Below are 72,089 nucleotides of genomic sequence, written 5' to 3' on the forward strand. Positions count from 1 at the left end.
ATCCTAATTATCTTAGGAATAATTTTCACTTTCATTTTCAAGGCTTGATTGCACCTTGAAAATTCCTAAAGTGCCACCTTTTGCCATGATTATGTTAACTACCTATTCAAGTAAGGTTGGCACACCCTAACTCATCTAGCATGATGAAATCATGCTCCTAGGAACCCAATACCTATTGGAGCTCATTGGGTTCACTAAGTATTCACTAGGGATGACTTCCCTAGCAACCCTTCTAATGACCCTCCTAGGCTTTGAAGCCTTAGTCATTTGGGACTCATCAAGATCCACTCTAGGGGTGACTCCCCTTGTGACCTTGGTGATGGTCTTCCTAGCCCTAGATTTTGTTCCATAATCGAATGGAACATTATGATAAGTGGGCTTGACCACTTGGGACTTAGGTTTGTGACCCAAACCTTTCTTGTCCTTGGACATTGGTTTTTGACCCTTAAACCCTAGAGATGACTCCTCCAAGTTCTTAAGAGCCTTTTCCAAAGTATCAAGTCTTGACCTCAAGACTTGATTCTCCTTCTCTAATACCTCAATTTTTAATTTTTCATTTTTCTTTGAGGTATTCCTAGGCATGTGTCTAGTTGTTTTGGGGTTTCTACCTAGATTATCCTTAACCTTAGATGAGTTGATCCTAGGGTTGGGTTTCCTAGTGTTATCCTTATCTAGGCTCACATGTTTGGCACCTAAGCATGTGTATCGATTTCTATAATTATCATGCTTATCATTATTGTTAATTGCAACAAAACTACTAGCATGTGTCTTATTGCAAGAGTGAGACTTAAATGTTACCTTAGGGTTTGCCTTCGCTCCCCCTATTGACGTGCTCGGTCTCTTGTCCTTGTGAGGTTGCCTCCCCCTCGGACATTGACTCCTATAGTGTCCCCTTCGCTTGCATTGGAAGCACACCACGTGCTCCTTGCTCTTGCGTGTCGGGACTCCGGCTTCCTTGATCTTTGGCGCCGGTGGAGTCTTCCTAACCCTCTTTGGACACTTACTCTTGTAATGTCCAAATTTCCTACACTCAAAGCATAATATATGCAATTTACTAGAACTTAAATTGCTTGAGTTACCTAGGGTTGAGGTGGGATGTGAGCTCTCTCCTTCATCCCTTCCGGAGGTAGAAGTTTCTTCTCCTTGCTCCGAACTTGAAGAAGAAATCTCCTCCTCTTCTTCTTTAGATGTTGAGTGGCCCTCAACTTCTAAATCCATTCCTCCATGAAATGAGCTCCTTGGCTCACTTGACTCCTCTTCTTGGCTTGAAGTGGAGTTCCCCTCATGGAACTTAGCCAAGTTGTTCCACAACTCCTTGGCATTGTTGTATCCACCTATCTTACATAGAATGTCATTAGGTAAAGAAAATTCAAAAATTTTCAATACCTCATCGTTGACTAGGGATTGGTGGACTTGTTCCTTGGTCCACTCCTTCTTCTCTAGGGTTTCTCCTTTCTTGTCCATCGGAGGCTTGAAACCTAATTGAACACAACTCCAATTTTCAAGGTTAGTCATAAGAAAGTACTTCATTCTTACCTTCCAAAACGCGAAGTCGTCGCGATCGTAGAAGGGTGGAATGGTGATGTCTTCTTCGAGTTGATCCATCTCTAGCTTGTGCTCCCTCGGGTGTTAATCCAATGAAGAGCGACCTCGCTCTGATACCACTTGTTGGGATCGATGATTGCGGCTAGAGAGGGGGGGTGTGAATAGCCGACCCCAAATTCGCGTTTCTTCCTACGATTAGGGTTAGCGCAGCCGAAATAAAACCGTAGAAACGAAAAGGAAGAAGACAAACCTCAACACGCGTCGATGTAACGAGGTTCGGAGATACACTCCTACTCCTCGGCGTGTCCGTAAGGTGGACGAAGCCTATCAATCCGTCGGTGGATGAGTCCCCGGAGAATCGGCTAATATATACTCCTTGTGGGTGGAGAAACCTCACCACAATAGCTTGCAACAGTAATATGGAAATACAAAGAAAAGCAAGAACAAAATACACAATGAATGTATAACTACTCGCTTGCCTTCTCGTCAACTGAAGTCCCGGATGAAGCACCAACTTCACGGACGAATGCCAACACACAACTCAGTCGAAGAGGCTCACACGAAGCTTCGGAGCTCAGCAAAGCTCAAGAGCACATCAGTGAAGAAGCAGAAGCTTCGGACCAGAAGAAGAGTGAGAGCGTTACTGCACTGTAGAAGCCCTCAGCCAACTTATACCTGCATCCACCTGCGAAGAAGAGAAGACAGAAGACTAGCCGTTGTGAGCCAACGGCTAGTGCCAGACCGATCAGGCATCACTCTGATCGGTCTGGGGCTGATCTGATCGATCGTGGGGACCGATCAGGCTCTATTCTGATCGGTCCCCAGACCGATCAGAACGCTTTCACAGAGAGTTGTCCAACTCTCTGTGCGTACCCTAATCGGTCCCGGGGATCGATCAGGCTTCCTGTTGATCGGTCCCCAGACCGATCAGTAAGCTCACAGATGCATACTGATCGCTTTCTGATCGGTCTCCAGACCGATCAGGAAACCACAGTATCACTGGATCGGTCACCAGACCGATCCAGGTCTTGGTTTTTGCCCAAATCAAGTCCAAACCAATATCCGGTCAACCTTGACCTATTGGTACATCATGCTTAGCATCCGGTCACTCCCTTGACCTGCTAAGACTTCCCACCAAGTGTCCGGTTAATCCCTTTGACCCACTTAGACTTTTCTCTTCGTGCCAAGTATCCGGTCACTCCCTTGACCTACTTAACCTTCACAACACCAGATGTCTGATCACCCTTGATCCATCTGGATTTTCCCTTGCCCAGCTTCACTCACCAGGACTTTCACCTAGCTTCACTCACTAGGGTTTTCACCTGGCTTCACTCACCAGGATTTCCAATCTGCCCGGCTTCACTCACCAGGACTTTCCAACTGCCTGGCTTCACTCACCATGACTTTCTCACTGCCTGGCTTCACTCACCAGGACTTTTCCCACTACCTGGCTTCACTCACCAGGACTTTCCAACTGCCTGGCTTCACTCACCAGGACTTTCCCACTGCCTGGCTTCACTCACCAGGACTTTCCAACTGCCTGGCTTCACTCACCAGGACTTTTCCCACTGCCTGGCTTCACTCACCAAGACTTTCACTTTCACCTAGCTTCACTCACTAGGATTTTCACCTGGCTTCACTCACAAGGATTTCCTGACTGCCTGGCTTCACTCACCAGGACTTTCCGAAATGCCTAACATCCCAGTTAGGACTTCCCAGTCAAGTATCCGGTCAACCTTGACCTACTTGACTCTTCTTCATCCAACCTGATCAGACCCTGATCAGTATCTCTCCGCATGGACAACTGCACCTGCATTGTCCATGTCTACATGTCTTTCTATATTGTCAAACATCGAAACCATAACCAAGGTTTACGCTTGGTCAACTAGGTCAACCTTGACCCGCTGGAAATTGCACCAACAATTTTGTCCTACAAAGTGTGTTAGTCTAAAAAATAAAGTATACCCTGCAAAATAAAGTTAACGCAATAATAAAATAAGAGTTTATTAATTAGATCGTGTCTGTTCAAAACTAGGATCTAGTTAAGGTCTCAGTTTAGGGATCCAAAATGGACCCTAAATTGGACTCACACCTAAAATATCTGTAGGATCGAAAAGAATTTAGATGTTTCCACAATAGCATGATATTGTCCACTTGGGGCCTAAGCCATCATGGTTTTGCTCTTGGGTTCTACCCAAAAGGCCTCATGCCAATGGAGATATCTTTTCTCTTATAAACCTATGATCTTTTCCATGTGTTTTCAATGTAGGACTATGTTTGCAACCTTGCAACCCCAACAATCCCCCCCTCAAAAAAAGGACCACAGACTTCCCACGTCCGATCCTTAACCCACCAGGTCGCCCCCCTTTCTTTGTTCGAGGTCAATATTGTACTCACATGGCTCAATCAAATCATAGCTCTTGTGCACAGTCGACGGTTAAATCTTCTCGTAGTCCAGGCTCTGATACCAATTGTAGGATCGAAAAGAATTTAGATGTCTCCACAATAGCATGATATCGTCCACTTTTGGCCTAAGCCCTCATGATTTTGCTCTTGGGTTCTACCCAAAAGGCCTCATGCCAATGGAGATATCTTTTCTCTTATAAATCCATGATCTTTTCCATGTGTGTTTCAATATGGGACTATGTTTGCAGCCTTGCAACCCCAACAGTATCTAATTAAGACTCGTCCATACTAGAACACTCTCCTCCAGTGACTTATCTTACTTATCATGCAAAATCACTTAAACTTCCTTACGGTCCACCAGGTCTTCCCACAAGTTGTCAGATCTGCAAATCCAACTAGACTAACACAGGTGTGACAAACAACCCCGAGATTTGACTCTAATACCTCATGTGGCAAACACCCATCCACTTACACTTATATTTCAAACAAGGTAGATTCGCTACCTTAACAACCCCCTAGTGTTAGCTTCATAGATATGGAGGGAGGTAAATACAGGTATATAAGTGTTAGACATATGATGGGGTAAATCTCAGGTGGTCAGTTCTTGAGGATCGGCCCCTGACCATTACGTCAGAGATGACATACACCTACCGTCTGCGCTACACCCTAGGGGCACTTTCACTTGCATTTCAAGAACCAGTAGATAGTGGAGCAGGTAGAGGTGTTGGCATTCTATAAGACCTTTTACTATAACCAAGTTGCTTACACCTGCTGCATTTATTTTTTTAGCTTCCCATTATGTCTGGACCCGATGTGTATCTTCTTTCGCCTACCGTATTACACAAGGCTATGAGGAGATAGAATTATAATATTCAAACTAGCTAGCCAAAATTCTTTGCTTGGCCATGTGTAAATATTGTTGGGATCGAAAAGTAGCTAGAGGGGGGGTGAATAGCTTCGCGTGTGCTCGTCGTGCTTCGTTGCTTGTTTCTTCAAAGTGATGCGCAGCGGAATACAAAGAAACAAACTACAACAATGCTAACAATAGGATTTTACTTGGTATCCACCTCACAAGAGGTGACTAGTCCAAGGATCCACGCACACACACACACACCTCCACTAATAAACACTCCTTTTCGGTAACTACCGAAGGCGGAGAAGCCCTACAAGACTCTCAATACAAGTAGAAGAAAGGGTAATAAAGAATAAGCAAAAGCTTACAAGAGATGCAGTAAAAACCCTAGCTTCTTCTTCTTCTCGTTGCAACTCGCCTCTTGACTTGGATGAACCTCCAAGAACCTTCAAGAACTGGCGGTGAGGAGCTTAGAGAGTTGGGGAGGAGCTGTGTTGAAACTGGAATGAATCGGTGAAGAGATGTCGAAGGAAATGAACGCTGCGGCTTAAATCGACGCTAATCGTGATCCCGATCGATTGGAATGCTCCCAATCGATCGGGAGGCTTTGGATCGATCCACGGATCGATCCGGAGCGCCTGCTCTGGAAAAATGCCCGGATCGATCCACGGATCGATCCAGCGCTTATCGGCGAAGCAGGCTCCCAATCGATCGCGATCGATTGGGACCTCCTGATCGATCCACCGATCGATCCGGAGGGGTTCTGACCGCGAGGACTCACCGGATCGATCGGTCAATCGATCCTGGATTCGATCCACGATACCAATCACCGGATCAATCCACGGATCAATCCAAACCCCTGGATCAATCCACGATCAATCCAGATCTTGGTTTTTGCCCAAAACCAAGTCCAAAGCCCCCTAAACCAACATCTAGTCAACCATGACTTGTTGGTACATAAGACCTAGCATCCGATCACCCTTGACTAGCTAGGACTCTCTCACCAAGTGTCTGGTCAATCCCTTTGACCCACTTGGATTTTTCTCTTCTTGCCAAGTATCCGGTCAATCCCTCTGACCTACTTGGACTTTTCTTCCTCGTGCCAAGTATCCGGTCAATCCCTTTGACCTACTTGGACTCTCACCAGATGTCTGGTCAACCTTGACCCCTCTGGATTTCTCCTGCCTGACTTCACTCACCAAGACTTTCCCAATTGCCTAGCTTCACTCACTAGGTCCTTCACCTGGCTTCACTCACCAGGATTTTTCTCCTGCCTAGCTTCACTCACTAGGTCTTTCCTTCTGCCTAACATCCCAGTTAGGACTTCCCAGTCAAGTATCCGGTCATCCTTGACCTACTTGACTCTTCTTCAATCAACCTTGCATTGTCAAACATCGAAACCCAAACCAAGACTCAAGCTTGGTCAACCAGGTCAACCTTGACCTGAGGGATGTTGCACCAACAAATATTGTTAGGATGTATACTAAAAGTCTAGCTTTTGGTATAAAATATTTATCTAGAAATAAGAATCACATTGGTCAAATGTCTACATTTGTGATAAATGTAGTTGTTCAATTAATTTATATTGTAGATAATATGGTGTGTGGTGTCACACACAGAAGATCATGTTATCAGTACCTTATAAATTATAAATAGTAGCTCACGACCATGATGGAAAGGAACAAACCATTGGAAGGTCGTAGTGTAATTAGGTGTTAGTTTATCTTAACTATATAATTACACTAGTACACTATGAGTGTATTGAGTAGGACCATTAGAGGTCGTTTCTTTTATACTGACTTTATAAAGGAACAAAGACCTCAGTTATTATGAAAGTGTGTGCTCTTAATCCTAATATAATAACAAGCACATATATTTGATATTTATTTCTTTAATTTATCAATGGGTGAGATTTAGTTCGATGAATCAATAAGCCCGATAAGTTGGGAAATGATATCACTTATAGTGTGTGTTGTTGATTATAGAAGGAAATTGTGTCCTAGTAATCTAGGTTGAGAATGTCCCCAAGAGGAGCTCATAAGGATTGTCATGTTAAACCCTGCAGGTGGACTTAGTCCGACATGACGATGAAGTTGAGTGGTACTACTCTTGGAGCTAGATATTAATTAAGTGAGTTGTCAGTAACTTACTTAATTAGTGGACATTTGTTATCTTAAACACAGGGAGACTAACACACTCATGATAAAAAGGAGCCCAAAAAATAATTTAGGATTGGTGCGGTAGTTCAATAATAGTTCTCTAGTGGAATGAATTATTATTGATAAGATTAAGTTGTGTGTTCGGGGCGAGCACGGGATGCATAATTTTATCGGGAAACCAAAATCAATTCCTCCTCTCGGTCCCTATCGTAGCCTCTAGTATATAGAGATTTATACCCACTGCATACCCACCTTCTTACCCATCCAATGGGGTCGGCCAAGCTAGCTTGGAACCCAAGCTAGGGCCGGCCAAGACCAAGTGGATGAGCCATGTAGGTGGCCGGCCAAAGCTTGGGTCCCAAGCTTAGGTGGCCGGCCACTAGAATATTAAAAAGAATTTTTATTAAAATTATTTCTTATGTGGATATCATGATTTTAAAAGAGAGTTTAAAAATTAAAAATGTCCTTTTATAGCTTTCTACAAAAGATTAAGAGAAGAGATTAATCTTTTTCCTTATTTGTAGTTTAAAATGATGGTTTTAATTTTTGGTAAAAACTTTCCTTATTTGTAAATCATCTACATGTTTAAAAGAGAGTTTAAAATTTGAAATCTTTCATTATTTGTTGATTAAAGGAGGATTTTAAATTTTAAGAAAACTTTCCTTTTTAACCATGTTCATGATTTAAAAGAGAGTTTAAAATTAAATATTCTCTTTTATAAGTTTCTACAAAAGATTAAGAAAAGATTTGATATCTTTGCTTATTTTTAGATTAAAAGAAATTTTAATTTATAGAGATAACTTTCTTTTTATCCACATGTTTAAAAGAAAGATTTTAATTTATTAAATTTCCTTTTTATAAACCAATCATGAAGTGATAAAATTATTGAAGAAATTTTTATAAATTTCCGGAAGCAAATAAAGAAATTTTAATTGGTGTTTAAAATTTTATTTGCTTGGAGATTTTATTTGTTATGGCCAGCCATTGTAATTTGAAAAGAGAAAATTGTTTTAATTAAATAAATTTTCCTTTTCAATGGTAAAAGAATTAAGAAAGTTTTTATTAAATTTTCCTTATTTGCCAAGACCAAGGATTATAAAAGAGGGGGTAGAGGAGGCTTCAAGGCTAAGGACTCTATTCTATTTTTCTCCCTCTTTTCCTTGTTGTGGTGGCTGGCCCTTCCCTTTCTCTTCTCTCCTCTTGTTGTGGCCGAAATCTATCATCTCTTGGAGCTTGGAGGATGTGGTCGGATCAAGGAAGGAGAAGAAGGAGAGAAAGCATGCATCTCTTGGAGCTTGGTTGGTGGAAAATTCTTCATCCTTTGGAAATTCTTGTGCTTGGCCGAAACTTGAAGGGAGAAGGAAGAAGGTGCCTAGGTGGTTCTCATCTCGGAAGATCGTTGCCCACACAACGTCCGAGGTTAGAAGAGGAATACGGTAGAAGATCAAGAGGTCTTTCTAAAAGGTATAACTAGTAATTTTTCTTTCCGCATCATACTAGTTATTTTTGGAAATAATACTAAATACAAGAGGCATACGATTCTAGTGTTTCGAATTTGTTTTCGATAAAGTGTTCTTTTGTTTTTCTTTTCCTTGTGATTTGATTGTTCTTTTCGGTTGACCTAAAGTTATTTTAGGAAATTAAATATTAGCTTTCCTTAAAAGGTTTTGTCTAGTCGGTGGTGGTTGCTCCCATATCCAAGAAGGCCATATGCCTCGCCACGTCAGTACTGGGAACCAATTTTGGAAATTAATATTTTATGAAATTAAATAACTTAGGTGATTTGGATCAAACGTGTTAAGTTCCGCAGGAGATCCAAGTCAAAACCTAAAAGAACAAATAGATTAAGTTTTGGATCAAACGTGTTAAGTTCCGCAAGCAATCCAAAATTTAATTTAAAAGAACACATGGTAGCTAGGAAAAGGTTCAGACTTTTGTACAAAATTTTTGTACAATGGAACCTTTAGGTTTTCCAAGTAGCAACCAACAATTGGTATCAGAGCTAGGGTTTTGCCTCTGTGTATTTGGTATTAGTTTAATTATGCACATGTCATACATAATTTAGGCAGGATAATAGTAGGATGTGCTAACTTTGTGGATGCAGGATCCAACTATTATAGCTTATAGTTATTATGTGTGTGATTGGACCCTTGGACATGTCAAGGGCATTTATTGTGTGTGCATGATTGTATTATAAAATACAGCAAGAGCTGTATTTAGTTTTATTAGGATTTTATTTTTTGATCTAGTTTACATGTACATTCCTTCGAGGAATATAGGACCGAAAAATGTAAAATTCTATTTATGTCGCGGATCGAATCTTGCAAGGCGTGGAACTTTTTTTTTTAGGACCAGAGGCGCAGCGGAACAAGGAGCAAGATGGATGTGACAACTAAACCCGGTGGCGGTGGCCAAAGATGGCAGCAGCTAGGGTTGGCGACACACGGAGGACAGCAATAGATAAAAGCCATAATAGTTGAAAATTAGTTTTTCTATTTATTGCTTTTTATGCTGTGTTGTGTGTGCTTGTTAGTATGCATGTTAGGTAGACTAGCATAGTCAAAATTCCTCACTTTAAATAACTAAATGGGAGAGGGATTTATTTTAAATAAATTCCACGGTCTCCATTACTGGTTTATAAGTGATGTAACAAGTTTGCGCGTTGGCTCTGAGTGCCTTCCTCCATATCGGATGAGCTTGTTTGCAGATCACTAGATTAAACTTCCATTTTGGATGACTATAGGAAGTTAATTAAGAGCGTGTGATCTTCCCCATCGGAAGGGGCATAATCTTATTAATAGACTTAGTGTCAAGTAATGGTATACACTTAGGCACGTCTAATAGTATCCTCCCCATTGGAGTCACTGCTATTATTTGTGTGACCGAAGAAAACCAACTATTAATTTGTCAAATAAATAGGTTGACAAGATAATAAAATTAAAAACCCCTCTTACGAATGTTTGATTTTGTATACGTCCACACTATCGTGGCATACAAAATTCACGGTGTTTGAGGTAATTTTATTTGTCATAAAGATTTATTGACAAGGTAATTAATTGGTAAACCCCTCCTCTTACAAATGTTTAATTTTGTATACGTCCACACTATCGTGGCATGCAAAATTCATGGTGTTTGAGGTGTTGGTGAATTTAAATAATATTGTTTGAGGAATCAATGTTATTTTAAATTCAAAAAGTTTTGACCAAATATTTGATCAAAGACAGATCAACTATTAATTTTATTCGTCATAAAGTAAAGTTGACGAGATAATAAAATTAATGAATAAAATCTCCTCTTCAATTTTGTATACGTTCATACTATCGTGGCATACAAAATTCATGGGGATTTTAAGAAGTTGATCTTTACCAAATATTTTTGTGATTCTTAGGATTTAAAATGTTTGTCAATCCCCTAGTAGTCATACTATAGAAAAGACTTAGTAGTCCCAATTGTAATGATTGAAAATAGGACTTGGACATTAAGGTAGACTGTCTTCTTAGAACTAAGAACAATTTAGGTGTATTTAATTCATTAGTTAGAACATGTCTAGTGGTGTTATCTACCAGAACCTGGAGTGTAAATACATATACCATTAATCATGTCTGCAATTCATTGCAGGGTTCCAGGAAACCCGACAACTAAATGAAAATAAAAAACACCGTCCACATGAGCACTACTGCAAAAGTAGCAGCTGTTGCAGTGGGAGAGGTTTATTCTCTAATAGGAATAAAATTTGGATTTTTGAGTAATTGTCTTTACGCACCAAGTTTAGAAAGAACTAGTTTTCAATTTCTAAACTATTCAAAGAACTTGATATTCTGTCTCTTTTAAATAACAAAGTTGTTATTAAGAAAAAGAGGGAAGTTATCTGTTCTGGTACGTTGGTTGGCAATTTATAAATCCAATAACTCTCATGATGCAACAAATGGAAATTAGTAACACATCTTCTAACTTTAAGAGAAAGTAACCTTCGGAAATGAACCAATTATATCTTTGGCATCTAATGCTAGGTTATATTAACTTGAGTAGGATTCATTGGTAGCTGATGAAATTTTAGGTTCATTAGTAGTGGAAATCTTTCCAACCTGCGAGTCTTACTTGGAAGGAAAAATAACCAAGTATGGAGTCAAAGATATGTTGAAATTGGTTCATTCTGATTTGTGTGATCCTATGACTATCCAGACAAGAGGTAGTATTGAATATTTCGTCTATTTTATAGACAACTATTCAAGATATAAATAAATTTACTTAATGTCCCGTAAGACTAAGTACTTTGATTAATTCAAAGAGTACAAGGCTGATGCGGAGAAATGTTAAAGTAAAAGTCACTATGGTAAGATCGTAGTGGCAAGTACCTCTTGGGAGAATTTAGGAGTCACTTATCAGAAGTAGGGATTCAATCCCAACTAACTGCACCTGGTACACCCCAACAGAATGGTGTAGAAAAAGGAAGGTATAAGACTCTTATGGAAATAAGTAGATTGATAAGTTATTTAGAATATTACCAAAATCATTTTAAGGATATACTCTGGAAACGGAAGTGAATATAGTACCTTCCAAAGACAGAACTCTCTACTCATATAGAATTGCTGAATAGGCGTAAGCCTATTTTGAAGCATATTCGGATTCGGGTAGTCCAGCACATATGCAGAAGAGAGACAATGATAAGTTGGACAGGAATTCACTTGTTTGTGGGTTATCCTAGAGAAATGAAAGTAGGTTTATAGTCTTAAAAATCAGAAGGTCATTGTTAGCATCAATGACCGATTTTTAGAAAAGGACTATGTAATAAACCATGTGCCCATAAGAAAATTTTGTTCTTAAGGAAATAATAAAAGACATGTCTAATCTAGTACCAACTGTACAAGATGAGATACCACAAGGAAACTGCAACACGTATCACAAATGATACACAAAGTGCCTTGTCGTAGTGGGAGGGTTGTTAGGCAACCTAAAAGGATTCATGTTTTGGGAGAGTTTTTGGACTCGATCCCTGGAGGACATGAACCTGATCTCCGAACATATGACGAAGCACTCCAAGATAAAGATACAACATCTTGGCAAAGAGTAATGAATAACAGAATTAGAATATATGTATTCTAATAAAATCTGGAAGCTTGTAGAAACACCAAATGGTGTAAAAGTCTTTGGGTGTAAAAAGGTCTATAATAGGAAAAGAGGGATAGACAGGAAAGTAGAAACTTTCAAAAGCAAGGCTAGATGAAAAAGGAAACTTTTTCACTGGTAGTCATGCTTAAGTCTATCCGAATTCTTTTATTTATTTGGCAAGTGGATGTCAAGACAGCATTCCTTAATGGAAGTCTTGAAGAAAGCATCCATATAAAGCAACCAGAAGGGTTCATTGTAAAGGGCTAAGAGCATCTTGTGTGCAAGCTCAATCAGTCTATGGACTGAGGCAAAGCTTCAAGGTCTTGGAACATCCAGTTTATCAAAGTAATCCAGACCTATGGATTTATTGAGTAAACAGATAAGTCTTGTGTATACAAAAGGTGTGATGGAAACGTGGTGGTGTTTCTTGTACTATACGTAGATAACATTTTTGGTAGTTGGAAACAATATCAAAATGTTGTCAGAAGTAAGGGTATGGTTGTCCAAATAATTCGATATAAAGGACTTGGGAGAATGTATATATTTTTGAGATCAAAGTAATAAGGGATCGCAAGAAAAAAATATATATCCCAAACTTAATACATCAGAAAAATCCTTGCTCGTTTTTAGCATGCAAAACTCCTAGAAAGGTTTCTTACCTTTTAAGCATGGAGTGTCTTTATCTAAAGAGATGTCTCCGATGACATCAAAGGAGATTGAGGACATGTAGGCAGTTCTTTATGCTTCGGCAGTTAGACAACCTAATGTATGCTATGCACGAGATCAGAAATCTATTTTGCCAAGGGCATAGTTAGCAGATATCAAAGTAACCCTAGACAAGGACATTGGACTACAGTAAAGCATATATTAAAAGTACCTTAGAGGCACTAGAGATTATATGCTAGCTTACAAGGCAGTTAATTTGGTTCCTGTAGGTTGCATGGATTTTGACTTCCAATCGGATAAGGACAATAATAAGTCGACCTCGGGGTTTTGTATTTACTTTAGGAGGAAAAGTCATAACTATGGAAGAGTGATAAGCATAGGTGTTTTTCTGGACTCCACCATAGAAGCTGAGTATATGGCAAGCCTCTGAGGTAGCCATAAAAGTTGAATGACTTAATAACCTCAAGATAGACTTAGATATGATTTCTAGTTTGTCCAAAGATTATTACAATTTATTGTAATAATAATGGTGCAGTAGCAAACTCGAAGAAATCATGAGTCTATAAAGCAAGTAAACACAATAGAGCGCAAGTACTACTCAATACGAGAAATTATATAACGAGGAGAAGTTGTTGCCGCCTAGATTGCATCAGATGATAACCTAAGGTCCTTAAGGCAAGAGCTTTTTGAAAGGCATGGGAATCAGATGTATGGCAGCAGATATGGCAGTTTAGTCTTTTAGTATAAGTGGGAGATTGTTAGGATGTATACTAAAAGTCTAGCTTAATTGGTATAAAATATTTATCTAGAAATAAGAATCACATTGGTCAAATGTCTACATTTGTGATAAATGTAGTTGTTCAATTAATTTATATTGTAGATAATATGGTGTGTGGTGTCACACACAGAAGATCATGTTATCAATACCTTATAAATTATAAATAGTAGCTCACGACCATGATGGAAAGGAACAAACCATTGGAAGGTCGTAGTGTAATTAGGTGTTAATTTATCTTAACTATATAATTACACTAGTACACTAAGAGTGTATTGAGTAGGACCATTAGAGGTTGTTTCTTTTATACTAACTTTATAAAGGAACAAAGACCTCAGTTATTATGGAAGTGTGTGCTCTTAATCCTAATATAATAACAAGCACATATATTTGATATTTATTTCTTTAATTTATCAATGGGTGAGATTTAGTTCGATGAATCAATAAGCCCGATAAGTTGGGAAATGATATCACTTATAGTGTGTGTTGTTGATTATAGAAGGAAACTGTGTCCTAGTAATCTAGGTTGAGAATGTCTCCAAGAGGAGCTCATAAGGATTGTCATGTTAAACCCTGCAGGTGGACTTAGTCCGACATAACGATGAAGTTGAGTGGTACTACTCTTGGAGATAGATATTAATTAAGTGAGTTGTCAGTAACTTACTTAATTAGTGGACATTTGTTATCTTAAACACAGGGAGACTAACACACTCATGATAAGAAGAAGCCCAAAAAGAAATTTGGGATTGGTGCGGTAGTTCAATAATAGTTCTCTAGTGGAATGAATTATTATTGATAAGATTAAGTTGTGTGTTCGGGGCGAGCACGGGAGACCAAAACCAATTCCTCCTCTCGGTCCCTATCGTAGCCTCTAGTATATAGAGATTTATACCCATTGCATACCCACCTTCTTACCCATCCAATGGGGTCGGCCAAGCTAGCTTGGAACCCAAGCTAGGGACGGCCAAGACCAAGTGGATGAGCCATGTAGGTGGCCGGCCAAAGCTTGGGTCCCAAGCTTAGGTGGCCGGCCACTAGAATATTAAAAAGAATTTTTATTAAAATTATTTCTTATGTGGATATCATGATTTTAAAAGAGAGTTTAAAAATTAAAAATGTCCTTTTATAGCTTTCTACAAAAGATTAAGAGAAGAGATTAATCTCTTTCCTTATTTGTAGTTTAAAAGGATGATTTTAATTTTTGGTAAAAACTTTCCTTATTTGTAAATCATCTACATGTTTAAAAGAGAGTTTAAAATTTGAAATCTTTCCTTATTTGTTGATTAAAGGAGGATTTTAAATTTTAAGAAAACTTTCCTTTTTAACCATGCTCATGATTTAAAAGAGAGTTTAAAATTAAATATTTTCTTTTATAAATTTCTACAAAAGATTAAGAAAAGATTTGATATCTTTCCTTATTTGTAGATTAAAAGAGATTTTAATTTATAGAGATAACTTTCTTTTTATCAACATGTTTAAAAGAAAGATTTTAATTTATTAAATTTCCTTTTTATAAACCAATCATGAAGGGATAAAATTATTAGAGAAATTTTTATAAATTTCGGGAAACAAATAAAGAAATTTTAATTGGTGTTTAAAATTTTATTTGCTTGGAGATTTTATTTGTTATGGCCGGCCATTGTAATTTGAAAAGAGAAAATTGTTTTAATTAAATAAATTTTCCTTTTCAATGGCAAAAGAATTAAGAAAGTTTTTATTAAATTTTCCTTATTTGCCAAGACCAAGGATTATAAAAGAGGGGGTAGAGGAGGCTTCAAGGCTAAGGACTCTATTCTATTTTTCTCCCTCTTTTCCTTGGTGTGGTGGCCAGCCCTTCCCTTTCTCTTCTCTCCTCTTGTTGTGGCCGAAATCTATCATCTCTTGGAGCTTGGAGGATGTGGCCGGATCAAGGAAGGAGAAGAAGGAGAGAAAGCATGCATCTCTTGGAGCTTGGTTGGTGGAAAATTCTTCATCCTTTGGAAGTTCTTGTGCTTGGCCGAAACTTGAAGGAAGAAGGAAGAAGGTGCCTAGGTGGTTCTCATCTCGGAAGATCGTTGCCCACACAACGTCCGAGGTTAGAAGAGGAATACGGTAGAAGATCAAGAGGTCTTTCTAAAAGGTATAACTAGTAATTTTTCTTTCCGCATCATACTAGTTATTTTTGGAAATAATACTAAATACAAGAGGCATACGATTCTAGTGTTTCGAATTTGTTTTCGATATAGTGTTCTTTTGTTTTTCTTTTCCTTGTGATTTGATTGTTCTTTTCGGTTGACCTAAAGTTATTTTAGGAAATTAAATATTAGCTTTCCTTAAAAGGTTTTGTCTAGTCGGTGGTGGTTGCTCCCATATCCAAGAAGGTCATGTGCCTCGCCACGTCAGTACTGGGAACCAAGTTTGGAAATTAATATTTAATGGAATTAAATAACTTAGGTGATTTGGATCAAACGTGTTAAGTTCCGCAGGAGATCCAAGTCAAAACCTAAAAGAACAAATAGATTAAGTTTTGGATCAAACGTGTTAAGTTCCGCAGGCGATCCAAAATTTAATTTAAAAGAACACATGGTAGCTAGGAAAAGGTTCAGACCTTTGTACAAAATTTTTGTACAGTGGAACCTTTAGGTTTTCCGAGTAGCAATCAACAACTATGATCCATGTAAGTATCCTTCCTAATTTTATGACTCAAAATAATGCCCACAATAACATTTTGGATCCATGTTCTAGTTTGTGACGACGACAATAACATTTAAGCAAGAAATTCCTAAATTTTGAAACTCACAGTAGTTGCAACCATGTGTTTCCAAATCAACAATATATGAAGCATTCAATATATGTACTTCCATTTTAGTTTGGGAGTAGCATTTGATGTATTACCTATCGAAATTATATATTGATAACACGTGCTCACATAAATTTAATAATTTATTTGAATTGTGTTATTTATGAGAAAAAAATCGAATATTATTTATTTAGGGGGTGTATTCAATGTTAGACTTTTAATTAATTTGAATGACTTTTGTAGATTTCAAAAATCTAGGTGTATTCAATCTGGATTTTTATAAACTTTATAGAAATCTAATGATATCCAAATTAGATTTTTATAGAGTTTTTAAAAAGTCATGTGATATCCAAACTTGACTTTTTAAAACTTTATGAAAATCCTTTGATATCCAAAACTTCAATATATTTTCATGGTTTCTTTTAGAAATCCTTGGATATAAATTTTAACCAATAAGAGCTCTCCAAAATACTTGGTATAATTTTACAAATAAAATAAAAAGTCTTCTCCTCATCCTTGAAATTTCTATAGACTTCAAATCACTTTATTTATTTTTTTACAAATAAGTCTTTTCTTTTTTCGCTCCTTGATTTTGATTATTTCTTTGATCTTAAAGGCTCTGTCCTTGTTCAACCTCTCAGCGGCCTGCATCAATCTCTCAGCATGCATTTCATGCGAAGCTGAGAGACCTCTAAAATGTCGTTCTTCGACATTATAACGACAAAAGAATGGATTGGAGCGGTTAGAACGGAACAACAGCTGCTTGCAGTCTTTTCTCTAGTGGTGACTCACGGCGGCGGGTTACAAGCAGAGATTTTTTCTTTGGTTACTCGTGATGGGAAACAATGAGTGTCATCCGGGGAAGCATGCGGTGCGCCAAAAAATTGTTTGAGGCAACCAGTGATGCTTCAATTGACTACTTGCGAGCAGGTCGAAGTTGAAGTGAATTTGAACTGCGGCGCTGTGCGTAGAGGAAAGAGAAACTTGAGAGAGTAGGTTTTAATATAAAATATATATTAATAAATCAAATTAATTCTCAACTTAATTAATAGATAATTTAATAAAGTCTAATGAAATTCGACATAAAAATATTTTATAAAATTTATTAAATTTTAAAAATTCCTAAATAAATTTTATATATTTATATTTATTTATTTTAATAATAGTATTACTAATAAAATTAATAATATTATTAATAATTTTAAAGGTTGACCAACATTTTAAGTTAATTTGGATCAAAATTATAAATAAAAATATTTAAAATTATTATAATATTATTGGATTTAAAATTATATTATTAAATTTTTTTTTAAGTGAGACCTTATCTTCTCTTTATTTTTAACCAAAATAAAATAAAAGTATAAAAAATTAAAAAAGTTTTTTATGGACAAGTATGCTATTTATTATTTTATTAAAAAAATAAATTTAATTAGGTATTTTAGTTTTGTTTGAAAATAAATATAATGTGAGATCATGACCGCCTACGCTTTTTTAAGATTGAATACATCCCCTTAAATCCATAAGTTTCCTTGAAATTTACAAATATCTGTACAAGTATTGTAAAAAAAAATCTATAGAACTCCATGGAATTCTTTTCACAACTATATGAGATTATATAAAAGTCAATAAAAATCTATTAACTCCATAAAATTCTATTATTAAAAAAAATATCAATGAAAGTCATTCAATCTCTTGATTCAATACACTCCATTAGTCTCTCTAGTTACGCCTACATGATCCTAAACCTTAGTGGAGGTTAGAGCAAATTTATAGAGAAAGGAAGGAAAATGATTGATTTATTTCTAATAATTATTGGAAAAGTGAAAGAAAAAATGTTCAGAAATGATTCCAACATGAATGATCAATTTAGTCATGACAATTTCATGATAAAAAATTTGATTTATATTGAATTACAACTATAAATGTTGTGAATTATTGATGAGAGACTTTCTATCATACACGATGTCCATACAAGTGTAAATCCAAGGTTTAGATTGTGTCCTAAAGTTAATTGTTTTGCCTCAAATTGAAATAGACACATTAATGGTCGAATTAAAATGGGCAACTATTAATCATGTTAGTTGCTGGCATTTCGAGCAAAGCAATTGAGATAAATCAATGTTTAGTCGTGAACATGATTGAGTCATTATATTTTGAGAAATAGACACCCTACGAAATCTCTAAGTATTATAGAAGGGGTAAATCTATTTTAAAGAATCGTGTTAAGCACAAGTCTTGATAGTTCGATCTCTGACCTCCTAACTTGATCTCCTGACTTCTCGAGTTCAAATCTTGATGAGAAATAATGAAAATAAAAATTGTTGAGTTTAATAAATTAGAGATAGAATATATAAAAAATTAATTTAGTAATAATAGACTAAGATAATTATTAAGATTGATAACAAGTTACGTGTTGATACGGTTAGTAATGGAGGGGCCCAAGAGGAAAGGATTAGGGGAGTCAAAGGCCATGTGACGGTCAAAAGTCAAGAGGAGATGACAGTCAATAGTCAAGGTGACCTGGCGGTCAAATAGTCAAGCTGACGGGGCAGTCAGAGTTGAGCATAGGGGGTAGCCGGCGGCCAAACAGATTTATTGATCGAAGGGGCAAAGTGGTAGGAGAACGAAGGGAGACGACAGGCGGAAGCGGGTCGGGATCAGCAGAGCCAGGGAGAGGCAGGTTGGGATCGGCAGAGCTGACACTTAGAGGCTAGAACTGATAGGGAGAAGCGAAACCGGTACAGGTCACAATGGATCGAAGAAGCTAAGTAGTGCGGGTGCAGAGAATTTCAGCGGTCCTGCGAGAATAATCATTACATTCCAATAGTACAAGCGAAGGCAGAGGTTCCTGAAACGAAAAGATGCCCTCACAACCAGTAGCAGTCTGCCAGCTGTCCATCAATACAAGACAAAATCTATGCGCAAAGGCGGAGGTCCCTAAACAGAAAGATGCTTTCACGAAAAATGGCAATACGACAGGTGTCCGGGACTAGACGGCAAAGCCCAGCGTCTAACGTTTTCTGACAGGAGGGCAGGTTCTAAAAGGGACAACGCATAAAAGGGGAGAGATCCCTCGTACGCAGGTACGCGCGGACACTCCCTCGTCACTTTCTTCCACAACTGTTTTTTCTTCTTCTCTCTGCTTTTTTCTGGGGAAAAAGGACCTGACTTGAGCGTCGGAGGGCCTGATCCGGGGACTTTTTCCCTGGGTTTCGGTCTCTAACGTGAAGGGGGAGATCGTCTGAGTGTGCGCAGGGTCCTGCAGCAGCGTCAGCCACCCGTGGGAGCCGAATCACCTGCGACTTCCCGTCAACAATCGGGACACCTCGACCAGCCTCCGTCCGACTCAGCCTCCGGACGGGATCAAATTTGGCGCCGTCTGTGGGAAGACAACCACCTGTTCCGGAGCGTGAAGATGGAGGACTCCGGTCGAAGCTCTAGCAGGAGGATCAACGTAACCATGACTGCGGGGGAGTACGAGCTCTTTAAGGAGGTTAGAAAGCAAGCCGCCTTTGAAAAGCAAGGGACAGTTTCGCGGCCCCGTCTAGCACCTAAAACGTCCAAAGAACCGGCTCCCACTTCCGACAAGGGCTCTAAGAGGAAGCAGCAGGAGGAACCCCCCTGTGCCTCGTTCCGGGAGCCTCGTCGCAATTGTCATCGAGCTAGACCCCGTGAGCATAGTCCGAAGAAGGAGGAGCCGCCAGCATCGGTGGCGGAAAGCTCTTTACACCCACCTCGGGATTCAGGAAAGGGAAAGCTATAATCCCGGCCGGAGATCTACCTGAAGATCCGGATGACAAGGTACCCTTCTCGGCTCATATCCTGAGGGAATGCCTGCCTAAAGGGTATCGAGCCCCGAACATTGGAGAATACGATGGGAGCAAGGACCCGGAAGAGCACCTGAGGAAGTTTAAGAACGCGGCTATCTTGTATCAATACAGCGACGCTGTCAAATGCCGAGTGTTCCTACACACCCTGTCCGGGTCGGCACAAAAGTGGTTCGATGGATTGCCCTCGGGGTCCATCAATCGCTTCGTGGATTTCAAAACGGCCTTCCTGCGCCGGTTTGCCAGTAGTCGTAAGTATCAAAAAACCGACCACTGTCTTTTTGCTCTCAAGCAGGATTCGACGGAGCCCTTGCGAAGCTACATCAACCGGTTCAGTCAGGTGACCAACGATGTCCCCTCCGCCACCTCAGAAATATTGATGAGCCCCTTCTCCCACGGATTGCGAGAAGGGGAATTCTTCAGGGACCTCATCAAGAACCCCGCCCGAAGCTTTGACGATATGGTGGAGAAAGCTTCTTGCTACATCAAGGTGGAAGAAGCGCAGGCTGCTAGGCGGAAAGCCGAGAAGACGGTGGCTCCAGGCAACCGACCTGAAAGAAGAGCACCACAGCCAGCCCAGCCCTTCCAACGCGTTCAACCCAGGCTTGCCCCCAGCCCGCTCAGGGAGTCAGGCCAGCTCCGCGAATCGCCGCCGTACACGCGCCCAGGCCTGGACCAAGGGGGGCGTCATATTGCACATATCATCGGTCCAGGACGCACGATCTCAGTAACTGCTTCCAATTCGCCCGTGACTCCAGGCGAGCTGCGGAGCAGGGCTTGCCTCCCCCGGCGTTGGCGCCCCAAATACAGAGAATGGAGGAGGAACGGGCTGCAGCTGGGCGTGCTCGGCAGACCCGACCCGACATAGCCGGCCCATCTAACCAAGCTGGCCTCGGGGAAGACCGAAGGGATGCCGGAGAACTGGAGAACCGGGGCAACATTGCTGTGAGAGAGATCGGTATGATCTCAGGAGGGCCCACTGACGGGGATTCAGGCCGAGCCCGCAAGTCGCATGTTCGGCGGTTGTATGTGGGAGCCGTGGGATGCAGCCACGAGCAGGCCTCCGGCCATGTTATTAGCTTTGGGCCTCAAGACCTGGAGGGTCTGGAACTGCCCCACGATGATGCCCTCATAATCAAGGCCGTTATTGCTAACAGCCGAGTGGCTCGGGTCTTTGTAGATACCGGGAGCTCGGTCAACATTTTATTCAGGGCTGCGTTTGAGGAGATGCAGATCGACGCCGCTGAGCTCCAACCAGTAACCACTTCCTTATACGAGTTTACAAGTAATGAAGTCAAACTCATGGGTCAGATCAAGCTGGCCATTTCCATGGGCACTGAGCCATTGGTGCGCACGCGGAGGAGCACTTTCATTGTGGTGGATTCGCCTTCCTCCTACAATGTCATCCTGGGAAGGCCAGCTCTGCATGAGTTCCGGGCTGTCGTCTCCACTTTTCATCAGAAGATCAAGTTTCCGGTCGGCGAGCAAGTCGGGGAGGTCAAGGGAGAGCAGAAGGTGTCTCTAAGCTGCTACATAGATATGGTCCGGGTGGAGGCGCGCAAGAGCCGGCGAACTCAGGATGGTGGAGTACATGCTATCCAAGAAGAGCCTCTGCCTTTTGCAGAGGAGCCCATTCCTTGGGAAGAAATTCGGCTGCATGAGGACAGAGCAGAAAGCATCACCCGCATTGCCAGTGACTTACCGCTGGAGCTTAAGTCTGAGCTAATACAGTGCCTGATCCGCAATAGGGATGTTTTTGCTTGGTCACCAGAAGAGTTGCCCGGGGTCAGGCCAGAAGTAGCTGAGCACAAATTGCATATTATACCCGAGGTCAAGCCAGTCAAGCAGAAGAGGAGAAACTTCTCCGCCGACCAGAATAAGATTATCCGAGCTGAAGTGGATCAGCTCAGGAGGGCAGGACATGTGCGAGAGGTGCAATTTCCGTCCTGGCTTTCTAACGTCGTGTTGGTGAAGAAGCCAAACAACAAGTGGAGGGTGTGCATAGACTTTCGCGACCTCAACAAAGCCACTCCCAAAGACTGTTATCCTCTCCCGCGTATCGATCAGGTGGTGGATTCTACTGCTGGCTGTGAGAGGATATGCATGATGGACGCTTATCAGGGATATCATCAGATACCCTTGGCCAGGGAGGACCAGGAGAAAGTCAGCTTCATAACGGCCGACGGTACTTTTTGTTATACTGTCATGCCGTTTGGGCTCAGGAACGCTGGAGCTACCTACCAAAGGATGATGGATAAGGTTTTTCGGAGTCAGATCGGGCGGAACGTAGAAGTCTATGTTGATGACATCCTGATCAAGTCCCCAGGCCGATCCGATAAAGATGTAGAAGAAACCTGTGGGACTCCGAGGCAATATAGGGTGAAGTCAAATCCTTTGAAATGTCTGTTCGGGGCCAAAGGAGGGAAGTTCCTGGGCTATCTCGTGACCGAGCGAGGAATAGAGGCCAACCCCGAGAAGGTACAAGCACTTCGAGACATGACGGATCCCCAGAATTTCAAGGAAACGCAGAAGTTGGTTGGCAAGATTACAGACTGTCCGATTCATCTCCAGATCTGCAGATAGAGCGGCGCCCTTCTTCAAAGTGCTCGGGAAAGCGACCAAGTTTCGGTGGGAGGAAGAATGCACCGGCCTTTGAGGAGCTAAAGCAATACCTAGAGTCCTTACCATCACTGTTCAAGCTGTTATGGGAGGCCCCTTTGGGTCTACTTGTCGCTACCCAGGCCGTGGGGGCCGTCTTTTAAGGAGCAATACAATGTACAGCGGCCAGTGTATTTTTTCAGTCATCTATTGAAGGGGCCGAGTCTCGGTACACGGCCCTGGAAAAGTTGGTTCTGGACTTGTTCTAATGGCTCGGCGTTTTTGGCTCTATTTTTTGGCTCATCCTATTACTATTGGGCCGAGCCCTCACCAAGGTGGAGGTAGCGGGTCGGCTTATCAAATGGGCGGCCGAGCTAGGAGAATATGATATCACTTATCAACCTCGAACTGCTATCAAAGCACAGGCCTTGGCAGATTTCTTGACTGAGGTTCATCAAGCTAGCCCAGACGAAACTTGGAAAGTTTATGTAGATGGATCAACTACATGACAAGGGAGTGGGGTTGGAATTCTTCTGATATCCCCTCAAGAAGATATTTTGTAGCTAGCAGTGCGACTAAACTTCCGAGCTACCAACAATGAGGCAGAGTATGAAGCTTTATTAGCAGGCCTGCAAGCTGCTCGGCATGTGGGAGCTTCCCGAGTGATCATCTATTCAGACTCCCAGCTAGTGACTCAACAGATAAGTGGTAACTTTGAGACCAACAGTGATAAGCTACAAGTGTATCAAGAGGCCTATTTGAAGATAAAAGGAGATTTCAAGGAAGTCACGGTCAGCAAGATTCCTCGAGCAGAAAATAGTCGTGCTGATGATTTAGCTAAAATAGCTAGCTCCTTAACTACTTGGGTATTGGATAGGTTCGTGGCCCAGACATTGCTCATAACTCAGATAGATCTGCAGAATAACCATGACAAGATTATCGATTGGAGGGCACCGCTGATTAATTGTCCTCAACAAGGTACCCTGCCCATAGATCCGGAACACGCTAGGCTAATCAGGAAGAAGGCTCACGCATACACCATAATAGGAGATCAATTATATAAGCGGGCATTTTCCAGGCCTTTACTTAAGTGCTTGGGTATAGAAGAGGCAGACCAGGTCTTGAGAGAGATGCATTTAGGATGTTGTGGCAGCCATGCCGATGGTCGAACACTGTTTAGGAAAGTGTTGCTGGCCAGGTATTTCTGGCCCACTCTACAGAAGGACGCTCAGCAATTGGTAAACACTTGCTTGTCCTGCCAGAAGCATCAAAACTTGGTTTGACCAGTGGGGTATGGATATCGTGGGCCCTTTCCCGATGGCTACGGGGCAAATGCGTTTCTTGCTGGTAGCAGTGGATTACTTCTCCAAGTGGGTGGAAGCGGAAGCTCTGGCTAAAATCACTGAAGATGCGGTGATCCAGTTCTTATGGAAGAATATATTTTGCAGATTCGGCTTGCCTCACAAACTGGTGTCGGACAATGGTAGGCAATTTCAAGGGCGTAAGATACAAAATTGGTGCAAAGGGTTCGGCATAACTCAGGCCTTCACTTCGGTGGTGCATCCGCAAAGCAATGGTCAGACAGAGGTAGTCAACCGAGAAATAGTGCGGGGGCTCGAAGTCAAGCTGGATCACACGGGAGGCAGTTGGGTGGACGAGCTGCCGAGCATCTTATGGGCCTATTGTACAACACCCCGAGAAAGTACAGGTTTGACACCTTTCCATTTAGTATACGGTAATGAAGCAGTGGTGCCTCTGGAGGTCGGGATACCGTCCGTGAGAAGAACGATGTATGACGAAGGGAACGCAGAGCGACGGCTGGCCGAGCTAGATTTCATCAGTGAAATCCGTGAGCAAACAGCTGCCAGGTTGGAGGCCTATAGACAGAGAATGAGGCAGAACTATAATAGAAGGGTGACCCCCCGATTCTTCGGAGAGGGAGATCTCGTTTGGAAGCAGATAAAGCCCTTAGGGGAAGTGACGAAGTTGGCTCCTCAATGGGACGGACCGTACAAAGTTGTCAAGAAATTGGCATCGGGAGCCTATTATTTACAGGACGCTCAAGGAAGGAAGCTGGATCGACCTTGGAGTGCTAACTACCTACGGCCCTATCGAGTTTGAGGGGGCTGGCTCTGTGGGCATAGGCCGGATCAGACGAAGGGCGTGGAGACAGTAGGACAGTCAAGTGAAAACTCGAAAAGACATGTGTACATGTAACAATTTCCCAGTTTAAGTGGCTAGTACAGATCATTTGAAAGGAGCAAAAATCTCATCCGGAAAGCCTTGAATGATTTGGTCGTGATTCAAGAAGCCTGCTGCGGGGATGGAGCTCAAGAAGCCCTGTGCGTGCAGTTGCCTGATAACTCCAGCCGCCGTATATGGCATGGTCGTAGCAAAGCGTGCCCCAGCCTGGGATAGAAATTCGGGAGAAGTCAGATACGACATTCGGCTTCGCAGGCGACGAGCCTCCTCTCCTTCTCGATAGACGGTTAAGGCGGTGGATACTCCAGTCAACGCCGCTCGGGACTGGGATAGTTCTGCCTTCAGAGCCCTCAGTTCAGCTGCCTGAGTCTCCAGTTGAGCTGCCTGCACTTCCAATTTTTCGCTCCTCTCTTGTAGAAGGGTATCTCTGGACTGTATCACCTGAGCTTGATGGCCAAGTTGCTGCTGATACCCTGCCTCAGATGCAGCTCTCTCCTCCCTCATAGCTCGGAGCTCATCCTTCACCTGTATCAAGGACCGTTTCTGTCGGTCGGTCTGATTGGTTAGGGCCTGAATCTCCGCTCGCAAAGCATAACTGGCTTGGGCGGGATCGTTCAATTGCAACTCTAATTCGGAGACTCTCTCCTGGAGTTCCTTGCTTTCATGATGAAGGGTGTGGAAAGATTGGTTCAACACTAGGGATTCTGCATGAGTCTGGAGGAAAGATATAACCCTCAGTTAAGGCCAACCACTACCCAGTGTAAGGAGAAGAGTACTTACTTTAGCCCAGGACTTCGAGAACCTATCCATTTGGACTAATGGCGGCGCGCAATCCATTTGACTCATGCTCTCTGCCCACAAGCTGCCAAGACAGCCTTTCATCATCAGAAGGCTCGTAGGGACGTCGTGTCGACGAGCTAGAGCAGCTTCAGAGGGGATAGTGGTCCTGTAACGATGGCGGGTGGAGGAGGAAGGTCGAGAGGGGCCGGCGGTAGAACTAGGAGGAGCAGGAGGTGGCTCGGGAACGGGCTCGGTTGGCACGGGGTCATGATGATCACCTGTGTCGTCTTCCTCAGCAAGAGTGGGGGCAGAGCGGAATGCATCCGGTCTTCCCCTGTAAGGGTTGGGAGAGGCTGCCAGATAAACGAAACAAAAATGAAGAAGGGAGTGGGGTCAGAGTCAGCCACGATGGCAGCAGGGGGCAAAATGGCAGTAAAAGGAACAGGACCAAGCGTTAATGAAGTCGGACTGGTCTTCGGCCGCCTGTGAAGCAGGGGCTGGTCGTCAGAGCGAGGCTGACCCTGTGAAGAGGCCGCCGCACTCCTGTCTGTGGCGCCCCGGCCGGATGAGCTCGTACCTGCGCGATGAAGAGCCGCGCGACCGCATCCGGATGCCCGCGAGGCTCCTCGAAAGGCGCTTCTGGCCGGGCGAATAGCTTGGCCCCGACCCCGACCTCGGCTCGAGGCGGCAGGGGAAGGAGAAGCGGCGTGTGAGGCAGGGCTCGGAGCAGGCTGAGTCGCTGCCCCGACTGAGGCAGACCCAAGGTGAGGGAGTAGCCTCCTGTCCAAGATTGCCCGACCGCGTCGCATTATCTCCAGGTCATCGAGGGGCAGAGGCAGAACCTCTGACGCACGACGCAGAACCTCAGCTGAAGGCGCCGACACGAGAGGTCATTCTCACAGGGAAAGTGATCAAAAAGGAGGCACTAAACACGAACTTACCCAAGGAGCGCGGTGTGTCAGAAGTACAGCGGCTTAGCCTGAAGAAAGAAAGTAGCTCTTCAGATAGTAGTCTCGTCAGATTCAAGCACCACTCCTCCATTCGATCAGCAGCCGTGGCATAGGGGAGGTCCATGTGGAATTCGTCCAGCGCAGGAGTCAGAGGCAGTTCAGGTTGCCAGTGCATGGGTCATTCTATTTCCTCCGGAAATCGGAGAAAAAAGAACTTTTTCTTCCAGTTAGCACTGGGAGAAGGAAGAGAAGAAAAGAAAGCAGTTTGGCTGCAGGCTTGGAAATCAAAGAAACCATCGGCACGCCGAACGAGAGTGAAGAAGCAATGAAAAAGGGGAGCTGACCAGGAAACCTCACAAACTTCGCAGAGTATTACAAAGCCACATAAAATCTTTATGGAGTTGGGGTTAGCTGACCTAAGGGAATCTTAAAGTAGCGGCACACTCTAGACAAAAAAGGATGAGGGGGCAGACGAAGGCCAGATACAAATTGCTCAGTGAAGAAAGTGCACGAACCAGGCGGAGGGTCGAAATACAAGTTCACGCCAGTAGGAATGATGGGGCGAAAGCTAGTAGGGATTTCGTAAGTGTACCGTAGGTCATCCCAGTCTAACTCAGCGAAAGTTGAAGCGCCTGGGAAATGCTCCGCCAGCAAGGAAGCCCAAGAAGGAGAAGCCATTGCAAGGAAGATTATAGCAGGAGGCAGGAGGAACCGATGAAAAGAGGGGGGCTTGGAGGAAAAAGAAGAAGCGCGGCGCAACCTCAGAAACGAGCAGTCGGCGGCGGTGACGTTTGAGTACTTCGTGGTGATGGCGAATCATAACAAAAGGGAGAGAGGAAGAAGATACTTATAGGTATGGTGGAGGAAGGATATTTTCGTAAGTCCGCAACGGACGGTGGATGCAGGGGCGGAGGCAGGCAGGGAGCGCTCTGTGATGAGCCTCGAAAATATAACCAGAGGGCATTATGGGAAAGGCAAGGGCTCGAAGCACGAAGCGTCCCCTAAAGGAGTCGCTCCAACCAAGACAAAAGTATACGCAAGAGCCAGCAGGGAGACAGGTAGTGCAGGTCAGCAGGCTTCAGGGACATGCGAGGCAAGAGTTAGCTCGGGTCGGGCTAGATACCAAGGCAACTATCGGAGGAAGAGCTGCGTGGCCGAACAAAGCAAGCAAAATGAGCAAGGGCGAGCAGTTTAGCGTAGATCTATTAAAACCACGGGCGACCTACTAAGGAAAGAAACAGGCTAAGAATGCATAAAGGGGAAGCGAGACAATTATCCGAAATTCAATACAACCATACGAACAAGTACAATCACGGGAGGTTCAACATCAACACCCAAAAAATGAACATTACAACACATCGCTCGTCATACCACATCCGGGGGAGAAGGCACTGAGTCAATGGAAGCCGAAGGAAGGAGCCCGGGGTCGGCTGGTGTTGTGTCGGGAAATGCAGGATCAGCAGATGTGTCAGAGGCAGTGACGGGAGGGGCCTGGGCAGAGATATGCCCGAGAGCTGGATCGGCCGCAGGTGGAGGAGCCTCTAAGAGGAAAAGTCCCTCATCCGCTTCAAAAGAAGGGAAGGTGTCCTGCGGTAATTCCCTGGTCAGGCGAGCTGTGTCCAAGAACGTGGCGGGACGTGCCGAGTGTAGGAAGCCTTGCTCAAAGGCCTGTCTGACCCCACCAGCGGCCCCATGGCAGAGTAACAGGACCATCCATCGCCCCAGCTTATGGAGGAAAAAGGAAGAGCGGACGTAGGCCAGTCTGTACATCTTCAGCCGCTCTGACTCGCCAGCCCGGTATTCCTCCAAACTGTTTTGATTCGCCACAGCCTCGGCTCGCGCCACGGTTAAATCGCCCTGGCCTCGAGACACTGCTTCCTGGGCCTTCACGAGATCCGCTTGCAAGGATTGGAGAGTGGCTTGGCACGCTTCCCACTGAGTCTGCATGGTTGTTTCTCGGGCAGCGGCGGCACTAGCCAGGGCCTGGGTGTCGGCCAGCCTCATCTGCAAGAGCTTATGACCTTGCCATAGAAGCGTCAACTCCTCTGATTGGGAGAGCAGTTCTGCCTCTTTGGTTTTCAGCTCAGAAACTGTCGCTTGACGAAGATCCACTTCAGAAGCCAGGGAAGACTCACTTGTTTTCAAAGCCGCCTCCAACTGTTGAAGTTTATCAAAGGCAGCATGGGAAATGGTCCGAGCAGAGGCCGTCGACTCCCCGATGGCACGCAAATAGGCATCCAAGATTCCCAGAGAGGGCTCGGGAGGAGCTGAGGAAGTCGCAGGGTGCTCTAATTCCTGGAGACGTGCCTTGAGCACCGCGTTCTCTCGCTGAAGTTCGGTCGCTCGTTGCACGGCGCTCAGACTCGCGGAGCAGGTCTGCCAGTAGCCGAAAGAAGAGGCAGGAGGTTACAGAAATACACGGATACAAGGGAACATAAGAGAAAGGACTTACCGCGACCAGGGAACGAGCAATCTGATCGAATTCCCCCAAAGGAGAACCGCTCTCCCAGAACTGCTGGCTGGCTGATTGCCAGGAGATGGCCAGGTCCCCAAAGAAGTCGACCTACCGAAGATAGGCGACGAATCAGCAGCAGGCGTATAGGCCGGATCGGTCTCCGAAGGGAGCCTCCAGAGAGCTTCAAAGGCTGGGTCTGCAGAAGGCGGGTTTAAAGTCGGCATGGCCGAGCTCAAAGACGGCATGGCCGAACTCACAGGAACGAAAAGAGGAGAGGCGGAGGGAGTCAGTGAGTCCGGGAGCTGGTCGCCAGAGGACGAAGGTGGGGCAGGCAACATACTCTGGATTGGCGCCGAAGCAGTCAGGTCCAACAGTGGGTCTGCCACCTCCGGATCAGAGGCCTTCTCCTGGACCAAGCTTGTCTCTTGGACTGAGCTCGTATCCGAGGACTTGGTGGGGGAAGAAATGCTCACTACACGCTGTCGGCGAGGAGGTGGAGGAGAAGTTGCGGTGGCTGGGGCTGTTCTCTTGCCCTTGCGCGTAAGGCGCAGCTTCATAGTTGGCGGAAGAGAAGACACGGGCTCTGCGGGCGATGGCTCGGCCGCGGGTTGATCAGCGATGCGGGGCAGGGCTGAGTCTGCAAGGCTGAGAGCTGGTGGCTCAATAAGCATCAGGTCGTCCTCTGCCTCAGAAGTCCGAGGTTCCGAAAGTTGTAGGCCGGCGGCGACGGCGGGACCAGAAGGTAGTCCTTGAGTCAGCTCTTCGTTCAGAGCTTGCAGAACGGCCACCGCAGGTGTCTCTTTGCTAGCAAAGGAACGGAGGATGGCGGCCGCTACAAAAAGAAGAAGAAAAAGCACCTCAGTTAGCGAAGAGCAGCGTACAAAAAATATCAACTTACCAAAAGGAGCTCCAATTTCTGTCGGGATAGGGCTAAGACCAAAAGCGTGCAGAATGCCCTCCAGCATCAGCACGGACAAGCGAACGACAACGCCGCTCAGCTTGCCTGAGGCGGTGTAGCAGGAGGAATCGTGAGCATGTGAAGGAAGGTCAGTAGCAAGGATAGGCCGCCATTGGGAAGGCCTAGCTAAGGGGGCAGGGGGCTTAAGGAAGAAAAAGCGAGATCTCCAGCCTTTATTGGAAGAAGGTAAGTCGTCAAAAAACTTAAGGCCCAGCTTGGCCTGAACATTGAATATCCCTGCCTCAGCTCGCCGGAAAGAATAGAAGTGATGGAATAGTCTAGCGGTCAAGGGAATTTGATAGATGCGGCACAAGATGATGGTTCCACAGACCGCTCGGAATACATTGGGGGCAAACTGAGAGATACCAATCCCACAATACTAACTCAACTCAGAGATAAAAGGATGCAGAGGGAAGCGAAGACCGCCTAAGACCTGATCCTTAAAGACAGTGATAAACCCTGCGGGGGGAGAAGAAGGATGTTCGTCTGTCGTGGGAAGGCGAAGCTCATATGTGGCGTCTAGCCCCAAGTTGGATTGCAGTGAAGACAGGTCGTGATGGTCTAAATCAGAGATGTAATGTGAATACCAGAGAGGGTCCTTATCATCCATGGTTGTGAGGAGCAAGCAGGCGAGGGGGATGAAGACAAGAAAGGTCACAGGTCAGGCGTAAGCAGGAAGACGAGGAGTTGCGCTGCTAGAAACGGCCGCGAACGAAGGGAGGAAGATGGCGAAGCGTCGGGGTAAGGAAAGCGGACTGCTTTTAGGGTTTATAAAGCCCATTCATTCCTAGGAAACATCGAGAGTTGAGCCGCATATATTTTTGGGGCAACGTGCCTCAACGCCGTCGGATGGGAAATAAGCGCCGAAGGGTGCAAAAGGGGTCAGATGCTGGCGTCAGGGGGCGTGCGCAGTAAAGGTGCTGGACAGGTGTCATCGCGAGGAGGAACGCATTAAAGGTCGACAAGGCAAGGTAATCATGAAGGGGCGTGGCCTCAAAAAAGAAGCATTCTTCGTGAAAGGCTCAAGGCGAGGCGGGAAGTTTCATGAAGCTGCAGAAGCCAAGCAATTCAAAAGGGTCGTAGGTAAGACGGGGCAGTAGAAGCGATTGCCAGACCAGAAAAGTAGCAAGCAGGACTGCGGGGATATTCCTCGACCGAGCAAGTAGCTCTGCGTAGGTAGCCCTGATCCGAGCAATTGACCAGGCGCGTCGCGAGGACTGCGGGGTCACCATAAGATGCAAGGGCACTGTGGCCCAGGGGTTGAGTAAGGGTTTTTACGCTCCCTCTTCCATTCTTAATTATATACTGTGCGTAATACAATTGCAGGAAGAAACACGACACAAATGAGTACGCCCAAAGCTAGCAATAGCGACCATATTAACTAAAGCAATGGGGTCGGCGGAGGCGGGACAGATGAAAGGGAAGAAGAGCTATGCATCTATGCCTTTACCGTTTGAGTATCATTACTGGTCTCGGACCAGCGCCATCGCCACCGGTCTCGGACCGGAGTATCCAGACTCTCGCCCCAGTGCGAGTTATAAGTGAGCTCTGCTCTCACGCCCAACGACCTTTTAGGTCGGCTCCCATGCGAGAATTAAAAGTGAGCCTCGCGCTCACGCCCAACGACCTTTTAGGTCGGTAGTCCCAGACTCTCGCCCCAGTGCGAGTTATAAGTGAGCTCTGCTCTCACGACCAACGACCTTTTAGGTCGGCTCCCATGCGAGAAATAAAAGTGGGCCTCGTGCTCACGCCCAACGACCTTTTAGGTCGGTAATCCCAGACTCTCGCCTCAGTGCGAGTTATAAGTGAGCTCTGCTCTCACGCCCAACGACCTTTCAGGTCGGCTCCCATGCGAGAAATAAAAGTGAGCCTCGTGCTCACGCCCAACGACCTTTTAGGTCGGTAGTCCCAGACTCTCGCCCCAGTGCGAGTTATAAGTGAACTCTGCTCTCACGCCCAACGACCTTTTAGGTCGGCTCTCATGAGAGAATTAAAAGTGAGCCTCGCGCTCACGCCCAACGACCTTTTAGGTCGGTAGTCCCAGACTCTCGCCCCAGTGCGAGTTATAAGTGAGCTCTGCTCTCACGACCAACGACCTTTTAGGTCGGCTCCCATGCGAGAATTAAAAGTGAGCCTCGTGCTCCAATGACCTTTGGTCGGTAGTCCCAGAACTCGCCTCAGTGCGAGTTATAAGTGAGCTCTGCTCTCACGCCCAACGACCTTTTAGGTCGGCTCCCATGCGAGAATTAAAAGTGAGCCTCATGCTCACGCCCAACGACCTCTTAGGTCGGTAATCCCAGACTCTCGCCCCAGTGCGAGTTATAAGTGAGCTCTGCTCTCACGCCCAACGACCTTTTAGGTTGGCTCCCATGCGAGAATTAAAAGTGAGCCTCGTGCTCACGCCCAACGACCTTTTAGGTCGGTAATCCCAGACTCTCGCCTCAGTGCGAGTTATAAGTGAGCTCTGCTCTCACGCCCAACGACCTTTCAGGTCAGCTCCCATGCGAGAATCAAAAGTGAGCTCTGTCCTCACGCCCAACGACCTTTCAGGTCGGCCCCACGCGGGGATCAGACATCAACTCCTCTGCGAAAATCATAAGCGAGCCCGGTGCCTATGCCTAACCACCTTTCTGAGAGATGTGCCTCACCTTGAGCAGAGCGTTTTCCATAATCAGGTCAGCTACATCTGGCTTTACTTTACGCAAATTTCAAATATGCAGCAAATACGCAGGGCAAAGGATGCGGAGCGTCATCTACCCTACTCCTAGAGCGTCAGTATTAACTACGAAATCAGGTTTTGCGCGTTCATTACAGTTTTAAGTCTTAAGCACTATGTCGGTTTTATTATCCAAAATTCATACATGAAAAGGAATCATGAAGCGATTCTTGACTCTTACATACGGGCCAGTTTCTAAAAAAATACTTGCTAGATGAAAATTGAACAGGAGAAACTTGGCCAAAAGGGGACGGATCTATAAGCGTAGCAGCGCAGGTCAGCAAGAGAGGGATACAGCCAAGGCCGCAGGCAGAAATGTGTTGGTGCGGCTAGCACTAACGATTTAACCCAGGTTTTGATGAATGACAAATAGGTTAAGTTAGTCTTGTTGTTGTCTGACACTTTGATCGAGTGTGCAGGAGAAGTCCAGACAGGTCGACGGGCTGACCGGATGTCTGGCACGAAGTCCAGCTAGGTCGACGGGCTGACCGGATAGCTGGCGAGAAGTCCAAGCGGGTCGACGGGCTGACCGGACGCTTGGCGAGAAGTCCAGCTAGGTCGACGGGCTGACCGGATAGCTGGCGAGAAGTCCAAGCGGGTCGACGGGCTGACCGGACGCCTGGCGAGAAGTCCAGCTAGGGACGTCTGGCAGGTAAGTAAGGTAAGTCACTGGAAGGGAGTGACTGTGAGGACGCGTTCCCGGGAAGGGAACATTAGGCGTCGATCCGTCTTAGATCCATTTCGGATGTCTAAGTCGAGATCGTGACTAGATTCCGGTCTCGGAAAGACGGAATCTAAGTTATACTTTGCTTATCTATAAAACTGTGCTAACAATCTTTGCTGCAGGGTACATTTGCCTCGGACTAACCTTTTCTTGTAGGAGAAGGACTTTCTGGAGAAGAGGGGTCCGGGCGCCCGGAGGGGATCCGGGCGCCCGAAGGTCCGGGCACCCGGAAGGGATCCGGGCGCCCGAAGGTCCGGGCACCCGGAAGGGATCCGAGCGCCCGGAAGGGATCCGGGCGCCCGGGAGGCAAACTTTATCCTGATTGTGCATCGCCACGTGGAGCATCTCGGGTTGAGCAGCTACGTCACATTCCAGGCGCCCGGAAGGGATCCAGGCGGAGCTTTAGAGGGAATCAAACTGAGAACTCTTCTACTGCTGGTCTTGCTGCTCGACGTTCAGTGCGACGCCAACGCTCCGACAAAGTGCTCCTTCGGTTTTTATTTAATTTCCTTGTCGGTATTGCGTTATTTTCACTAGCATTTCCTGTACTTATTCTGTAATCATATTTCGACTTGTTAGTGATTGCCCAACGAAAGTGGTCAAGGACCACGGGCCTTCGAGTAGGAGTCGTCACATGCTCCGAACGAAGTAAAACCATTGTGTCTATTTTACTTTTCCGCTGCGTTTAAACTCTTGTTTTTCGAATCGATATTCACCCCCCCCCCTCTATCGAATCTAACGGTCCTACAAGTGGTATCAGAGCAGGTACCGCTCTGATTTGGTGCAACCACCAGTCAGGCAAAGAGGGGTATTTTTTTAAAGAAAAATTAGATATCGTTCACCCCCCCTTTCGTTTTTTCCCTCCAAAACTGTTTTTGAAAAACACATCATCATCTTTTCACCGTTGCTTAGTATTGATAAAATATTACATTTTCAAAATTTTGGAATAATATTTTTTATTAATATTTTAATAATATTTTATTATTTTTTTCGAAAATAGTGAAATATTATTTTTTCAGCACTGCTAATCCAAGACCAAGTCTTGGGATTTTTTTCTGTTTCTCTGTGTGCAAGAATAATGACTCTTCAAGAAGGACGGAACCCCCACGAACCACCACCATACGATCAAGATTTCAACTATTGGAAGCGATTAATGGAATGCTTCTTAGGAAGCGTAAACTTTGATTATTGGCTGATATTGAGAAAACCTTCTCAGAACTCAGAACTAAATACAAATGTAAGTAAAATCATTTGTAATGTTTTACCTAACAATGTTTTATGCAGAGTAAAAAAGTACAAAGATGCACATGAGCTTTGGACCCAATTGATCAAACTTCACGAGGAGCCGATGGAGCTTGAGGATCAAGTAAAAATCGAATCTGAACTCGGGTTAGATCCAATCGAAAAGCTTACTGAATTAGAGGTTGCGCTCAAGGTTAGTGATATTTACCAAAATACCCCTGCTAATAGTAGTTTAGAAAATATGAGCATTGATCTGGTTATTTCTGAAAATATATGTGAAAACAGTGTAGTTGACAATAATTACAAAAATAGCCCTAAGATATTATCTGATAAAACAAATCCAATTAATTTAAAAAATTCAAACTTGAACCTAAACAAATCTGAAAACTCAAATGATAGAGAGGACAAGGTGAATATTGATCTAGATAAAATTAATAAATTAATTAATAATCTAGACAATATTAATCTAGAAAATCCTATCCAAACCCAAGATAATTTAATTAATAAAAAATTAAATTTTAACGATAAGAATAATCTAATAAATTCCACTAATTATATCAACTTAAAAAATAAAGAAAATATAAGAATAAAATCAAACACTTTGATAAAATCAAAACTAAATTTAACAAAATTAAAATTAAATGTTAAGAATAACATATTAAATAAAGATAATCTGAAAAATTCAAAATTAACAATTAATAAAAGGTTAAAAGATAAACCTTTAAGGAAATATAATTCAAACAATTTAATTAATTCAAATTTAAAAATGAATAAAAACTTAAACTTTAAAAATAAGCTATTAAAGAAAAATAATTCAATTAACCTAATAAAAGTGAAAATGAAAGAAAATTTTAAATACATTCTCTTAAAGAAAGATAATTTGACTAATTTAATTAATTCAAAATTAAAAACTTGAATCTAAATTACAAATTAAACATTAAATTTTAACCAAAACTTAACTATAATAAAACCAGAACTAAAAACTAAATTTATGGCCAATAATTCAGGGGGAGGCTCCAAAATAGCTGGCACCTCCAAAACTAACCTACCCGACAGGGTAACCCTAACCAACCTACCCGAAAAGGGTAACCCCAACCAACCTACCCGACAGGGTAATTAGGACTAGTTAAAGAGGGTTCAAGTTTAACTTGAATAATGGTACTGGTGAAGTTTTTTGATGATAGTACGTTGGGGAAGCTTGGGCATCGCATGTCTAGAAAGATATGACTTCAATCTGGTGCATTTGGCCAAGTGGAACCGATCGAAGCTACCTTTAAATGGATCCTAACTAGTTAGACCAAGGTTTAGTACTAAGCTCCGTGGATAGGACTATTCGGAAAACCTCGAAAGGTTGGTTACTTCTAATGACATCCAAGTGACTCACCAAGCTTAGAAGTTTATTCGAAGAATGCCTATTTGTTGAGACCAAAGCTAAACCTGAATCTAACACAAGTTAAACCAAACTCTGTAATAAAATCTAATTCATCTCACAAAATTATAGTATTCCCTGATTGATAATCTAGATCGGGTGAGATGAATAAGGAATAAATTAATTTTCAAACTAAATTAAAATTAATTAAAATTAAAATTCGAATTTCAAATTACTTAAAATTAAATTTTGAATTTCAAATTAAAACTAAATTTCAAATTTCAAATTAAATTAAAATTAATTAAAATTAAATTTCAAATTTCAAATTAAAATTAAATTTCAAATTTCAAATTAAATTAAATTTATTTTTTTTTTCTTAAAAATTTATTTTAAAAATTAAACTTAATTTTTTTTTATTTAAAAATTATATGAAAAATTCTTTTAAAACTATTTTTTAAAAAATTCTTTAAAAATTATTGTTTAAAATTCTTTAAAAACTATTTTAAAAATTCTTTAAAAACTATTTTTAAAATTTTTTAAAAATTATTTGTAAAATTCTTTAAAAACTATTTTAAAAATTCTTTAAAAACTATTTTTTAAAAAATTCTTTAAAAACTATTTTTAAAAAATTCTTTAAAAACTATTTTTTTAAAATTCTTTAAAAACTATTTTAAAAATTCTTTAAAAACTATTTTTAAAACTATTTAAAAATTATTTGTAAAATTCTTTAAAAACAATTTTTAAAACTCTTTAAAAACTATTTTTAAAACTCTTTAAAAACTATTTTTAAAATTCTTTAAAAACTATTTTTAAAATTCTTTAAAAACTATTTTTTAAAATTCTTTAAAAACTATTTTTTAAAAAAAAAATTCTTTAAAAAAAAACTATTTTAAAAATTCTTTAAAAACTATTTTTTAAAATTCTTTAAAAACTATTTTTTTTTAATTCTTTAAAAACTATTTTAAAAATACTTTAAAAATTTGAAAAATTCTTTATAAACTATTTTAAAAATTCTTTAAGAATTATTTTAAAAATTATTTTAAAAACTATTTTAAAAATTATGTATCATTTTGAAAAATTCTTCTTATTTTTTCACTATAATGAAATTTTGTTAACTTAAAAATAGTAATAATAAATTATTTCTATAGATTATTTTCACTTTAAAAATTATTATTTTGACTTTAAACTCATTTTTTATCTTAAACATCATTTTAACCTTAAAATTAATTTTTAATTTGACTTAACTAAAAATTAAATCTTAAATTAAAACTTAATATTGAAATTACAATTAAAATTAAAATTTTCAACTTAAACTTAAAATTAAACTTAAACTTAAATTAACCACTAATATTAATTTAAATCTAAAATCAAAACTGAATCAAACATATGTTAATTGACATAAAACATATTATAAAAATCATTTTAAATTTCTTTTAAATGCTGTTTTAGAAATCCCTTTAAAAAAAAAATTAATAATAATTATAACTAACACTTTCATTGACCAACTCAATCAAGTAACATGAAATTTAAATTATTTCACTAAGTATTAAATTATTAAATCAAGTAAAAACTAATCAATAAATTATTAATAATGCTTAACTGTTATTGAATTAATAAAATCTTATCTTATTTAACCTTAAACTAAAGTTAAGCACCTGAATCTAAAATTAATTAATAATTGATTAATCAAATTCAAATAAACAGTTATACCAGGGATACAGAGATAATAATATATGTATTACTAAATTAGACAAATGTGTTAGAGCTTTGAAATTTAACACAACCAAACCTTAGTATTAAAGGGGAGATATTAAATTAAGGAGAGTAACCAATTCAGGGGGAGATTCAATTTCTTTTAAATCCCCTAGAAAAATTAATAAATAAGGAGGATTAATAAAGGAATATCAAATTCAGGAGGAGGTTTATTTTTTAATTATCTCCTTAAGCGTTATTTTTTAATCTTCTCTTTAAAATCTCTCTAGAAAATTCTACCTCATTTAAAAAAAAAAATTTACTTTGAATATTTTTAGCAAATATTTTCAAAATTTTAAGTATCAAGTTCAGGGGGAGAAATTAATTAAAATTTTGTGTGTTTTTTTACATCTATTTTAAAACTAACTTATTTTTAAAACACCAGTTTTCAAAAAGTTAAATTTAACTAAGTTTAATCCCACCTAATTTTTAAACCTGATTTTAAAAGTTGAATATTGCAAATTTAAACTTATTCAGCTTTGCAACATATGCTTGAAAATTCAACTTTCCAAACTTATCTTTTATCAAATTAGCCTTAAAAATTTATTTTGGCAAAAATTTTACTTCTTGAAAAATTATTCTTACTTGTTTAATTTTTGCTTTGTTTTGAAAAATCGAAGTTGAAAATTTACCTTTTTGAAAAGTAAATGTTACTTAAACATGAAAAGTAAATTTGAAAAACCTGATTTGAAAATTTTTACACGCTTGAAAAGTTAAACTTGATTAACTTTAAATTTATACTTTTCAAAATTCAACTTGTCTCCCCCAAGTCAACTTGACTATTTTTTTAACTTGGTGTTAAAAATTGTACTTTTATCTTCCAATTTTGAACCAAACTTAGATATGTTTCAAAATCTGATTACTTTTTACAGTAACTCTACATTATGATTGTTTACCCTTGCTTATTTTTGATGAATGCCAAAGGGGGAGGGTTAGGTGGTTAAGTTAGCTAAACCAATTTGAAAATACAAACTAACTTTAAAACCACATAAATGCATGTTGTTTCTTGCATATGCTTTTACTAACTTAACCAGGTTGTCATTCCATCAAAAAGGGGGAGATTGTTGGTGCGGCTAGCACTAACGATTTAACCCAGGTTTTGATGAATGACAAATAGGTTAAGTTAGTCTTGTTGTTGTCTGACACTTTGATCGAGTGTGCAAGAGAAGTCCAGACAGGTCGATGGGCTGACCGGATAGCTGGCGAGAAATCCAAGCAGGTCGACGGGCTGACCGGATAGCTGGCGAGAAGTCCAAGCGGGTCGACAGGCTGACCGGACGCTGGGCGAGAAGTCCAGCTAGGTCGACGGGCTGACCGGATAGCTGGCGAGAAGTCCAAACGGGTCGACGGGCTGACCGGACGTCTGGCAGGTAAGTAAGGTAAGTCACTGGAAGGGAGTGACTGTGAGGACGCGTTCCCGGGAAGGGAACATTAGGCGTCGATCCGGCTTAGATCCATTTCGGATGTCTAAGTCGAGATCGTGACTAGATTCCGGTCTCGGAAAGACGGAATCTAAGTTATACTTTGCTTATCTATAAAACTGTGCTAACAATCTTTGCTGCAGGGTACATTTGCCTCGGACTAACCTTTTCTTGCAGGAGAAGGACTTTCTGGAGAAGAGGGGTCCGGGCGCCCGGAGGGGATCCGGGCGCCCGAAGGTCCGGGCGCCCAGAAGGGATCCGGGCGCCCGGGAGGCAAACTTTATCCTGATTGTGCATCGCCACGTGGAGCATCTCGGGTTGAGCAGCTACGTCACATTCCAGGCGCCCGGAAGGGATCCAGGCGCCCGGAACAGCATATAAAAGAAGCCCCAGACAGGAGCTTTAGAGGGAATCAAACTGAGAACTCTTCTACTGCTGGTCTTGCTGCTCGACGTTCAGTGCGACGCCAACAACGCTCCGACAAAGTGCTCCTTCGGTTTTTATTTAATTTCCTTGTCGGTATTGCGTTATTTTCACTAGCATTTCCTGTACTTATTCTGTAATCATATTTCGACTTGTTAGTGATTGCCCAACGAAAGTGGTCAAGGACCACGGGCCTTCGAGTAGGAGTCGTCACAGGCTCCGAACGAAGTAAAACCATTGTGTCTATTTTACTTTTCCGCTGCGTTTAAACTCTTGTTTTTCGAATCGATATTCACCCCCCCCTCTATCGAATCTAACGATCCTACAAAACGCCTCCTGACAAAGGAGTCACTGCGACAACAATTCCCCAGGCCGGCTTTGACTCGGGGAAGGAATTGGCCCTGGGGAATAAACGCTTCCGCATGAAGACCTGTCGGGAGATTCAGGGGCGTTCACAGCTCGAGCCAGCTCCTCGCGTAAAGATCTGATGACCGCTTGCTGCTGAGTGATAGTGCGTTGCTTATCCTCGCGGCCCGCGCGGAGGAGGGAGAGCTCCTTTTCATGCTCTCGACGCAACTGTTCCTGGAGACCAAGTTGACGCTGCAGGCTAGACTGGCATTGCTCCTCCCTCGTCTTCTCCACATCCACGCAGTACTTTGCAAGGCGATACTGGTCTTCCATGGAACGCAGAGCAGCTACCTAGCGATCTCGATCCTGAGACATGCGATTTAGCTCGCGCTCTCTCGAGACAAGTAGCGTGGTGAGTTCGTTTACCAGCGTTTGAGAGGGTGGTTGGTCAACTTCCTGAGAAGAAGGAGGAGAATGCATCATAAGGGGAAGCGGTTGGTGGAACGCGGGTAAGACAGCGTAAAAAAGAAGGGATAGCATGGAGAAGCGACCTTAAGGCTCCTTATAAAGAGAAGTAGCAGCTAAGTCAAAGCAATTGCATGGGCGCGGCGCCCCAAGCGGCTGGCGACGCAATAAATGGGGTATGGTATCCCAAGTGACGCGACACAGAAGTTGACGCCTGAGGCAGGAAGCAGGGCGCGCAGAGATATGCTGAGGTCATAGAGATACGCTGAGGTAGATACACAGAGATATGCTGAGATCACAGAGATATGCCGGAGTCACAGAGATGTGCGGAAGTCTAGTCAGTCAGACTGTCGTCCTCCTTCGACTAGACTTGAGGGGGAGGTTTGTGATACGGTTAGTAATGGAGGGGCCCAAGAGGAAAGGATTAGGGGAGTCAAAGGCCATGTGACGGTCAAAAGTCAAGAGGAGATGACAGTCAATAGTCAAGGCGACCGGGCGGTCAAATAGTCAAGCTGACGGGGCAGTCAGAGTTGAGCATAGGGGGTAGCCGGCGGCCAAAGAGATTTGTTGATCGAAGGGGCAAAGCGGTAGGAGAACGAAGGGAGACGATAGGCGGAAGCGGGTCGAGATCAGCAGAGCCAGGGAGAGGCAGGTTGGGATCGGCAGAGCTGAGCAGAGTCAGCTCGATCTACAGGTCTGCGGTGGAGGGCCAGGAAATACAAAGCGCAGAGGCAGGTTGGAATCGGCAGAGCTGAGCAGAGTCAGCTCGATCTACAGGTCTGCGGTGGAGGGCCATGAAATACAAAGCGCAGAGGCAGGTTGGAATCGGCAGAGCTGAGCAGAGTCAGCTCGATCTACAGGTCTGCGGTGGAGGGCCAGGAAATACAAAGCGCAGAGGCAGGTTGGGATCGGCAGAGCTGAGCAGAGTCAGCTCGATCTACAGGTCTGCAGTGGAGGGCCAGGAAATACAAAGCGCAGAGGCAGGTTGGGATCGGCGCAGTTCGATCTACAGACCTGCGGTAGAGGGCCAGGAAATACAAAGCACAGAGGTAGGTCGGAAGCGGCAGAACCGGGCAGAGGCAGGTCGAGATCGGCAGAGCTGAGCAGAAGAGGCGAGGCCGGTGCAAGTCACAATGGATCGGAGAAGCTAAGTAGTGCGGGTGCAGAGAATTTCAGCGGTCCTGCGAGAATAATCATTACATTCCAATAGTGCAAGCGAAGGCGGAGGTTCCTGAAACGAAAAGATGCCCTCACAACCAGTAGCAGCCTGCCAGCTGTCCATCAATACAAGACAAAACCTATGCGCAAAGGCGGAGGTCCCTAAACAGAAAGATGCTTTCACGAAAAATGGCAATACGACAGGTGTCCGGGACTAGACGACAAAGCCCAGCGTCTAACGTTTTCTGACAGGAGGGCAGGTTCTAAGAGGAACAACGCATAAAAGGGGAGAGATCCCTCGTACGCAGGTACGCGCAGACACTCCCTCGTCACTTTCTTCCACAACTGTTTTTTCTTCTTCTCTCTGCTTTTTTCTGGGGAAAAAGGACCTGACTTGAGCGTCGGAGGGCCTGATCCGAGGACTTTTTCCCTGGGTTTCGGTCTCTAACGTGAAGGGGGAGATCGTCTGAGTGTGCGCAGGGTCCTGCAGCAGCGTCAGCCACCCGTGGGAGCCGAATCACCTGCGACTTCCCGTCAACAATCGGGACACCTCGACCAGCCTCCGTTTGACTCAGTCTCCGGACGGGATCACGTGTAAATATGAATTTTAAGTATTTATATTTGTTTTTCTAAAAGATGGAAAAGTCGATAAAGATATTTTATACAAAATATAAGAAAGATAATTAAAATGAAAAGGAGGGTAAGTCGTCTTTCTAGATTTTAAAAGAAAAATTTATAAAATGATGGTTATATATATATATATATATATATATATATATATATATATATATATATATAGGATTGAGTAAATTCTCAATTAAACTAAAATAAAAATTATTAAATTTGAAACTTCATTTAAGTTAATTTAGAATTTTTTAAAATCTCAATTAAACTAAAATAACCTATCGAAATTATTTAATTTGAAAATCCATTTAAAGTTAATTTATTTTTTAAAAAATGATTATTTTGTTTTATTTGATTATCAAATTTAAAATTCAATTATTAAACTGAACTATTAACAATATGGGCTATACTCTCTACATAATAGCGATTGATGATGCAACAATATTAGTATCAGCATCAACATCAGTTATCAACTCAGTAATTAATGAAATTGATTGATTTTATATCTATTTAATTTGTTCTTTTTAATTGTAAATTCTGGTAAATTATGTGAATTCAATTTATCTAAAACAAATTGATTAGTTGATTTTGGTATTAATAGAATGTTCTGCCCTAGCGCATTAATTGAATTTTATTATTTTTTTAAAATAATTTTTGAATTGCACCCTTATTTTGGGACTGTCAAAGGAAGATAAATAATAAATAATTTTACCTAGCATAACAACTATTTATGAGTCAGATGACCCTGATATATTTTATACATACTGTGAATCTATCTCATAATTTATTACAATAATACTATGTGAATCGACCTCATAATCTATTACAAACATACTATATATAAGTACTAAATATGTTAGTCTATAAGGGTTTTGAATTGCATCATTACCCCCCAAAAAAATGATAACCCTCACCCGGAGCCTTTCTAAGATTATACTATGCGATATGGAAGAAAATAAATCACAGAAAATTATACTTAGTGACCATTTGCATTAGGAATAAAATAATTTACGATATATTTCTTATCCGTTGAGAAGTTTGGAATTGCACAATTGTAGCAAATTATAACAAATTTGTCACCCTTTGCACCTATTGTAGCAAAATATGATTATGCACAATTTATTCCCAAGTTATGTGAAGGGAGATAAATCATGGGGTCAACTTATAGTCGATCGCCAAATGATTAGAGGGGGTGGGAGGAGTTCTTTTTTTCCTAATGAATCAAAAATTGATCTCTTATCCTATTACAGCAAGTCTGCCACCCTTTGCACCCGTTGCAGTAAAAGGTGATTACATTCACCCACTTCTCATAGCTTGTCATATTTGAAGGAAGATAAATTACAGGATCAACTTATAACCAACTATTAGGGGGTGGAAAAAAAAATTTTCCGATGACATGTACCGGTTGTCACAGGGATAAATTTTTACCTTCAAAAATTTCATATGCAACAATCAAATCCCGCACTTGACTCAGCCTTCCAATGAATGCACCATCGAGGTACAAAGAATGTCCAATGTAAAGGCACAACAAAAACCACGAGCAAACAAGCAACACCAATAAATACAGAAAAACTCTCAACCTTTATTATCTCGATAACAAAGGAATACAAGTGAAATTATACAAGAATATTCACAAATCACTCATGATCTGCCCATTCAAATCCTTCATGATTTGCCTAGACAAATCCCTCCTTGGACTTTGCCTAGAATCTTGCCTATGATTTTCCTCTCTCATTGCCAATGACCCCCTTGTTTATTTATCATGCATAGGCAAGCAGTTACAAGGGAAGTTACATGGTAGTTGCCCTAACTACCAATGCCACATGTACAAAATCGACTCAACTTCTACAAAATCATTTTGTCCACATGTCTTGGCTGCATTAGCACCATGCCAAGTGGCAGCATGCACACCTTGTGCTTTGCCCCATCATTATGCTGCATTGGCTCATGCCAAGTGTCAGCATGCACCATGGACAAGTCTATTTGTTTGCTAGTGTTCGGTACATGGCTCCGCTTCTTTGGCTCTATTTCTTTGGCACCACAGACAAATCCATCTACCTGCTCCGTTTCTTTGACACCACAGGCAAATCCATCCGTCCGCTCCTTTGGTGCCACAGACAAATCCATTTGTCCGCTCCTTTGTTGCTGCTTGGCATGCCCAGCACACATGCCTTGCATGCCTGATCACAAAGTCTGCTCTTGCATGACTCGTGCTTTGGACAGCACCCCACATACTGTCACAAGTCTCTACTATTTGGCATTCTTTGCGCACATGCCCTGCTCGGGAGATTGCCAAGTATACCTCCTGCATGACTTGGGCTGGGGCAGTGCCCCGCACACTACCGTATCCGCTACTTTGACGTGCCTAATGCACAAGTCATGCTTGGATTATTGCCAAGTCTTTCTTATACAAGACTTGAGCTTGAATAGCCCCACGCTGCCGCTCCGTTGCTTGGCATGTCTTGCGCACATGCTATGTTTGTTGAATTGCCAAGTCTTTGCCTTCTGTATGACTTGGGCTTAGGTAGCCCCACGCTGTCGCTCCACTGGCCGATTGACACGTCTTGCGCACATGCCACACCCGCTTGTTTGTCAAGTCTGCCTCCTATAGACTTGGGCTTGAATAGTGCTTTGTGCACTGCTAGTTCGACGCTTAGCATGTCTTGCGCACATGCCACACCTACTGGTTTGCCAAGTCTGCCTCCTGCAGACTTGGGCTTGGACAGTGCCCCGCGCACTGCCAGTCTACTGCTTGTCATGGCTTGCGCCTATGTCACGCTCGCTGGTTTGCTAAGTCTGCCTTCTGCAGACTTGGGCTTGGATAGTGCCCCACGCACTGCCAATCCGCTCCTTGGCATGACTTGAACTCATGCCACGCCCGTTGGTTTACCAAGTCTGCCTCCTGCAGACTTGGACTTGGATAGTGCCCCATGCACTGTCAGTCCACTGCTTAGCATGACTTACGCTCATTGAAATCTGTCAACCTTTAGTCAACTAGACACCCTGTGTGACAACATATTTTTCAAAAATAAAGCCCAGGTCGTGATGGCACAAGATTATTTGTTCGCCTCAGCACCTCTTCTAGTTCGTCTCTAGATCAGCACGGAAGAGGGATAAAGCTCAAGTTGTGATGGTAAAAGATGATTCGCTCGCCCTCAATATCTTCGTCAGATCATCCAAAATCATGGATGATTACTAGCCTTGGACAATTGAATATCACATGGGAGAAGACATACACTTAATTACTAGTCAGGATTTGATCATCAAATCTTATAATGACAATACTATCATACTCTAGACAATCTTATGGAGATGATAAAACTCAAGTCATGTGATAAACAATGATTCACTCGTCCAACGTCTCAGCCAATTCAGGAGATAAATTATAAATAATTACCGGTTATTTGTACAGACTAACAGATAGGAGAAAACCTGCTCGGGCGATAAAAACCAAGGTGGTGATGCTAAGGAAGATATAATTTGAATAATTTTTTCCTTTCTTTTCTTTTCTACGGGTATATTTGGAGAAACTACTCGATACTCCGTATTCTGTTCTCTCTCTAATAGCATGTGGCGATCTGAACTCTTCTCCCAATTCCCATCCATCACGCTGCTAAATTCCAATTCAATTTCAGCACCGGAGTCTCCATTCGGCTCCGCCGCTTCCTTCCCCTGGTTCTTGACCATCTGTGGCAGGCCGCTGATCCGGTCCACCGCCGATATTTCGAGCTGCTCCGCGACGATCGGGTGGGAATCGGGGCGGGTCTGTCGGCACTCCCGCAAATTTTGGATTTCGGAGGGGTGACTTTATCCTGGTTCGCTGATTTCTCGGATGGATTGCTGCCTGTGTTTTGGATCGCAGAAAGAGGAGGTCCTGAAGAAGAAGAAGAAGAACCGAGAGAAATGTAGTGGAGATTATAAGGACTCTTCCGCTGCCCTTTCGTCCCGTCATGGCATTTTGGGTGAAAAAGCTTGTTTTTTATTTTTATTTTTTTTTTGGAGAAGAAGATGGTCTTGTTTCTTAGCTATGGATCTGATGCGTTTTCTTTGCGTATTTTTGGGATTGAGCGATCGTCTAATTTTGATCTTTGTTGGATTGAATTCGTGGAATCTTTTGTTATGCGCTGTCATTTGCACTCTCATCCGGGGGAAAAAGTTGAATACCTTAATGAACATTTGTGGGTGCGTGTTAGATATTGTACAGGATTTGGAGTTGAGGTTTATGTCCCTCTTATTCATGGATTCCTTCCAAAGTAAAGGAATATCTAGTTTAAAAACAAACGACTGGCCTTTTTGCTACGAAATGACTAATATTTAGACATAACACTCAGGAGCTCAGCTACAAAATTTATTATGCCTGTATAATTGTAGAATTTACCCAATAATTAATCCCAATATTCTTTGGAACTTAGCAGGGTCTTTTCTTCTTCTTCTTCTTCTTCTTCTTCTTCTTCTTTTTGAAAATTATGTTATTCGAGTTTACATAACTTGTTGATTATGCTTGGATTGGACTATTAATTAATTAATTAATTTTTTATTTTATATTCCTTGGGTAATAGACAAATCAAAATGGAGGACAAACTTGAACTCTAGAAAGGAAACATCAATATCAAAAGAAGGCAATGCTGGGAATATTGCAGCACAGACATTCACTTTCAGTGAACTTGCTACTGCTACTAAGAACTTTAGACAAGATTACATTGTGGGTGAGGGGGGTTTTGGTCGTGTGTATAAAGGAAGGTTGAAGAATGGACAGGTTAGTGCTGTTATGACGTAAAGTTTGATTTATTAATTAACACCGACGAAATTGTTTTGCCCACCAACAAATTTTTTGATCACTTTGCCTATGTTTTTCCATAAAGCATTAAGATTGTTGTAGACAAACCTTGCATGAATTCTATATACTGTGCATAAAGCTGACAAAGAACATCTCAGGTTGTTGCTGTAAAGCAACTTGACAGAAATGGTCTGCAAGGAAACAGAGAGTTTCTTGTTGAAGTCCTTATGCTTAGTCTTTTGCATCACCCTAATCTTGTCAATCTGATTGGATATTGTGCTGATGGAGATCAACGGTTACTTGTCTATGAGTTCATGCCACTGGGATCATTGGAAGATCATTTGCATGGTATTGTGATTTAGCTATTTGATTCTTCTAATTCCTGCTTTACTGTGCTTATAGTTCTTCTAGATTCAGTTTCAGAAGGTGATAGCCAGATTTTACTTGATTAGTAAAATTCACATTATAGCATCATCTTGCATGTGATAAGGATCCAAGTGATGCTTCCTTAAATGAATGCTTGAATTCTGAGGTGGCATGGATTTCTTGATGATGATTTTTGAGTTTCAAATTGCTATGTTGAATTCCAAATGTTTCTTTAAATTATATAAGAACAAATAAATTCCTGTTTTTTTTGTTCTTCGGAACCAATTGCCTTTTCTTTACCGTTTTCCTTTATTTGCCGATTCTCTGCATAGTTAGCCACATATCTGTAAAGGCCATCTAGGCCCATAGTAACATATATTTATATCAGTTGCCTTGTTGGTGCATGGTAAATTACCCTAGGAAAGTAGTAAATATATACCTAAATGAATTGAACAAACATGATATAGATCCCTTATTTTCTAACAAGATGGTTGCAAAATAAAAAACTACCTTAAATTGTCGAAAACACAAGACTCAGTCGGTTTACTTGGTTCGGAGCCTTCGGCAACTCCTACTCCAAGACCCAGACTCCTCTGACTTATTGATGGGTAATCCACTAAATTCTCTTTCTGAACGCCGGAAGAGTAATCCAAATACAAATGATCGGAGGAAGTGTAACAACCCTACACATCCTCTATTCAATAATAAACAATAAATAATTGCAGCTTAAATTAAAATATAGCGACTGGTAGTAAATGGAAGTCAAGACTTGGAGCCAGTGTCGCACCGTCGTAGTAAAGTAGCAGGGCGGTCGGAATAGCAGAAGAATCATTTGAGCTCGGATATCAGTTGTATTTAAGCTGCTGGTTAAAGGCTATTTTTATAGCCCCATCCAGGCGTCTGGATCCCTCCTTAGGCGCTTGGAGTGTGCTGATGTGGTGTCCTCTCGTCGAAACTTCCTCCGAGAAGTTTATCCATGTCCGGGCGCCTAGACCATCTCCGGGCGCTTGGACTGACCTGGGTTGGCCAACCAACGCATGACAATGCAACTTGCATATGACATTTAGCTAGTCCGGGCTCCTGGAGCAACTCCGGGCATTTGGACCGTCCGAGTGCCTCGCTAGGCACCCACTTGGAGTGCTCCCTCGCCGACACTGACCCAGGCACTCGGAGCCATTTTTCAACCTTTTTGCAGTTTTGGTTCCCTACAAAACACGTTAGTCCAAGCAATAAATATTACCTTATAAAACATAGTTCGTACATTAAAAATATAATCAATTTACGACTTAGATCATGTTTGTCCAAGATCACTCACTTTAGGGATCCAAAATGGACCTAAACTGTATCTACGCCTAAAGTCCCTAATTGGGACTTGTCCTCACTGGAACACTTTCCTTCTTACCTTACTATGCAGAATCTCTTGACTCTACTTCGGTCCACCAGGTCTTTCCGCCAGTTGTCAGGTCTATAGATCCAACTGGACTTCGGCCGGCTATCAGGTCCCGCGGACCCAGCCGGACTTCCTACCAGATATCGGGTCACTCCTTGACCTATCTGAACTTTTACACCAACTATCAGGTCCTTCAGACCTAGCTGGATTTCAGCCTGGTGTCAGACCCACTTGGTAGAAAGGTTAGATCACATAACACATCTAATTTTAATCTATTTATTATTCATCAAAACTTAGGTTTGACCATTGGTGTCAATTGCACCAACAAACAATAACAAACTACCTTAAACAACTTATTCTCCCGTGCAAAAGGATCTTCTATAATAAACTTTTTTAAGTGTAAAAAAATTAATTTCTTAATTTACATCGTTCTCCCCCACCGATTCTTAACTTCTAGTGAGGTGCTAGTATCTTAAACTTAGACATCCTTTCCAACGAATAAATAACTGTTGCAATATAATTTGCTTTTTCCCTTCAAGGGATAGAACTTGTGTATCATCTGGTTCTTTGATTGTTTCTAAACTTCTATGTCATCTTTTTATTCAATTGTTCTTTTCAATGAGTAAGAAATAGTTGCATCCTTACGAGTAGAACTGCCACTTGGTGGGAAGAAGTAAACTGGAAAACTAACTTTCTACATTGACAAGCTTTAGAGGTACACATTAATGAAAGTGTTAATAGATTTATCTTTTGTCAAATAGATGTATTGCATAAAAGAGATAAAAGAGAATCACCAGAATTGGCCGGATCAAATCACCAAATCAAATTAAATTAGTATTAGGATTATTCTAATAATTCTATTATAATTATTAGAATAATTCTGTTATTTATTAATTGGTTAATTGACTAAGTACTTTTTAAACAATTATATATTGTATTGTCCTTAGGACAAATATCAATGAACAATAAGATTAATTATTGCTCTCATATTCTTTTTGTCCTCTTCCTATTCTTCTTTTTCATGGTATCAGAGCCAAAGCTCTTGTTCTTTCCCATACGCTTTATTTTCTCTTACTAATAAAGGGTAAACAGATTTTTTTTTTTAATCTCTCCTGACTTTTCTAGATTTTTTTTTTATTCCCTTCTCTCCTTTTTTTTTAATTCTCTCTTTTGTTCTTGAGGAAATCTCACTTTCCTCAAGAATTCCCTCCCTCTCCTCACATCAAGCAAATACCGAACACCAATTAGTTGAGACATTTTCTCTTCTTAGACTTGTCAAAAGGTCCTTGCTCGATTGTTGCCCCACCACCATTACGCCACCACACCCGCTACTCAAGAGTTAGAGGCAACCATTGATTCTTTGTTTTGTTTCATCTAGTACCCTTGTTTATTAGCTTTGCTTGCCACTACTCTTTCTATGTTAGTTCAGAGCAACAACTCTTTCAACTCTATATATAATGTCAGAACTTTCATCTCCATCATCCACCGCAGAAACAAACTTTGCGACACAACTCACTTCCTTACCCTTAAATGCCATATTTTATTTACCCATCAAACTTAACAACGATAATCAGATGCTTTGGAAGATGCAGTTTCTTTCGCTACTTCGTGTTCGTGATCTACATGGAGTTGTTGATGGTACTTCTCTTAAACCACAAGAAGACGATTCAAACTATGCTATATGGAGCGAGAAGGATCAACTAATTATGACATGGTTGATTTCAACGATTTGTGAGCCTATACTTCCTACAGTTGTTGGGCTTGTTAGCTCTCGCCAAATATGGGAAGCTCTTGCTTGAACCTTTTCTTCACACTCTCAAGCACGTGTTCTTCAACTTCGCATGCAATTACAATCGGTGCAACGAGGAGACAAGTTTATCAATGAATATATGCAATCAATCAAGACCATTGTCAATAATTTAGCTGCAATTGACCATTCAATTTCAGATCCAAATTTACTAATACATGTTCTTGCAAGATTGGGGCCTCAATATGACAGCTTTATTCCTAGCATAACTACTTGCATCGATCAAGTGTCACTCGATACCCTTCATGGCTTGCTCTCTTCGCATGAGATACTTCTACAATTACCATTTCAAAGGGTCTCAGATTCTCTTAATCTTTCGACACACAAGATTAATAGTACTACCCATCATCAACAAAATCAAGGAAATCAAGGTGGACGAGGACGAGGACGAGGACGAGGACGAGGTCGAGGACGAGAACAAGGACAAGGATAAGGTCGAGGACGAGGATGAGGACGAGGACGTTGTCAGATTTGTCTCAAGAATGGTCACTTTGCTTATCAATGTTACAAGAGATTTGATTCAAATTTTGCTGGAGGTTTAGCATCCACAACTCAAGCATCAACCTCAACTCCATCATATTATCCAAGAGCATTCTCTCTTGCAAGCAATCCATATATGCCCACAACAAATTCTTCAATCTCAGGATAATATCTAGATTCTGAAGCAACTCATTACGTTACATCAGATTATGACATTTTTACATAGGCCCCCTCCTATCATGGTCCTGATACGGTACAAGTAGGCAACGGTTCAGGTTTGCAAATTGCTCACCTTGAAAACACATTTGTCATTCATCTGATCAACTCTTTTCCATGCGCAATACATTTCATGCCCTTTCATCACTAAAAATTTACTCTCAGTTAGTCAATTTGCTTTGATAATAATGTGTTCTTTGAATTTCACCCTCATTATTGTCTTGTGAAGGATCCCACAACCAGAATAACCCTGCTCAGAGGAGAAATTAGAGATGGTCTTTACTATCTTCAACCTACATCCGCTAAAGCTCTAATTGGAGAACGCACAAATAAAACCTTTTGGCATGCACGGCTTGGTCATCCATCTCTACGTCTTGTTCCAGGAATTATTAATCGGTTTGACTTACCGACATCTTTATCATCCTCATCTTATTCTTGTGAAGCATGTTTGAAAGCAAAAAGTCATAAATTACCCTTTGTTTCTTCTTCTCATATGTCTTGTTTTCCTTTAGAAATAATTCACTCTAATGTTTGGCCCTGCTCCTGTTTTGTCAAATCAAGGTTTCCTTTATTATGTGATTTTTATTGATGACTTTAGTAAGTTTACTTGGGTATTCCTCATGAAACAAAAATTTGATCTTTTTGATATCTTTTGTCAATTCCAAAGACACGTAGAACGTTTTTTTGACTGTAGAATACTCTCTCTCCACTCTGATTGGGGTGAAGAATATCAAGCACTTCATCGTCATCTAAGCTCTTTGGGCATTTTTCATCGAGTCTCATGTTCTCTCATCCCGAACAAAATGGCTTTGCAAAAAGGAAACATCGTCATATAATCGAAACTGCCTTAGCTTTTCTCAATCATGTATCAGTTCCACTTAAATTTTGGGATGACGCAGTTCAGACTGCAATTTATCTTATTAATCGTCTACCTACTCCATTGCTTCACCATAAAAGTCCCATGGGAAAACTCCATAATCAGTCTCCTAACTATGCCTTCTTACGTATCTTCGGTTGCACATATTATCCATGGCTACGACCTTACTCTAAACATAAACTAAATCCTCATTCTCAACAATGTGTTTTCCTTGGTTATAGTAATTTGTACCATGGGTACTATTGCCTACATATACTGGGCGCATATATATATATATCTCGGCATATTATTTTTGATGAGTCTCTATTTCTTTTTGCAGCCACAACAACAACTCTATCTTCAAACGATGATACCTTCTTGACACCACCTAATATCCCATCTGAATTACCACAGGTTGCTCATCCAATTAAACACACTAGAGATGCAAGAGGAGATGACATCCTAGGTCCTGCTCCAGAACTCTTCGCAAATTCTCCTAGATCACTAGAATTGACCCAAGTGGCTACTCTATTGAGAGCAGGGCATACTGATAAAAAGAACGATGTTATGAAACCTATTCCGTGTCCAATCTCGAAAGCCTCGCCAGCTGTAGATAATATACTCTCTAGGATCGTCAAATAATACAAGTCCTTCATCGAAATCACCATGTCAGCTTACTTCCTCATCCTTATCAACAAGTGATTCAAATGATGATCCTTCTCGTCGCATGCTTCCCTTAAGTGACATATATGCACGATGTCGACCAATAACAACTCGACATCCCCTTCCATGAGCTCTAGTGGTCTCTTCAAAGTTTATTAAACCAACTTGTTTTACACAAGCAAACAAGGATCCAAATTGGCGCAGTGCAATAGCTATAGAATTTGATGCACTTCTTCGCAATGGAACATGGAACCTAGTTCCGCGCACTCCTTCTATGAATGTGGTGGGCTCTAAATGAGTATTTCGTCTTAAGCATTGAGTTGATGATTCTCTTGAATGACACAAAGCTCGACTTGTAGCCAAAGGATTTAGTCAACAACTAGGTATTGACTTCAATGACACTTTTAGACTATTGTTATTGATAGCTGTTAGTTCTAATTGGCATGTACGACAATTAGATATTTCAAATGCGTTTCTTCATGGTCATCTTGAGGAAACTGTTTTTATGGAGCAACCGCTTGAGTTCATTCATCCATAATTTATATCTCATGTTTGCCAACTCAAGAAATCCTTATATGGTCTTCGATAAGCTCCTCGTGCATGGTTTCATCGATTATATAATTGGTTATAAGCTCAAGGATTTTTTTGGATCAAAGACTGACTCGTCTTTATTTCATAAATATAATGATAGATGTATGATATTTTTTCTTATTTATGTGGATGACATCCTAATAACCAGCAATGATCACAAGGGTATTACAACTTTATTAAGTCTTCTCGATCAAGAATTTTCTACTCGAGATTTGGGTATTGCTCGTTTTTTTTTTGGTATTGAACTTATTCCACATGAGGAAGGTTATCTTCTTGCTCAAATATATTACTGGGCTTCTCCAAAGAGGCAAAATGAATGGAGCACGTCCGGTCTCTATACCAATTGCTAAAAACAACTCTACAACTTCATCCTCTCTTGCTCTGTCTGATCCACAGATTTATCGAAGTATTGTTGGAGTCTTACAATATATTACTATCACACGCCCTAATATTACCTTTGCAGTAAACCGTGCTTGTCATTTCATGCATGCTCCAATTGAACAAAATTGGAATAATGTAAAAAAAATATTTCGCTATCTCAAAGGTACTATTCTACATGATCTTCTTTTATATTTCTAATCATCTCGAGATTTACATGATGCGGATTGGGCAAGTTCTCCTGAAGATAGACGCTCTACTAGTGGATATGCAATATTTCTTATACGAAATCATATCTCATGGAATTCGAAAAAGCAAACCTACGGTATCTCGTTCAAACACTGAAGCAGAATATAAAGTTATAGCAAATACAACATCTGAAATTATTTGGCTTCAATCACTTCTCTTAAATATTGCACTAAAAATTTGGTGCGATAATATTGGAGCGACATATCTCACAGCAAATCTAATATTTCATGCTCATACAAAACATGCGAAAATTGATTTTCATTTTGTTCGTAAGCGTGTAGCAACTCACCAGTTATCCGTCTCTTATATTAAGTCATAATCCAAACAACGTTTCAACAAGTTAGCAAACAAACTCAACGTCAAAATCTCCCATTAAGTTTGTTAGGTAAAAGAGATAAAAGAGAATCACCAGAATTGGCCGAATCAAATCACCAAATCAAATTAAATTAGTATTAGGATTATTCTAATAATTCTGTTATAATTAATAGAATAATTCTCAGAATAATTCTGTTATTTATTAATTGGTTAATTGACCAGGTACTTTTTAAACATTATATATTGTATTGCCCTTAGGACAAATATCAATGAACAATAAGATTAATTATTGCGCTCATATTCTTTTTGTCCTCTTCCTATTCTTCTTTTTCATTGCATTCTTATTTCATTATACCTTTATATGATTTCTTTTGGTATCGTGGGGTAGCATGAATAAGTTATACTATGTAAGTCTAAGTTTTAATAAGTAGTACGTTAAACATTCGAGAGTGGTTCACATACTTTGGTAGCTATCTAAATGCCAAATCTTGGGATTCACTTAAAATATTAAATGTTCTGTTATCATCATGTGAAAAGCCACTAGGTAGGTTAGTAGTATTACTGTTGGGCGCCTTCTTTTTCACAATGGTGAGAGCACTTACATTGGCAAAAATAAGTATATGTACATGGAATACCGTTCTCCACATTTCACAAGGAGCCAACTATCAAAACTCATTCCTCATATCCAAAATCGAAAAGTTTTCAAAGAAAAGCTATGCAACACCATAAAAATTTAGTGACACTATCCAGGACCAGATTAAGAATATTAGTCAAATCCGCCAGGAGCATTCCCCATTTGTAGCAAAAGAAATCCAAATTCAGGTAAGCATCATTACAGATTCAGAGAAAAGCAAAGGAGATCGTAAATTAGTTCAGTCATATTTTCAACAACTCTAGCTGAAACAGAAACCCAATGCGAAAACTGAACAGATAATAGCTTCTACAACACCTAGTGATGCAACACCAAGATCAATTTCACATAGAGTGCAAATATTATTAAATTAAGTAATAGTAGCTCATAGGATCATCATAATAATGACTTATATTTATTTTGTTCATCTAGTATATATTTAGTTCCAATAGACTAACTTGTTCATACTAGTTGCAGTCAGTGATCAAGTTATTAAATGTTACTGAGGTTCGTAACATTTCTTGAAAATTATAGGTCACATAGGTGTGTGTAATGCAAACTGATATTTCACAGCAATTCCCTTACAATGTTTAAATGATAGAACTCACAATGGCCGTAATCACTAGAGGCCAGTATTACTTCATTATTCTGAGATTTCGCTATGAACTAAAACACCTTTGACATAATTATACTTGAGGCATGAGATTTTTGGCTACTTATCTATGAAGACTTCAGCTAAGTATCACCATAATATGGTCTAACTTGTTTGAGTCAGTTTGTTCTTTACTGGAAGCTATAAAATTCTAGTATCCTAGGTATCATTACTTTGCCAACTTTGGTGATATAAATGGATCCCTTAGTCAGCTAAGTATCCTAGGTATTATTTTTACTTCTGTTGGAAAAAAATGCAAAAAATTTTGAAGCTGATATTATTAAAATCTCATAAGTTATATTTTGTTGAATGAAAATGGGAAAAAATACATAAATTAGTCTATCTACTGCTTAAACTAGTTTCTTTTATCATGCATCACCAAAGTTAATATATGGCTATTTGTTAATGTTCTAGTCAAGAGCTTTCTGGTAATCCAACTTTTCAATGGTCATCAATCATAGGGTAAATGGGCTGTTTGCTTGAATATTCTTTTAATTCAGATTGTATCTTTGCATTAGTTTATCATTATACATACCATCACATGGCATTTAGGATGATCTTTTTATAGGGAAACAGGTAGTTTTTGTAGTTTTGGAGCAGCATTTTAGTTTAACATAAACCAATGGTGGAGAACAGGAACCCTGATATCTGAAATCTATCTTGGGATGTGATGGTCTATACATGGAAATTTAGGCAAAACATGTTGAAAGAAGCTAAATAAAGATCAAAGCCAGAGTAAAATTGGTAGATTATAGCTCATGTGGGTTTTGAACTATAAGAGGTGCCTTATGTTGCCTCCTTTTCTGTGAATAGCTTGTCAACAAAGAAAAGAAAAACTAAAGAAAATGAAGAATGAAAGTGACTGATTTATTTTCCCTTTTTATTGTGTATGGAAGTTTTTTCCAATATCTTTGGTTCAATGCAATATACTGCTCATTTTTCGTAGTGTATTTTCAAATAGATAAGATTATGGGATTTTGTGACATCTTTCTTTGACTTTACTAGAGTTCGTGTAATTTACCATTTTGATTACATTTCTTGTCAAATTATTTTCAAAAAGAAGGGGAGCCTTGGTGCAACGGTAAAGTTGTTGCCATGTGACCAAAAGGTCACGGGTTCGAATCCTGGAAACAGCCTCTTGCAAAAAATAGGTAAGGCTGCGTACAATGGATCCTTCTCTGGGACCCCGCATGGCGGGAGTTTCATGCATCGGGCTGTCCTTTTTTTTCCTGTCAAATTATTGCACAAATAACTATTGTTTTTTGTTAAGTATTTTTTTTCCTATGTATCAAGACGTTTGGCTGCTAGGAGTTAACTGATGTCATCTTCACATGTTATTTGTCTGGGCTATCAGGTCATATTGCAACCTACCCTATTTCCTTCCATTTTATTCAAGGATTTCACTGATAAATCTTTAGATATGCATTCATTGTCAATGTCTATGAATTGCTGTTAATTTGGACATCACTGACCTTGCAGGTTTGAATTGTTCATCATAATAGTTTTGTTTCCTTAAATCTAATTGTACGCAGTACATTGTTATCTCCTTGTTCTTTCTGAAAAACTACTACAGTAGGTTAAGCATGCTATTTTTCTGAAAAACTACTACAGTAGGTTAAGCATTTGTGCATTTTCCTGCTTTCGTTCCCCATATAAACCTATTAATATTATGGAAGAATTTCAATGATAAAAAGAGGAGAAGAGAAAAACTGCTAGAATTGATTCAAATGAATCAGTAGTGATCAAAATACCTGTGCCGATTAGTTCATGGTGACAATTACTAAAAGGCTGTGTCTATCGAAATCAATCCTTCTAGGAAGTTCATTAGGAACATGGCATTCTTGAATTAAATGAAGATTTATGATCAGTTACAAAGAGTGCATAGAGGAGGGTACTGAAATTATTACCTTAGTTTTTACTTCACAAGCAAATTAACAAATGATTGAGATCTTTATAAGTTAATTTTGATAAAATTTTCCCTTGTATTCTTCATGCAGATCTTCCATCTGATAAGGAGCTGCTTGATTGGAATACCCGGATGAAGATAGCAGATGGTGCAGCTAGAGGTTTGGAATACCTGCATGATAGGGCAAATCCTCCTGTCATTTATCGAGATTTCAAATCGTCAAACATACTTCTGGGTGAAGGATATCATCCAAAGTTGTCTGATTTTGGGCTTGCAAAACTTGGTCCTGTTGGTGATAAGACTCATGTATCAACGAGAGTGATGGGAACTTATGGCTATTGTGCCCCCGAGTATGCTATGACAGGGCAGTTAACAGTGAAATCTGATGTCTATAGTTTTGGAGTTGTCTTTCTGGAACTGATTACTGGCAGGAAAGCGATTGACAGCACTCGGCCATCTGGAGAACAAAATCTTGTTGCATGGGTACGACTTTCAATTACTGAAATGGCACGCCAAAACCATGCTTGGCTAATAGTATGATTCTTTTGTTAAGTCATATTAGTAACATGATGCTTGGTTAATGTAATGATCTTACGTCTAATGATGATTGGAACCCTGATTTTTAACTCACTTAATGTCACTTACAGGCTCGTCCATTATTTGAAGATCGTCGAATGTTCCCCAAAATGGCTGACCCATTACTAGAAGGTCGATATCCAATGAGAGGCCTATATCAGGCACTGGCTGTTGCATCCATGTGCTTACAGGAGCAGGCAGCTACTCGCCCACTCATAGGGGATGTTGTGACTGCACTTTCGTATTTAGCTTCACAGAGTTATGATCCAAATGCTGCTAATACTCAACCTCAGACCCCAAGTTCTAGATCTGGTTCTGACAACCTCACTTCACATGGAAATTCCCCAGATCTCAGGCAAAGAGAAGTCAAGTGGGCAAATAGGGGCAGAAAAGTTGGCAGGGATAGTTCAGGTGGTGGCTCTGAGCGGAAGTGGGGTTTCGAAGAGTTGGGAATCGAGCTAGGAACTCACATGGATAGTCAGTCCATATAGGTAGATTGAGAGACTCCCCCAAGAATTATGACCATGATCTTCTCAGAGACCAAGCTGTCGTGGAGGCCAAATTATGGGGTGAAAATCGGAGAGACAAACAACTCAAAAATCCTCCGGATAGCTTCAACGGTATATACACTCAGATTCATTCCTTCATATGCCGCTCCGCATGCAATACTTTCATGAAAAGAAACGGTGAGAGATCAGCCCGTCAAGACTTGAAACATCACAGGTTTTGTTATGGTGCCGAATTTTCTTTGTGAATACATTCAGATGCTCTCATCATTATGCTATATATCTCCTCTAGTAGCCTTAGGAAGATGTCACACTAAAAAGTATCGAAAGGAAGAGTTATAAAATGTAGAGTTTCCAGTTAGATTGCATATAACCAATTCTGTGCAAGTTAGTGCACATTTTTGTGTAGGGCTTTCTGTAGCCCAAGCTACAACAAAACGCCATCAGATTTTGTCCATAGAATTTCCTTTATCTACTTGTCCTTGAAATACATTTGAAACTTCCAGTCTTGCAGTTCTTCCTATGAATTCTTTTAGCTGTTTGGCTAACATCATATTCTTTTTATATGTATTTCTTGTCAATTCTGTGAACCAAATATAAGATTAGGATGCCAACAACCACAACAATTAACCCTTATATCCATGACAACTGAATTACCACTTAAAAGGAGCTTCAACACGACTATCTTTCTGAAAAAGAGATTGAATATGCAACCACTGATAATCCTGGCTTCTTGTTCCAACAGCAAGAGAGACACAGTACGTGCACAGTCGTGAGAAACAATTTAACAAGGAAACTGCAACAGATTCTTGAGCTTGGAAGATCTTGAAGCAGATATGGCTCCTCCTATTGCTCAGCACGAGCAGGGATACACAGTGATCACCTTTCGCCTTCGAGGAGGCACGCAAGCGGCCATAGTAAGCAATGCAAGGGCAACAAGTACCAGAATTCCCATCAGGTTTATGCTGCCGTTGCCTCCATTGTCTTCTGATACGCTGCAGCAGAACTTGCCCATGTTTGAGGAAGAGAGATCTTTGAGCAGTGAAATCGCACAAGAGAACTGGCTTAAGGTCTCATATGATCCTTTACTCTTTCCAAGCGATGACGGTTCCATCTCCATGAGTGAGGCTTCTTTTTGAAGGCGGTGGCTAGTAGTTAGAACATCACCATCATGATCATTGAAATTAAGATTTGAGAAGGCCACGGCCTCTACGTGACTACCGTCCATAATGCAACCAGCGCTTTCTTTCTGGTGGTGGCTGCCACAGAAAGCTAGTGGTTTTAGCTTTTTAGCTTGAGGTCCACCATGTACTCTGGAATTTGTATGAAAACAAAATCTTATTTGCTTAATTAAAGGTTCGATTTCTTAGTGAATGGAGAATCTAGCATGTTATTGTGTTTTTTTTTTCTTGAAAAGAAATATTTGTTTATTTTTTAATTTGTGTGTTAACTTCTTTTGTTTTTTCTCTTTCAAAAAGGCAATTCTAGTTATAATCAACTACGTTTTTTCTTGCTTCGCAGCAATGATTAAAATTTTACTCATTCATCAAGGAAAGTTGCAGATATTGTTCAGGGAAACGGATTTAGGAAAAAAAAAACGTGATACGGATTTCACAATTTCACTTCAATAATATATTTCAATAGATTATCTTTAAGGTTATTTATTACTAAAGTAAATTAGATTAAGCTAGAAGACTCCTTCAAGTTCAAAGTCTTTATTAGATGAACTCCGTGTCAGAAAGATTGCCACCGTGAGGCCCGAGAGGAAGGGAGACAAAAGGGAGAGTTAGAACGGAAGTCAGGATTGCCTAGCTCAATCACTTTGACGTTCAAGTAAAATCTTCAACGGAAGAGATTGAAAAGATGAACAGTAAATAAGAAAATGAGATGATTTATGAGTAGTCAAGTGTGCGCACATACTTGGCCAGTAGATATGAGCTTAATTCTTTTATAGTGTTGTTGAAATAAGAGCAATGCTGCTTTCATTAATTGAATGTCACATATTAGTGTATCATGATAGTGTTACAGTCGTATCTTATCATGTCATCCACGTTCTGTATTTATAAGCCGCTCCACATGTTCTGACAACCCGCACTCTATCCCACGTGTTGTATTAGTCCACAGGATATGACATTAAGGAGGTTCAAGTCAGGGAAATCAAACCGAAGGAGTTGGATTTACTTTAAAGGTGCTTGAGCTGATTGATTGAAATGAAGATGTTGAGCGAGCATTGTTCTTGGGGTCTGGATAGATGGAGTAGAGTAGACAAACTTGAAGGAGCCGAGGGAGTTAAGCCCAAGGAGTAGGGTCGACTGACTTGAAAGAGCCCAGGGAGCTGAGCTAAAGGAGTTGGGTAGACCGATTTGAAGGAGCCAGGGGAACTAAGCTTAAGGAGTTGAGTAGACCGATCTAAAGAATAGACCGATCTGAAAAAGATGAGGAATGGAGTTTAAGGAGTCGAGTAGACATACTTGAAGAAGCTAGGGGAGATGAGGCAAAGGAGTAGGATAGATCGACTTGAAAGAGCTTGGGGAGCTTAGCCCAAGGAATCGGATGTCAGTGGTTCACTTTGACTTACATCTCTCTTTGACCTTTGACCGGTATGCAAGGATGAACTTCGCCATGTGTAAGCTTCTTCTATCCCCTATCAGTCGGTTAGGTGTTCTCCAATAAAAAAAAGCCTTCAAAAAAAGTTTTAGTGAATTATGTGATATATAAAGACTTTTTAACATCAGAGACATGGAGACTAAAAGCAACAAAATGAAATCTACTTCCAAGCTTAAGACATGTGATTAAGAAATTATTTTCAAAGGACGCAGAGAATTTGGATCACTTTATTTGACAAGCTGCACACTTATTTGAAGTCACTGAGAAACAGTTAAGACCATAAAAATTGCACTAGATCTTAAATTGCTTGTGAAATTCAAGAACAAGTGATGATTAATGAGAATACACTTCAAGGAAGGATGACTATATCATAGTATCATACTTTCAAAAAAGTTTTGGAGCGATAATATTTTATTAGAAAGTGTTGCAAGCTAATATTGACACAATGGAGATTATGCTAAATCATATAATGATCTTTATACATTTGCTAGAGAATTGAAAATTGCAGATAATCATATGTTGGTGCACGCAAGGTTTTCTCATGACGGACATTTTCAGTAGGTATTCTAGTCTTTTAGAATTAATATGTGTGCATTCGTTGAATTTCTACATCCTATTCTTGGTATGGATGTTTGTCATCTGACATGGAAGTATTTAGCAGTTTTAATGGTGATAAATAGTGTCAATGGGCCCAATGAAATATATTCCCAGTTGCATTTGCAATTGCAAAAAATGAAAATAGCCCTACCTAGGATGGTTCTTGACAGAATTTTCGAATGAACTAATAGGGATATATCTATATGAATTATAAGTGATCCAAATATGAGCATACTTCATACAATCAAAGATATATTTCTTGAATCATACCATGATTACTGTCTTGTGGATTTGTCAAAGAATTTAGTATCTAACTACAAAGACTGAGAGACAACCAAGTTGTTATAGGTCGTAACACATCCATGCACTAAACTCATTTATACCACTAGAAGAGTTATGAATGGGTTAGGAAAATGGAGAAAAGAAATGGGCTAATGCTTTCTTCCCTAATTGTAGATATTCTATCATTCTATGCTCTTCACTAATGAAATGGACTAATGCTTTCTTTCCTAATTGTAGGTATTTTATAAGATGCCTAGTATATTGAATAGACTTATTTTAAAATGAAAGATGGTCTTGTTTGATATTCTTTGCAATATGAGTTTTGATCAAAAAGTGGGGTACTTTTCAAATTAATTGGATCAGAGTTAAATGCGCATGGGAGAATAAAATGTACAAGTAATGAAAATTATAACTAAGTGACATGTGTATTATTTAATATCGTTCAGAACCCCTAGTGTCCTACTTCACGACCTATCGATTTGTTAGGTGGATCACTCCTCGTAAATCACTACTACACTTTCTCTTTTTTGAAGCTATCATCAGTGATAGAGAAACCTTGTTCCAGTGAATATTTGACACAATAACGACTTAGAAATGAAGCATAACTTGGCAAATAAAAAAATAGTTGGGATTATAAAGACTGATAAATAAATAGATAAATATACAATAAATTATTGTTGCAATGCCTCATGAAGAGCTTTCTTGACGAGCATGAACACATTTCTAAGTTGCTTGAGTTGTATTAAATGATTGAGTTGAAATTTTATGATTTTTGATATTCACTATTGCTTGAGTTATACCAACTGATCCACAGTTTATCCTGTCTGTTCCTTTGTAATTATCCAATTTTCAATCATCGATCTGTTAGTGAGAGCCCTAGAGTCGATCATGTGATGATTGTTGTATAGACTCGATATATCATATTCCTATATTTATAAAGGCATTTATTGTGGTTATTATACTTGTATTGGTGCCAAATAACTAAGTATAATAGCGTCCTTGAGTAGAAGGTTCTTATCTATATCAATCGATTGGTTGAATTGATAGTGAGATGATATAGAGAACACTACTCTTAATGATTCCTAGTTAAGTATTAACATTCAGGGACAATGTTAATGCGCTGAGACTAGCATGCAGGTCAACTCGATGACTTGATCTCACAAGTCATGGATATTAGATATCAAGTTGACACATGGGTATGCATTGGAGAATGTATACTAAATAACCCGTTATGAGAAAGTATCATGGATCGTTATATGAGTGTCATATAATTTCTCATGTGACTATTTGTATGACTATCAGTCCTTGGACCTGAAGTTACCATGGTTCCCTACATAAGGAGTTGCATACTTTGGCTTCGTCAAACGTCACCCGTAAATGGGTGGACTATAAAGGCGACTACTGGGTATGTAACAAATTATGCGGAGGGATGTGAGTGATGTAGATCAGATCTATCCCTCCTATATGACGGGAGTGACATCATGATTCTTGATAGAGTGAGACCACTAAGTGCATGACCATGCCCAAATGAGTCAATATGAGATATTAAGCTCATTTGATTAGAGTGAGTCTATTTGGAGTTTAAGACATAGATTGATTAGAGGATGACACGGTCTATGCCTCAATTGATCAATCTAGATGTCTAGGATAGAAGGACATTGTCACATATTGTGAGAGTCACAATTAGTAGGCACAATAGTAATGTTGGATCTCAACATTCTTGTAACTTGAGTAGTAATGATGTGTTGCTAGATATCGCTCATTACTTATGTTTCTAAATGGGTTTAGGAGCATTGCCAACGTTACAAGAACCTATAGGGTCACGCACAAAGGGCAATTAGATGGAGATTAGGTTCATATGATGGACCAAGAGGATGAACCAAATTGGATTAAGAGTAATCCAAATTAGACTAATTGAGTTGGACTCAATTTAATTCATATGTCGAATGAGTCTAATTTATATTATGATTCATTGAGTCAATTTAAACCAATGAATAGAGATTCATTAAATTAAATTGATTTGAGTCAAAGGTTAGATTTGATCAACCATGAGAGATAAGAGGTCAAGTTTGACTTGACTTGAGAGGGAAGATTAAGGGTCAAGTTTGACTTGACCAAATGTCACGTCATGGTGACTTGGCATGGGTCGGCCAATGATGGTGTTCCACATCATCAAGGCTATATCAATGTGTGTCACCTCATGAGGGAGACAAAGAGCTATGACTCTTGGTATTACATGGAGGTTTAAAACCTCTCATTTAGTGGCCGGCCACATTGGTTGTGAGTGAATTCTCATTCAAGGCTTCTTCTTCCTCTTCCTCTCTTCTCTTGCTCTCCTTCTCCTTTATTGTCGAGACCTCTCAGGGTGCTAGCACACTCTAAGTGGTTCTCTCCACCTTTTGTCCGTGTGGATACGTGTAGAAGAGTGTACACTTGACACTCTACGAGATCCGGCAACCGTTTGGACGAGCAGGATAAGCGAAGGGCATCGCTACAAGGGTAACACTTCTTTCATGTAGATCTAAGGTAGATCTAGTGTAGGTAAACATGTACATGAATTTTTATTTATCTTCACACGGATCCGTGACTAGCTTCGGAATTTCTGCAACGTAAAAAATGATTTTTACGACTCGAAATACTAACACAATCCTCTAATTTTGGTCTCTCGGAAAGCTAAGTTGTTCCTACACCACAAAATTTGTTCTTTGTTTGAACATTATTGATTATATAAAAAATATGCGTGAGTAACCAACACTTGTCTTCCAGGAAGAGTTTCAGTTAAGTTCCTCACTTACAAACCAACTAACCAATGGAGAACATTAGTTTATTATCTAGTGACTTTGACTTCCAAACTGTTATTGGTTTCTTGATTGTCAATGCCTAGCTCTACAGAGCTACCCACGTCCCAAGCATAGACAGACTTCCTCACAATCTTCTTTGTATCCTCTCTTGGACTTACCTTGCCTGGTCAATAGGATTTCTTACATTGTTTGACGTTGGATCCTTTTGATTTGTCTGGACATTCTATGTCAGATGTATGATTCATCAAGTATCCTTTCTTGGATTTATCTTGCCTGATCAATAGGATTTCTTACATTATTTGATGTTTGATCATTTTGATTCATTTGGACTTTCTCTATTAAACATATTAAATATATGATTCATCAACCTATCTAGACTTTCCTCTCAAATATTTAGTCTCATGGATGTATCCAGAATTAGAGATGGATTGAGCTAATCTTGAATTAGCTGAGTCCGCTAAGGACACCATAGAAGAGGTCCAAGTTTATTTTGTGTAATTTTTTTATCTAGTTTGTCCTATATTTTACCGAATTTTAAATTTTAATTAAATAGTTTTTTATTATTTATGAAATTATTAAGTTAATTTATCAGTAATAATATTTAATTCATAGACATTCAAAATTTAGGGGGCATAACGGAAGGTCTAGTCATTGATACCGGTGTTAGAGAGCGTGTCGTCGATGGTGAGATAGAGGTACTCGGTCCACGAGCACGATGCGATCATGAGAGGCCATGCTTGAGCATCTCACATAGAACTTCAATCCACAATTGGTCTCCTCCGGCGTCAACGTAAAGGTATGCTGACACGGAGGACACATCGATCCAGTCATGGCAACTGTGGCCAAGGGCGGTCATGTTGATGATTACGCCTCCATAGGCAAGGGTGATCTGGCCACAAGCGACTATAAGGAAAGGGCATGGGGACCAATAAGCGAGGTAGAGGAGGGAGGTGATATCATCGGGGGAGGACGACGATAAGAGGAGTAGGGCATGTGAGAAGGCTAAAGTCGAAACAGAATTGGAGCGTGGTCTCAGAGTTGAAGATGAAGAGTAGAAGCAAAGACTGTCGTCCATGGCTGGTAGCTAAGGAAATAGCAAGTAGAAAAGGTGGTAGCATATTGCAAGTCTAATCTGAATGGATTGGAAAAAGAAGAGAAGTTTCCGTATTTATAAATATAATAAAATAAAAAAACTAATTAATAAATATATAATTGAATTAAAAATAAAATTATAGGATGTAAGAAAGATCTGGTTAAAAATATGGAGGAATAGTAGAGGATGAAGGGTAGTGTTGCGCAAAAAGTGGGGCAACACCTTTCAACCTCTAACACGGAAGAAGAGGAAGAGAGAAAGAGATCGCGCAGAGCAACGAGACAAAGAAGCTCAAGAAAGAGCAAATACGAGGAAGAAAAAGAAGAAGAAGAGTTACCGTGATGACAATTGGAGGCGCCCTCGGAAGGGCGGGAAAACCCCGTCCAAATCAATGGAAGGCGCCTTCATTCGTTTGAAGGTGCCCTCCATAAACTTTGAAGGCGCCTTCAATCAACACTGAAGCCGCCTTCGGTCTAACTTTTTCCAGCGAACAGAGCTGTGCTCTATTCGTAATTTTTGACACAACAAGACGCCTTCCAATCGCTTTCTCCCACGTTTTTCCATCTCCAAACCTCAAAAATGTCTCCTAGGTATACCTTAACTCAATTTATCTCGTCAATACTTAGTTTATATGTATTCTCTTTGTCAATTTGTGTTAATATGCTTGTATAAAATTAGGAAAGGATGACACGGTGCCCCTAGCCCTAGTAATGTCTCATCTACTAATGCTAGTTTTCCCTCTAAACAACTTAGATTAGATGACGCGTTGCCCCTAGCCCTAGTAATGCCCCATCTACTAATGACACGACCGGGAGTTGTCTTACTGAAAGTACCAGGTCTGCCTATGCGTCCCGAGCTAGGAAGCCCGACCAATCGGGGCAGGTCAAGCACTACCCCCAGGCTGCGTCTTATGTCTCATATCTGAGAACCTGCTTTGTCTGTACCCGATCTAGAATTATGCGGCTGATGACATGAGGCGGTCTAACTCCTTCTTTCTCCTAACTGTTGACTACTATGTCTCTTTGACTTTTAACCGTCATGTCCTCTTGATTTTAGATGATCCTTAACTATCACATTTCCTTAATTTTTAATTATCTTATTTTATTATATCCTATCTTTATGCATCGTATCAATAGAGATTGTACATGGAAATAAGTCGCCAAAACAATTCTTATTATTCAGCAACTTTATCTTTTTAGGCAATGTACAAGGAAGTGGGAAAGTAGTCCCCTCGGGATGGTCTAGTGGCTAGCGCATGAGGTGTTGCCACCATGAGGTCTGTGGTTCAAATCTCGATAAACCTGAGATAAAATGCCTCCCTTATATGCTAGTCACTATTCCAAAGACTAGTAGCTTGGCTAGTAGTCATCAGTAATTTACCTCCTCCGTGTTGATCTTGAGACAGGTTGACGGAGACTAGGAGCGAGTGTATTCACCTTTTGCTACCTAGGAAATGGGAAAGTAAACATAAAGCATAACGTCTGTGATTTCTGAGAGATTATCTGTCCTCTCTCTAATCAAAATTTGAATTTTATTATTATTATTATTATTATTATTATTATTTAAGTTGAGTTAGATTTGAACTCGATTCGTGTATGAGCTTGTAATTTAAGTTTATTTAATTATTTAGAACTTATATATTTTTAAAAATATTTAATTGGTTAATGAGGTTGATTGTAAACGGACGTGCTAAAGATATCTGTGGACAGGTAGTCACGTACCTTCGTCGTCTTCGTCGTCCTCCTCTGCTCCTCCTCCTCTTCTCAATCTTCCAAGTTGTCCTCAACGACTCTCGATCGACTCGACTCCTTATAATCGCACCACCTTCGTCGCTGATCCCATAATAATCGATCAGTGTTCCCTCTGCTAGATATGGGTTGCGGCGGCTCCAAAAAGCAGGACGTCGCCGCCGGGAACACCATCACTCGCCGCGCGCTCCGTGGATCGTCCAGCGCTGCTGCTGTGGCTGTGGACGGCGCCGAGAAAGCCCCGGACTCGTCCTCCGAGGAGTACTTCTCGTCGAGGCGCGAGGCGGAGGGCCTCGACGCCGTGGTGGCGGCAGACGACCTATATCTCGGTGAGCACGCCGCCGCCGAAGCCGCCGCCGTCTCGAATAAGGAAGGTTCGACCTTGGATATGCCGGAGAAGGAGGAGGAGGAGGAGGAGATCGCCGGCAACAACGAAGATGATGGTACATTCAAAAATATAATCCTATTCCTCCTCTTTTTTCCTGCATGAAATCTCAATTCATTTCCGTTTTTAATTTTCAGTAGATGTATGATTATTCGACTTTAACGTCGCATGATTTCTTTCTCAGGGAAATCAATCGGGAACCTTTCTGTTGACTTCAAAGAGGCAATTTCAATGGATGAGAAAGAAGCAGAGTCGAATTCAGAAGAAAGCAAAACAGAATCTGTGTAATCTTGAAAAATTCCTAAAATATACCAATTATGTGAAATATGGAGAACAATTTGTTTATTTTTAGAGAAGTTACCTTTGTGTGAGTTTCTCATTTGCAAAATGCCAAACTTAATAAAGTTTCGAAACTAGATGGAAATGGCAGACGTGCCAAAAAAAAAGATTTTTTTTTAAAAAAAAATTCAGCTTTCGCATTTCTTAAATGCGAAAGCTGTAACTTTATTAATTTGGCCATTTATATAATTTTCATGAGAGATCAAGTAACGCCGGAGCACCTAAACTCTAAACAGCCGCCGCCTCCTTTTTCTTCTTCTTCTCGCGGTGCTCGCTCGCCCCATGAGTTGTCCGATCACCCATGCCGGAGAGCCTAAACTTTAAACCGTCGTTTCCTTCTTCTTCTTCTCACAATTTCATAGCTACTTGCCCCATGAGCTATCCGATCAGGCCACACTAGAGCGCCTCATTACGAAGGATTAGAAGATAAGTTTGACTCTTTGCGAAATATTAGAAGGCAAGGCTCGGCTACAAATATAAAGACCTAATTCTTGTCGAATTCGCCGACATCGAATTGTACTCTAGCTTAACGACAGTAAATTTTATGGCTTAAAAATCTTCCTTTTTTTAAAATAATAGTTCATAAGGTAATATACTGATGTATTGAATATATCATGTAATTAGGGTTGTTTGACTTATTAGTATGGCTTTAGAACGTCCAATTCCTGTGAGCTTATTTTGGGGAGCTAAGATTGAGTATGAGAATGATTCAATTAAGCATAGTCAGTCTATCTCTAACGCTACTATAGTGATTGAACATAAATTGAGTTATGACCAGCTGGTAGATGAGATTTATCAACAAATTGGTGTGGATAGAAAATATTTTAAGCAGAATATCATCTTGGATTATGAACCAAATGAGAAATCCGATCCACCCTTATTATGAATCATAAGTCATTACGAATTTTATTCCATTTGGCCTAGACAGTTACAAATTTTTGGGCTGACATCTATGTTGAGATGGAAGAAATTCTGCAAAGTTCGATCCAACAGGAAGCATTATTGTCAACTGAACACACGAGCATGGTTGCACTTCTTAATAACTTTATGGGATCAATGTCTCATATTGGATCTTCTAATGGATCTGTTGAACTGAATTATGTACCAAGTTTGATATCTGAACCTGTTATTCAGATGACTGTATGTGAAGACATTAATATGGGTCCTCCATTACCATCTCAAGATTTTGTTGAGCTTCCTCATGAAGAATCTCCAATGTATGATACTATGATTCTTTTTCCATTGCCACCGGAGGTGCAGTTGGATGCTGAGGCACGGAGCAATGAATATTTTTATTCTCAATCTTCTGCAGATGGTGGGGACATTTTGAGCATTCCTATCGATGATGACTCTCCTGATGATGGTCATTGTGATACTCATCTTAATCGTGATGAGATTTCACCATATAATGAAAGGGTTATACACTTCATGAATAATATAGGGGAGGCACCGTTGGACTTCATGAAATGAGTCCATTTTGAGGTAGACCAAAATCCATTAATAGACTTAGACATATCCGATTGGATCCATTTTAGATTCTATGGATTTCTGAGGATGCAAAGAGTCAAATAGTGCTATCTATTGCTTAATTTGACTTCTCAACGGTGTTAAAATATTTTTAAGAAGAATCATCTAAAATAAATTCTCTTTTTTTCTTTGTTTTTTTTCTCAAATATGTTATGGGAGATCAAGCCCAATAATAAGAAAAAAAAACAGACCTATCAGTATTACCTAAATGTTTATCTGGTAGAGAAAAGTTTGGTGCCCATTGCTGAGCAATGTGCTTGGGCTTTGGGAAATGTTGCCAGTGAACGAGAAGGGCTGAGGAATATTTTACTTGCACAAGGAGCTCTATTACCTCTTGGACGTTTAATGATGTCTAATAAACCACTGCAAGGGCAACTGCATGGGCATTATCGAATCTCCTTAAGGCATGCATTCTTTAGTTTTATTAAGTTGACATGTTTCATTAACAGTTATAGATAATATAATATATATTTATATAAATATATTTGCCTTGGGTGAATTTTAGCAAATTTAGTGTCCTGTAGTCCTGTAGAAGAGATGATTCTTGATTTTCATAAAATCTAGTAGTCTCTTGTGACTATGGATTAAAAATTTACTCACAAATTCCCTTATAGGATTTAGCAAGAACTAAAAATTTGTGTGTTCCTGGCGAGTGTCATAGTTTCATTTACAGGTGTTATTTACATGTTCTTCCGCATTTCAGTATCATCTCAAGGTTGTTGTGTACTATGAATTTTTGTTCATTCATTAGCCATTCAGGTGTACTATGAATTTTTGTGTACTAAAGGCAACTTCCATAAGGCATAGAAGGCATCTTCAACATCAATCCAACTTTTTCTAGCGAACAGAGCAGTGCTTTATTCACGATTTCAGACATGATAAGGTACCTTCCAACCACTTTCTCTTGCAATTCTTCATCCCAAAACCTCAAAATGGCTCCTAGGTATACCTCAACTTAGTTTATCTTGTCAATCCTTAGTTTATATGTGTTTTCTTTGTCAATTTGTGCTTATATGCTTGTATAAAGTTGTTGCTTGGCTTTTCATGATTTATCCTTATTTTTAGGTTTGAGCGAATTTTGATAATCTTCTCTAGAAGTTCTATTGATTGATGTTTGAAATAAAACTAACCAGCATTGACTGATTCTTTGTTTTTGTTAAACTATAAATCTATAGATGGGATACTTTCCTAATATCTTAAACTCTGTTATTTTTTTTTATTGGGCCTGATATCTCCCCATATCAAGCCCTCATCGGGGCTGATGTGGAGAGATATCAGACCCAATGTGGGCTTGATCTCCCATTACATGTTTGAGAAAAAAAGAAAAAAAGAAAAAGAAATGAGATAATTTATTTATTTTTTTAACTTTTGAACCACCACTAGAAATGATGAAAATAGTAATGGGTCCAATTGGATCTTTCTAGCTCCATTAATGGATTTTTGACATAAAATTGGTCCAATCGGACTGAAACCCACTGATGGACTTAGATAGGTCTGATTGGACCCTTTTCAGATCTTGTTGATTTCTGAGGATGCAGTGAGTCGAAATGTACTATCCATTGCTTGTTTTGGCTTCTCGGAAGGAGTCAAATAATAATGGAATAATCGGCCAAAAAATTCCAATGTGGGCCTGATACAATTTCATATCAGGCCCAACGTGGTCATGAAAAGAGATTTTTTAGTTGATTCTTCTAAAAATATTTTAACACCATTGAAAAACTCAAATAAGCAATGGATAGCACTGGTTGACTCCTTATAGCCTCAGAAATTCATAGGACCGAAATGGGTCCAATCGGACCTATGTAGGTCCATTAGTGGGTTTCGGTCAAAATCTACTGATGGAACTAGACATGTCAGATTGAATCCATTTAAGGTCCTATGGATTTTTGAGGCTGCAAGGAGTTAAACGGTGTTGATCTTGTCCGAAATCTGAGAAGACGGAACTGCCGGAATGATGTGTCTGGAATGTTGATCGCATCTCCCTGACCCGGATGGTGAGTTCTCTTCTGTGTTGACCAAGTCGTCAGAAGTCCTCTAGTCAACAGTA

The 72,089-nt window shown here is 40.6% G+C and overlaps 1 pseudogene; it reads left to right on the forward strand.

Moving 5' to 3' along the window:
* Positions 1-45,837: 45,837 nt before the first annotated feature.
* LOC121981358 lies at positions 45,838-59,710 on the forward strand (annotated as a pseudogene).
* The last annotated feature ends 12,379 nt before the right edge of the window (positions 59,711-72,089 follow it).

This window comes from Zingiber officinale, chromosome 5A, assembly GCF_018446385.1.
Source record: "Zingiber officinale cultivar Zhangliang chromosome 5A, Zo_v1.1, whole genome shotgun sequence".
NCBI lineage: Eukaryota > Viridiplantae > Streptophyta > Magnoliopsida > Zingiberales > Zingiberaceae > Zingiber > Zingiber officinale.